This window comes from Cynocephalus volans, chromosome 12 (genome assembly GCF_027409185.1).
Source record: "Cynocephalus volans isolate mCynVol1 chromosome 12, mCynVol1.pri, whole genome shotgun sequence".
Lineage (NCBI taxonomy): Eukaryota > Metazoa > Chordata > Mammalia > Dermoptera > Cynocephalidae > Cynocephalus > Cynocephalus volans.
The window spans coordinates 65,034,495-65,095,394 of record NC_084471.1 but is presented as its reverse complement, the minus strand read 5'-3'; the positions used below and the strand labels follow the sequence as shown (position 1 = coordinate 65,095,394).

The 60,900-nt window shown below is 33.6% G+C and overlaps 3 protein-coding genes across 3 annotated transcripts; 2 read left to right on the top strand and 1 right to left on the bottom strand.

Moving 5' to 3' along the window:
* Window positions 1-2,777: 2,777 nt before the first annotated feature.
* LOC134391690 (olfactory receptor 6C6) lies at window positions 2,778-11,852 on the bottom strand. Its single transcript, XM_063115667.1, has 3 exons — window positions 11,658-11,852; window positions 8,984-9,147; window positions 2,778-3,750 (listed from the first exon to the last, which is right to left on the bottom strand). The coding sequence occupies exons 1-3, from the start codon at window positions 11,850-11,852 to the stop codon at window positions 2,778-2,780; spliced, it is 1,332 nt and encodes a 443-aa protein (XP_062971737.1).
* Window positions 11,853-16,591: 4,739 nt separating this feature from the next.
* LOC134360667 (olfactory receptor 6C74-like) lies at window positions 16,592-17,530 on the top strand. Its single transcript, XM_063075331.1, has one exon. It carries the CDS (start codon window positions 16,592-16,594, stop codon window positions 17,528-17,530), a length of 939 nt encoding a protein of 312 aa, XP_062931401.1.
* A 12,795-nt stretch (window positions 17,531-30,325) lies between these two features.
* Window positions 30,326-31,321, top strand: LOC134360617 (olfactory receptor 6C6-like). The gene has a single exon (XM_063075230.1). The coding sequence runs from the start codon at window positions 30,347-30,349 to the stop codon at window positions 31,319-31,321; it is 975 nt and encodes a 324-aa protein (XP_062931300.1). The 5' UTR covers window positions 30,326-30,346.
* The last annotated feature ends 29,579 nt before the right edge of the window (window positions 31,322-60,900 follow it).

Genomic DNA, 60,900 nt, shown 5'->3' with positions numbered 1-60,900 from the left:
AATGCAGATATAAAAATCAGTCTGTTTTAGACTTTCTAAAAACAAAATCTCATTTAGTCCAGTTCAAGTCTCTTTCACCCTGTCTTTCTCTTTCTTCTTATGTCTCTCCACACTCTTTTCATCCAGATACATGAGTATCACAATATAATAAAATTAAAATTTGGGGGCTAATTGTTTCTTATAGGACATGAAAGAATTATCTTAATTCAAAAGCAAAGTGTAATAATCAGGATTTCTGTACACAGTAGACTGAAATGACCAAGGTCAAAGTAATGATGGATCTGAGATTTCATGCACTTCTACTTTTCCACTTAGGACACACTCCTGGGAGGTCCAGAAGAAAATGTACAATAGGGAGTAAATTTACAGAGGAGAAGAGAATATAAGTTTTCTGATCAATTTAAATAAGGAATATTCCTTGATAGAGTTACTGGGGAAATAAGTGGATAAGGTCCCAGGACCTGAAATTTGAGAACATCAGCACTCATGTGTTACCCTCTAAACAGAGTGAAGATTTTGTTTTGTGGAGAGAAATTTCAAATATCCAAGGAAGAACAGAAAGGAAGCTCTGATTATTACACTACATTAGTTAATAAAATATTGAAAAGCAATAAACTACAACAGTCATAATTAGTTACTGGTTAAAAACTTGTTGCATAATTTCCAAAGCTCGGATATAAAAAATACTTCTTTTCCTTGCTTTGGCTTTTTGAGAGAAAGTTCACTTACAGATGAAAACTGGTATCTATCTATCTATCCTGCTATCTATATATCCATGATGGTACTTCAGAAAATTAGTGAAAAAATAGAATTAAAGATAACATGAATCTTTCCATGAACTTTTTGAAGTACTACTAATATATATAATATATTATTTTATAATATATACTAATAAATTATAATATAATATAATATGTTAATATATAAAAGCAAATATTTCCAAAGTCTCGCTTCCATACACGTATTTATTACATTAAACCAGGACCCCAGGAAACTTTGCTGACAGGAGAGGGGAGGGCCTATAAAGAAGAGGGGTATGGGAAGTTAAAGGAAAAAACATGATATTACAACATTCTCCTATGGAATATGGATGATTAAAGAGACTGTAAAAAAAAAAGAAGAAGAAGAAGAAGAATTAGAACGAGAAATGCAGCAGATACTAACTACAACAATAAAGCATCATAAAGTACCTGTTTTTTGCTTCGTTTTGTTTTATATGGATTCCTTATTTGATTGAGAAATCTCATTCTTTGGATAACTATTCATTTTTGACAATTTCTTTGTGTCTGCAAACTTTTATGAGATAATTATAAAACGCTTCCTCAAAATCATTTCATGTATATGTCTTGGATTGTGTAAATGGATAATTAAACTCAATTTCTCTCATTCAACTATTCCCATAATTTAAAAGTTTAATGAAATCTGTAATTTGTTTCTCATAAATATCTCTGATTCTATTACTTATATTCTAGATTCACTATGGCATTTATACACTAAGTTTCAAAATGTATAAATAGTTTAAAGCAATGGCTTCCAGTTGTTTCCTGACTCTGAGACAGCCCATATTCAATAGCATTTCCAAGAGTAATCTTTCTAAAATAAAAGAGATGAACATTAAAGTTTCTATCTTAAGTACACTTTCAATGACTTCTGTAGTTGTGTCAAGAAAAGACTTGATACCTCAGAATAACTTGGGAAGAATATGCTAAACATATTGACTCAGAAACATTAGGAATGATAAGTTGAAATTACATTTATAAACTTATATAGGTGATTCTTATAAATAAAACCTTTGAAAATTATTGCTATAACAGGGTTAAGTCCAAATTACTATTCTGGAGAACAGGTCCCTTTATGTTTTGACCTTCTCCAGACTTATCGCCTCCGCTTTCGTCAGCACATCAGGTGTTAGTTGTTCCACATTCATGAATTGTTCATCATCCTTTACTAAGTGGTAAACAGTTCTGATAGCATGCATTTACTGAACAATGCGATATGGGTTGTTACATTTCTCCTATTTTACATATGGAAGAACACAGATATAACAGTTTGCATAATCTGTGCAGTGTCCTAGGGGGTGTGTGGCAAAATTTTACTGAACCAAGCCGAATATTTCAAAGCATTTTTCTAACCATTAGATATACTAATTCTCCAAATGCATGTGTTTACCTAATACTTCTGTGTGATTTGCACATATTTATATCTCAGTCTTGTTTTCTTATTCATTTTTAGTCTTAGCATCATTCTTACTTTCCCCAGAAAAGCCTCTCCTCTCCAAAATTCTGTAGGAGTCATCCTATCTGCCTTGAAATATTTTTGTAGGCATTTATTAACACTAACTATATATTGTGTAGAAATAATCTGGTCTATGTGTTTGTATCTTTTAGGCAGTGAAAGCTTCTTAAAGGTAAGGATTAAGCCCCTCACAATGTTTAGAATAAGATAGATACACAACAAATATATGGAGAATTAATGAACAAGTTACATACAGCATGTTACACTTATACCGTATATATTTTATTCAAAGTCATGGCAACTGATAGGCCAAAAGGAGATGTTATTTAAAATTTCAATGAAAGAATTGAAAAATGTTTTTGTGTTAGGGTGAAATGTTGCAAGAGAAAGAGTGGAATGTAAAGGTGGAACTAAACTATAAGATTCTTCAAGAGAATCTCCCATATGCAATAAATAATGAGGTGGAAAAACATGATCAAAACAGATGCATGAAATATGTTTTTCCAGTTTTTATGGTAAGGTAATTAATTTGTACCATATTCTTAAAATGTTTTCTTTGAAAAATACAAAATCTTTTGTAATACATCTTGGAAGACTTCTTTCACCTGCTGGTTCCTTAAAGTATAAATGAAGGGATTTAGTAAAGGGGCAATTGAGGTATACAGCAAAGCTACACCTTTGGATACAGTCACTCTTTCTTTTGCAGATGGTTTAATATACATAAAGATACAGCTACCATAAGTCATAGAGACAACAATCATGTGGGAAGTACAGGTAGAAAAAGCTTTGGTCCTTTGCTGTGCAGAAGGAAATTTCAGAATGGTCTTAATAATACAAGAATAAGAGAGAATTACTAATACCAATGTAACCACAAGTGTCATCACAGCTAAGATAAAAGACATTAATTCTAGGATGTGTGTATCGGTGCAAGAGATCTGTAAGATAGGAGAAGTTTCACACATAAAGTGATCAATAGTTTTGGAAGCACAGAAATCCAGCTTGAGTCCCATGACCAATGGAGGGAAGATGATGAGGAATCCTGTTGCCCAGGAGCTGAGCACAAGTTGGTAGCACACTTTGCTGTTCATGATGACTGGGTAATGCAGCGGTTTGCAGATGGCAACGTAGCGGTCATAGGACATGGCAGCCAGGAGGTAAAACTCTGTAACTCCCAGTAAAAGGATAAAAAATAATTGAGCTGCACAATTATTATAAGAAATAGTTTTGTCTTTAGTCACAATGGTTATCAAGAATCTGGGAATACACACAGTTGTGAATATGATTTCCAAAAAGGAGAAATTACGGAGAAAGAAATACATTGGAGTCTTAAGGCGGGGATCCAGCAGGGTGAGGAGGATGATGATGCAGTTCCCCATCAGGCTTAATGTGTAGTTGAGAAATAAAAACAGGAAAATCACAGTTTGCAATTGTGGGTCATCTGTCAGTCCTATGAGAATAAACTCTATTTCCATTGATTTGTTCTTCTTCATTTCCCTTTTGTGGACCTTATCAAGTCTGTATAGGAAAAAAATGACAAAATTAGTTTGTGTGTATAAAAAAGTTATATATTTACAAACTTAGCCATCTGCAAATGGTTTCTCCAACCTGAAATTGCAGATGACACGTAATTACATGCCATAGATTAATTGAAAATTCCCTCTAATCTAGTAGTTCTCTCTTTTTTAATTGAAATATAATGGATTGCACATATCTGTGAGGTATATAATGTTAAATATTAATACCTGTGTGCAATGTGTGATGCTAAATCAGGATAATTAGTATATTCAACATTACACAATGCAATAACTTTTTGTGGCCCTTTTGAATTTCACGCTAACCCACCTCCCCCTTTCCCACCTCTGGTGGCCTCATTTATGTTCTCTCCTTTTGAAAGTTCAACAAATTATTGTAATTGTTGTATCTTTCTTTCTTTTGTTTTTAACTCCCACTTATGAGTGAGGATATGCAGTATTTCTCTTTTATGCCTGGCTTATTTCACTTAAAATAATTTTCTTTAAGTTCGTATTACTTCTCTTTGTGACATTTCTCACAAAATTTCCTCCAGTATTTGAATAATATATATTTTTGGTTAATATGCATTTTAGCCAAATGAACTCTGTTCTGCATGTATGATTTAAATAGAATATTAACTATTTAAAATTTATTTTTCTATTATTTTTTTCATAACCTGTGCAAATTGTAGTTAATTGGTTTGTCTTTTTAGAATGAGTATCAGGGTAATGTTTCAAAACCAGGATTTAGGGTTATATTACAATTCCTGTGCTTGTCATTGACTGAGGCAGTATTGATTTCCAGTAGTTAGTTAAAGATGCTAGTTTCAATAGTTTCGAAATTTTCTCAGCACTGAGAGTATACCAATATTATTATTAATTTTCTTGATTGCCTTATCTATATTCAAATGGACAGGTGTTTAGCAGCATATTGGACAAATAAAACAAAATGACAAAAGCAAGCGAGTTATATATAGTGATAATATTGTGTCTTCTTTTCAATTAACTTTTTGAGATGTATTCTTTTATGTGTCTACATAATTTTGGCACTTTTTTTTTACTTCCTCTATATTCTTTTTAAAACTATTGAATATGTCAGAAAAAATGTTACTTTTTCCTTTCTACATATAAGAATTCTATTTAGTCCCATGTGGTACCATCCTCCCGTTATATTAAACATGCCAGTCTACTTCATTGCATGTATTATCTGTGGATTTTTAAAAGAAGTGGGTTACTGAAGCATTCTCTCTGTTATCTTTATTCTTTTGCATTTGTCTTATTAATATTTCTATCCTTTACATGTATTACTTTTTTAACTGATTTGGAAAAAAATAATGCTAATATTTTACATGCATAATGTGATTTTCCAAAACAGAAATTGATGAGTGGTTTTATTATTTTTTAATGACAACTGAAGACTTGAGGCCTTCAGCTATAAATGGACACTAGCTTTTATTGTCAAAAATGTATATTTCTGTCCTTGTTATCTCTAAGGTTCATGTCTTTGCTCTACTTCTGATCTTAAAAGTTTTGTAGGAGTTAGTCAAACAATTTCTGTATCATGTGGGTCTAACAGACAGTTAGAGAAGAACTATGTTAACTCAAATTCTAGAGAACAGTTGCTCAGTATTTTTTCGACATCACTTCAACTATGGCAATACTTAATTCATAAAGTCAGATAAAATGAAACATAGATGCAACAGCCTATTAATAAAATAGATTATAACACCTATTAATACATCACCATAAAATTAATCTATAATTTAAAAAGATTTGTAGAACAAGACAATTTAGAAGTCAAATTTAACTCCCTGAATTGGACTTACTGTGCATTTGTTTTTATTTCTTTTTAAAATTAAATTTATTTATTTTTTAACTGACACATAGTAATTGTACATATTTACGGGGTACAATGTGATATTTCCATATATATATACAATGTGTACTGATCAAATCAGGGTAGCTAGCATATCCATCACTTCAAATCTTTATCATTTCTTTGAATTATTGTTTACTGCAGTTATCCTACAGTGCTATGGAACACTAGAACTTATTCCTCTATCTAGCTGTAATTTTGTATCCCTTAAACAACCTCTTCCAACCCCCTTTCTCCTACCCTTCTTGGCTCCTGGAAATCGCTACTTTACTCTCTACTTCAACATTTTAGCATCCGCATGTGAGTGAGAACATTTATTTGTCCTAATTTCTAATTTTAAAGTTAAAATTACAGTTGACTTACCTTTTAAGATTGATTATTCATTCCCCCCAGTGTGCATTAAAAAGATGTATACTAACATAATTCATGATGATTTTATTCACTTTTATGGTGATAGTTTTATTTTAAAATAGAAAGATTTATTATCAATGATTGTTTTGTGGAGAGGCAGTGTGTACTGCTGCTGTAAAGTATTGCGCTGCTGTGGAGAACTCCCTGTTCCCTCAAATTTACACTCACTATGAAGCTTGGGACTCAGGCATCAATAATCTTAATGAACATCCATTTCAGATAAGTTGAAATTTGTAAAATTTTGTTCTCACAGTTGAAATTGCCATCATTTAAAACCTCAAAGATATATATATATTCTTCAAAATGAAGTAAAATGAAACAAATAAAAAATGGGACGTGAGAAATAAAATCAGGAAATCATCTGATGAAAATAAATAACTCTTCCAAGAAAGAGATACCACATTGCCAGAGTATACTTATAATGTGCTGCAGTTTTATCATTTTCTACTTAGTACAGGCTCAAGGGATCTATTGAAATAAAACAAAGACAAACACTTCTCTGGGGATCGATATTACAAAAGTACTAATTATTGGCAGTAAAATACACCACCGTAGCCTACTTTAAATAAAAGCTGAAGAAAAGGAATCCCAAAGGAGTATCGTACATAGTTTACAAAAATACTCAATGAAATATTTAACAGGAACATCAGCAGTTCACTGTCCTGAGCAACACTGGAAAATACCAAGCTGGTTTACATATACAATAGAATAAACTATTGATAAATAAAAATGTAGGAATGAATCTTTAAAACTGTATGCTAAATGAAAGAAGCAGATATGAAATGGCTTTATAATCACACAAGAATACTTTATGATTTATATAATTCTGGAAAATACCGAACTATAGGGATAGATTCTGATCAGTGGTTCCAGGGGCTGAGGGTAAGGAGGGATTGGATGCAGAAATGTCATAATACAACTTTTTAGGGAACGAAAATGTTTTATATCTTGATTGTGGTGGTAGGTGCATGACTATGAATGTTTAAGTCATCAAACTATACACCTACAAAGGGCAAATTTTGCTGTTAAATTCATAACAGCATTATATTAAATCATCTTTTCATCAAAATTATTGGATATCATTTACCACTTTTTAACAGGCTATTTAGAAGAATATTTCCATCTGCACTGCCAAATAAGGGAGCGACTAGCCACATGTTGATGTGTGTGTGTATAAAAAAGAGGTACCACTGGAGAAAGACATGAGAAGACACAGGCACACTAAAAGACTGAGATTTAATTGGAAGACATTAGAATTCTTTGAATCACCCACAACTTGTGATCACACAAATAGCAATTCAGTGTGATAACTGTGAATTAAAATTGAAAGAGCTCTATAACACAAAATCTCTTTGGTAGAGGCATTCAAAGGAAAACATGAAATCAAGAAGGTGAGGAAGGACAGTAGAGAAAATAAAAGCCTCTGGTACATATAGCTACAGACAGCAATGAACACAGCCCAACTCTTGGCAAAATTAACATAAATCCTTACACTTAAGTCCTATTTATTACCATTTTTATGTCATCATCCAACTTCAACAACTATTATAAACATAACAGACAGCAAAGAATGTAGTCTGAAAAGAAAAAGTAATCATCAATACTAGACTCAGATAAGACACAGATGTTGGAATTATCCAAGTAGGGAATGTGAAATAAATATGACTGTTATGTCAAGACTCTAATGAAAAAAGTAGACAATATCAAGAACAGATATGTAATGTAAGCAGAGAGATGAAAACAGTAAGAATAAAAAAATACTAAAAATAATAATAAAAAAACCCACTATATAAGAGTTGAAAATGCCATTGATGAGCCCATCATTTACTGGGCGTGGCTTATGAAAGAATCATAGGCTTGCAAGTAGGTCAATATAAACTTTTCAAATTATAATACTGAAATGCAAAGATAAAAAGAAATGATGGAAAAAAATAACATCCAAGAACTGTGGGCAAATTTGCAAATATGAAACATACACAAAATTGGAAGATTAGAAAGAAAGAGAGAATGTAGTAAGAGAAATGTTTGAAATCATTACAGCTGAAAACTTTCCAAAATTAATGACAGGCAGCGAATGATGTTTCCAAAAAGTTCAGAGTACACACAGCAAGGCAAATAGTAAAACAACAACAGCAACAAAGAAAAACAGAACAAACAAAAACCACACCTAGACTTATAATATTTAAACTTCGGAAAATAAAAAATTAAGAGAACACTCGGAAAACAGAGGAAAAAAGTACTCAATCTGTAGAGGAACTTTCTGACTTCTTATTAGAAATCATGGATGCAGGAAGAGAGGATGTGAAATATTTAAAGAGTTGAAAGAAAAAAAGAAAGAAACATTAACCAAAAATTTTATATTCAGTGAAATTATTCTCCAGAGAGAAAGAGAAATAAGGACTTGTTCAGAGACACAAAATTAAGGAATAATTTTAGGTCAAAATAGGTCAAAACCCAGATCTACAAAAAGAAAAGTAGAACATTCGAGAAGGAACAAGCAAAGATAAAAATATTTGTTTTATTTTTCTTATTCTTAATTAATAAAAAGTATTACAGTTTGTTTAAAGGAATTGTAGTAATAATGTATTGGGTGGTTATAATAAATGGATATGTGAAACGAATGGCACAAAAGTTACAAGTGATAGAAGATAGGCATTGGAAATACTGTGTTATAAATTTTTGCACGACAGGTGAAGTGGCATGGTGTTACTTAAAGATGCACTTGGATTAGCTTAAACTGTATATTATAAGCTCCAGGACCGACACCAACATGTTTTGAAAAGAAGTATATTTGACTCACTAAGAAAGGGGATAATACGGGATCAAATTAAATACTGAAGTGAAACAGGGGAAGGCAGAAGAAGAGGAAGAATAAAAAGCAACACAACAAATTTGCAGGACTGTTCTCTGGGTGGTATTGGACTGACACAGTTGTGTGCATTTTTCTTACCTGTAGTTCTCATAAGTAACTGTAGAATGTGCTGGGAATGTGATATCCTGAGACAAGGGAAGAGCTGTTGGAAACAGCCACCCTGTACCCATCCCTCCTAGGGAAGGTAACATCCTGAGAAAGGAAGGAACTGCCAGGGACAGGCTGGGATTTGTTCCTTTCTCCTGTAGAAACAGAATGTTCTTCAAATATTTTCCTAGTTAATCAAGTGGCCCATGAGATATATATAACTCAAGCTGGGCTATCTTTGGGGCACCTCAGCTGTGGTGCAAAATGGGGCACATGCAGTTAAGACTTTGTTTGCATTGGACAGCTTTCTTGAGACTTGGGGGACCAGCTCACAATGGATCAGTCACTTCTTCAGTCCCATGTTACCTGTCTGTATATAATAAACCCATAACTTATTTCATGTGAGTATATTCTGTCTTGCTGGACTCAGACAAATAGGTAACCAGTGTATGGTGAACCTAAACAGTAGCCCAGGATTCAGGGGGCACAAGTATTTGAACCTCTGTTTCTGGTTGCTGGCATAGATCTTTGCTGTTCTCCACAGTGGGAGTCTTCTCTTGGAATAGGTAATTTACTAAATTACTTTACAAATCCCAATGATAGAATATGTTTACATTTATACACATTTATATGCAGTGGATTATAATCCAACTACATCAAAAATTGTTATAAATGTAGATAGTCTTAGTATATCATTTAAAAGGTACAGATTGACAGAAAGGATTTAAAAACAGGAACCTGCTATGTATTGTTTACATTATTTCCCCTTGAAATATAAAGAGAAATAGGTTAAAGTAAAGGGATGGTAAAAGATATACCATACTAACATTAATCAAAATAAGTATAAAATAACTATTAATTTTGGACTGATAAAAATTCAGAAAAGGAAAATTATCAGGTATCAAAATGGGCATTGATTATGATAAAGAAGTCAATTCCTCAAGAAGACCTGACAATCCTAAACGTATATTTACTTAGTATAGAAATACATCCAGTGAAACTGGTGAAAATAAAAAGAGAAATTAACAAACCCACTGTGATATTTGGAGACTTCATCACCCTTTTCTCAGAAATTGAACATAAGGAGGCAATAAAGTCAGTAAGGATATTATTGAGTGTTGCTTTGCTCACACAGATTTGTCACCTCTCTTCCCCTGGGTTATGGAGCCACAAAAAGGAATACTCAAAGCCCATTTCTTCTGAGTAGTGAGAGACCCCAAAGGGGTTAATTTCCTGGGACCCTCAAGAGAGAGGCATTCCTTCCTTTGTACACTAACCACGAACTGAGGTTCTCCCTCCAAATTTATTCTCCAGACCAGGAAATTACAGGAAAAGAACATAGGTGTGGTTATGGGTAAGTGTAGTTTAACAGTAGAGGCTGGTAACATCAGTGAAACAAGCAGAGTGACATTCCATAATGCAATTTGGAAAAGGTTAAGTTGATCCACCAACAAAAGCTTGATCTAAGCAAACACTGTTTTTCCCTACAGCAATTTCCCCAGTATTTTACAAATCAATCAGTAGGTTAGCCAAGGGCATCTGTCCTTAAGCCAACAACTCTTTATCTATAACAGAGACTTTTGCCTGAGGAAAGTTTCCTGTCTTTTGCAAGGTTAATATTTCTATATGTAATTCCAAAAGGTTAGGCTAAACCTGAGACTACAGGACTTTGGAGAATAGGCCCTGTGAAATACATTTGCTTTATAAATGTTAGTATATCCCACAATTGAGCTGTACATTGTTATCAATTAACTTGATGTAATAGGCATTCCTAGAATACTCAACAGCAGAATATGCGCTCATCTCAAACTCACATGTAATATTCACCACACAGACTGACTTCGGAGCCTTACAACATGCCTTAACAAATTTAAAATAATAGAAATAATACGTAGTATGTTCTTAATTCACAATAGAAATAATCTAGAAATTATAACTGAGAGATAGCTGAAAAATGCCCAAATAATTGGGAATTAAACAATACACCTCTAAGTAATTTGTCAAAAGTAAGTCTTGAGAAAAGAGAAAAGGTATTTGAACAAAATCAAAATGAAAATAAAACTCATCAAAATTGTGCAACATAGCCAAAGAGTGTTTAGGTGGAAAATTATAACACTAAATTAATATTTATCTAAACAGGAAAGATCTATGAGGGGTCATCAAAGAGTTAATGAAAAATGTGTATTATAAAAAAAAAACTGCATGGATTTCAAACATTTTTTGCGCCAAATGAAATTCATACTAATTTGTTATAACATGTCTGAATGGGATCTAGTTTGAGTCACTAAGGATAAGACATAAGTTTGAAAAGATCCCCTATCAGAGCAACATGAATTATGCTAACATTTGAGCAAGAGCAAACGTCAAATTTATGGTGAAGCTTGGGTGGAAGAATGGTGAAATCACTGATGATTTACGAAAAGTTTACAGGGACAATTTCCCAAAGAAATCAGCAGTTTGCAAACGGTTAGCCATTTTATGAAAGGATGAGACAATGTTGAAGATGAAGCTCACAGCAGCAGACCATCCACATCAACTTGTGAGGAAAAAATTAATTTTGTTTGTGCCCTAATTGAAGAGGACCACAGCTTAACAGAAGAAACAATAGCCAACACCATAGGCATCTCAATTGGCTCAGCTTACACAATACTGATTGAAAAATTACCATTGAGCAAACTTTCTGCTTGGCGGGTGCCAAGAGTGTTGCACTCAGATCAGCTGCAGACAAGGGCAGTGCTTTAATTGGAAATTTTAAACAAGTGGGGTCAAGATCCTGGAGTACTTCTTCAAAGACTTGTAAGAAGAGGTGAAACATGGCTTTCCCAGTATGATCTTGAAGACAAAGCACAATAAAAACCATAGCTACCAAGAAATAGAAGTGGACTGGTCAAGAGCAAAAGCCATGGCAACAGTGTTATGGGATGCTCAAGACATTTTTATTGTTTGCTTTCTGAAGGGCCAACGAACAATAAAATATGCTTATTATGAGAGTGTTTTCAGAATTTGCACAAGCTTCAATAGAAAAACACCTGGAAATGCTTCAACAGCTAGTCTTTCTCTAGCACAACAGCCTCCTGCTCGTTCTTCTTGACAAATAATAGTATTTGGTGAAATTTTGCAGAAATCAAATTATATCATTCCATGCTTCAAGTTATTTCAAGTATAAAAATGGTCCAAATGACAAAACCCCTGGAACTTCTCAATCATTTGAATATTGAGTTGATAGGTGTGTTATTACTAAGAATAACCCTAATTCTGTACTATGCTAATGAGTGGAATCCATAGGCTATGATGTAGGTGGAATCTGGAAATCACGTACAAGATGGTATCCATGGTTTGATAGAATATTAGCACAACTTCTCATGAATGAATCAATTAATGAAAACACCTTTGGAGGAATCCATTAGGAACCCCCTCCACACTGTTCCCCATAAGATTTAGGGGCAAGGGGAACTGATGAGAACATCAAGTTCCTGCTGCCTGCTTTGTAGTGAGTAAAAACATCCTATCTCTGACTCAGCAGACTTGTTTTTTCTGTCAGTATCTAAAATAGCCATGGGCTGACCTGTCATACCTCAGTGTTAAGGTTTAGACCCTTCTCAGTTTTTGATAATAACATAAATTTGGCAGAGTATGAGAAAGACAAATATTACAGTGGTTTAAGAAACACAGTTATTTTTATCTCATTTAAATGTTCAAGTTGGTATGTTGAAGGTCTTTCATAAATTCATTGTGTCTCTATGCTGCTAGGCATGAAATGGTGTCAGGGACCTGGGTGTGTTCTACCTTGTTGACTAGCCATCCCTGGTGTATTTTCTCACTCAGGGCTATGCATGGCTTGCCATCACATCACATTACAACAGTTAGAGGGAATAAAGAGGAAGAGAAGCACAACTCTGTTTAGTCAGAGGATAACCCCTGGAAGTTGCACAAATTATCTCCATTTACATCCTTTTGGCATAATGTAGCCACATTGTAAGGAAAAGTAGGGAATGAGAACTTCTATCAATAGGAAAGAACTGAAGAATGCTTACTTATGTGTGAGCAAAATGGAGTCAGTATAGTCAGGTCCCTTCACCTCATATCCGGCTGGGTATGGTTCAGCACATCCTTTGTAAACAACTTTTATACGAGTGGTGTAACTGTGCATGTGTGCCCATATACTCCTTGGCTCATTGCGTGTAAAAGGGAACAGCTCTGAACTGCTGGCCGGCAGAGCTTGCATTGGAATAAAGCATGTCTATCCTGTTATCTGCCGCCAGAATCTTTTTTCAACTACCTGACTCATGACCTGCACAGGATGGGGAAGAGGGGTCTGTGATCCAGCCTGACATTATGAAATATATTTCTGACTACTAGACAATATCACAAAGACAGCAGAAAAGACAGCTTGCAAAAAATAAACTGAAGGTTTTATAGCACATTTAATGTTTGGGTGTGCCTGGTGAATTAAGCTTGAGATACAATTTTGTCTATGACAGGCTATGTTCCCCATTTTATATTTTCACCTTTTATTCCCACATACAATAACCTTTTTATTTTCTTTCTTCAAATCTTCATCTATATATTTGGTATTTCAAAACATGGATGTGTGGAAGGGCAAACACATAGTAGGGCAATCTATACTGAATTCTCTGGAGACATAGTTTAAAGTAGTTTCTTTTAAATATATATTTTTTCTTTAAAAATATTTAGTACCTGGGAGAACACTTGTATAATACATAAATTAGTGATCCTTTGGGAAATAATGTTTTTGGATCTCATATACTCCTGAGAATTAATAATCTTCAGACATTTTCCTCCAGGACACAGAAAGCATAAAATCTCCATGAATCAAGAGTTGATTAACTTTATATGGCACTGTGAGTCATACTTAGAAAAAATTCAATATACAAATAAATTATACTACAAGTGAAATTTAACACAGTAGTCTAACTGCAATGAAATACCTAATCAAACCATTTCCGAGATTGCTGTATGTATGTTGAGAAGAAACAATCATGGAATGTGGGGTAGAGTCAGAACAATTCAAAGAGGAATGGAGTACCAGTGTACTCCACTAACCATGTTGATAAAAGTATCAAATGTTGAAGCACAAATGACTTTTTTCTGTAAGTCTGTGTCTATATAATTTCAAGATTTCTTTTGATTTTTAAGACAAATGCTTGCGTTTTAAAGTATGACTTCGCATACTGCTTTAGGACTCAAAAAGTAAAAATAATTCATATTTATAAAAGTTAAAGGTGATATTTTCACATTTGCTCTATTCTTATCATTAAGGCACTAACTTTTTTTCCTCCCAAACCTTTTAAGTTTTTATTGAAGGAAAATGATGAAATAAGACAAATGAAACAACGATAACTTAGAATTAAAAAGCTTTTTCACTTTAAAATTTACTTGATATTCACAATATCTAACACAACTAAGAAAAATTCAGTCCATAGGCCTGGCTTCTAATGGTGTCATAATGTGAACTTTATTTATTTATTTGTTTTTGTATCGGGAAACAGAAGTGTGTATGGTTGTTGAAGTAGAACAAGGAATGATGTAGCATGATACAATTCTGATTTAGGTGTTTTAGATATATGGATCCTTAAAGTTGGGCCATGGGGATAGTTTGTGTAAACAAAGGAAGTTTTATAATAGATTGCTTCACAGTTATCTGAACGTGAAAGAAATATCCAGGAAAAAGAACAGTCATTTCTTTTCACGTATGTATGTCTACTCTATTACCACAAATTGTTTTGATTAGCAGAATCGTACTTATTGTTTATAATGAAGTCATGTATGTACCCTTTACTTTGTTTCTGTTCAGGTTGTTTCCCCCCGTAGGAATACCTTGTTTCATTTCTTTGTCTCCTTCTAAGACCTATCTTGGAATCCAAATTCCCACCTGTAAACTTCTCTAGGTATTATTGGAAACAACTTATCTTTGTTCTTATGTGTTTATTTCTATTTATGTGTATGCCTTCTTAATAATAATGTATGTTTTAAAGGTTGGAAATATTATCTTGATATCCTCAAAACAAAAACAATGTCTTATATAATGTTCATCAGAAAAACTTAACCATTTTATGTGTTTGATGATGAAGGTACCTAGGAAAGATATTTTCCTTCCAGACATGACTAATTTCTCTGTTAAGAATTACACTACAGTCTGATATATAAATGCTTATACTTAATTTTGTATCTTTAAGAGGATGAATTTGGAAAATTTACTTTTTCAATCTTAATCCCAGATCTTCAATTTATTAGCTTCGTGAACCTGAGGAAATTTTGTTTCTTAAACTTACTCTCTCACTAAATATATAACAGATGTTGAAAAGAGTTATTTATTGTTAGTAGCTCTTTAATTGCTTCTTAGCTGGATATTTGAAAATCCTTTTGATAGGGAAATATATACCTCCTAAAACTTATTTCAACACTGTACTGTGGTTCACTATGCATTTGAAATTTACCAAACACTCCCCTTCTTTTTAGGCCATGCTGAACTCAAAAATGATCATGTTTTCAATCTCTATTTTAGACAAAGAGCAAAAACGTACGTATAGAGAATAGAACCATTGGTAGGCCTTTTCCTTCTTATAATTTTTACTTACTAATGCACATATTTTTAATCTTCCATTATTAGCAGAAGCTAAGCCTCATTTTCCTATTTCTAAAAATTCTTCTTATTTCTCTAGGTTTCTGTAAAGCTTAGTTGTTAATTTTCCTATCTCATACAATTTCCTTAACCTGTATTTATATATTTCTCTCTGCTTATACATACCTATATCTCACTTTTCACTTTACCTGGTCCATTCTCAGAATTAACTAACCTCGGAGGAAAACTGAAGTGGCTTGCTACTCACATGGATATTATCAGAGTGTTCCTGCTGGTCTGGTATCGGGTTACATTCTGAGAAGGGTAGAAGATGACAACAGATATTGACATGATGAAAACTCTAGTAAGAACAGCTAATGAAATTATTCCCTATGCCTCATATTCACTTATCTAAAATTAGATCTCATTAGCTATGAAAGAAATTGGGACAAGAATAAGGCATTTGAATTTGATTAATTGAGTAAAATGGCAAACGTTTACTTGCTGTGTTTATTGATGATGCGTAGGAGGGTATGTGTGGTAAATGCAAAATATAGACTGGTGAGCTTCAAATACATGGTATCGTTTTGGTTTTGGCATGCAAACTTTTAAAATTTTATTCAATTAAACATTTTTAATTCAACAGGAAATGACATGCCATCTCAACTCTTGTGTATTGTTATTAAGAGAAAAAAGAGCATTTTCTGTTCCTTAAGTTTCTTTAACTTTCCTCACACTAACTCACATAAATACAGTGAACAGTTACTACTATTATTTAAATCATGTTGTGGTATAATTGTAAATTAAATTTTAATTCTCTATCCAGATACTCTGGAAATACAAACTATTATTTTTTTCAGGCATAACCATCTTTAAAACATGAATGAGCACTATATTGCTCTACCTGAAACTTCACTTTCATCAATTTTAGCTTAACCACAAGTTATCACTGTTATTTTTCTATAGGCATTGTTATTATTTTTCTGTTCACACATGGTAAAAGTCAGAAGATCACAATGGGAAACCATACAAGAGTGACAGTGTTCATCCTAGCAGGTTTGACTGATGACCCGAAATGGAAAGTGGTGTTGTTTATCTTCCTGCTTCTCAACTATGTGCTAAGCGTCACTGGCAATCTCATCATCATCACACTCACCCTGGTGGACACTCAGCTTAAGACACCCATGTATTTTTTCCTTCGGAATTTTTCCTTCTTAGAAATTTCATATACTACCACATGCATCCCTAAATTGCTAGCTATTATGGCTACAGGGGACAAAACCATTTTCTATAATAGTTGTAGCACCCAAGTGTTTTTTGCCTTCCTTCTTGGAGCATCTGAATTTTACTTGCTGGCAGCTATGTCCTATGACCGCTACGTTGCCATCTGTAAGCCCCTGCATTACACAACCATCATGAACAGCAAGATCTGCACACAGCTCGTCCTCAGTTGTTGGCTTGCTGGGTTTTTTGTCATCTTTCCTCCACTCCTCTTAGGCCTAAGTCTTGATTTCTGTGCCTCCAACATTGTTGATCATTTCTACTGTGACACTACCCCCCTCCTGCAGATCTCCTGCACAGACACAAAGGTCCTCGAGATGATGGGATTCATCTCGGCTTTGGTGACACTCTTGGTCACACTGGTAATGGTGATAATATCATATGCCTATATTGCTCTGACAATTCTAAAAATTCCTTCTGCTAGTCAGAGGAAAAAGGCTTTTTCCACATGTTCTTCTCACATGATTGTCATATCCCTTTCTTATGGCAGCTGCATCTTCATGTATGCTAAACCATCAGTCAAACAACGAATATCTATTTCCAAGGGAATTTCGGTGCTTAATACCTCAGTTGCTCCACTTTTGAACCCTTTTATCTATACCTTACGGAACCAGCAAGTAAAAAAAGCTTTCATAAATATGATATACAGGATTATCTTTTTCTTTAAAAAATGAATTTTTTTAATTACATAAAAGAGATGAAGAAAGAAGTTTTGAGTATTATCAGTGTAGGCAGTAGTTGCTTCCAAAACATCATTTCCTAATTTTTTGCTTCCTTTCATTGTTTTAATGTGAATCTTTATATCTTTTTAAACCTTAATATTTTTACAAAAATCTTCAATCTTGAGAAGCTATTATTATTTTTATTCTCTATTAGGGGTGACTTTTTTCTCTTCCTAATTTCTTTTCCTCTGGATATCTTAAAGATATTGAGCTGAGTTTTTCAATATGTGTCTTTTATCTTTTTTGGAGTTCCAGAAAATCAAGACTATAAAATATTGTTTCATTTATATTATGTTTAATGTATCATACAACAGAAAGTTTATTATACTATTTTTTATTCGTGATCAAACACAACCAAATTAAAAGTAAGATGTATTTGTATTTTTTGCAATGCTACCAATTTATTGCTATATAGTCTATTTAAAGAAATTAAAGAAAATTGTTGCAGAGATTAGTCATCAGTGTTGATGCTCATCTTTGAAAATGCATATTAATATATACATAGTTGTTGTTTTAAAGCATATTTTCTAGAAACTATTCAGTTAATTTCTATTTGATAGAGTTACTTTTACAGATAATTTCAATTATGACTACAAGAAAATGTACAATCTTACTGGTTTATTTGAAAAATTAATGATTAAAAACAATATTTAACTGATGTTTTCATATCCCCTAATACTCCTTTTGAGTAACTTGGGATATTTCTGAAGCTATCTGGAAACAACTTGTGAATGATAGTTAAATAACAGCAATGTTAACTCACCTTATTTATTCTTTTTGGAAATTGTCCCATGTAAGTATAATCTATATATATATAGTAAGTGTGTGTATATATACATTTTTATAATATACATATACAGATTAACATAGATATAGATATAGACATATGCATACACCTCCTACCAGTGAAACCAGGATAGTGGAAGAATCACACACTTCTTTTCTACCTGTAGATTTTCTACCTGTAGGCCAGAATTAGGGAAATCTAAAATTAATGTCTCTGTGATACCCAGAACTAATAAAAAAAATTAAATATAATAGAAAAATATTTTCACAGATATACATACTGCTTCATAGTCTTTTAATAAATGTGTGTATATTAGTCTACTCTGCACTTTTTCATTTCATTTTTTTGAACTCTGGATCTTGATTTGACAAATAAAAAATGGTTAAAAAAATACTGTTAAAAGAAGCAGAATAAAATAGAGCCAAGAAGAAAAAAAGTATGTGGCATGTAACTGACTGAACAATTGTGCAGATTTCTGTAGAATTTGTAGAATGAATTGGATCTTAAAAGATAGTTGGGTTATCAGCATGACTTCAGGGAAAAGCATTTTTTAAACAATTGGTTCCATTTTTCTTGATCATTTGGGTATATATTTTTTTCCAATTTGAGAATGTATGCCTAGTGATTATATAGCATTATCTCACTTTTATAAATTTTAATAGCACAGAAAATGAAAAGGTATATGTAATACGCCACTTTTAGGCAATCTAATAAAAGTAAAACCTGAGGCTCTCTCAATATTCTGCTTTTTATTTTTATTTTTTAGTTCTTATATGTGCCAGCAAGGATCAGTTTGCTTAAAACATACCATCCAAGTTAAAATACTAATTTATTATTAAGCTATTCTGAAATCGTTTACATATTTAAAAGTTTCTGTCATCTACTAGTTACTGACCATAGAGGATGCTCTGTAACTCTCAATAAAGGTCTGGCACTTCTAAACTAAGCCTTGCCTATTTCCAGCTTTTCCCATTGTAGGCAGATTAAAGTTATATCACCTGTCCTCTGTGGTACGTCAGTTGGTGTATGACATAGAAAATATTAGAACCACTACCACTGGCCTCTGTACCCTTAATCCATATATAGTTAACTACATTGTTTTATTATTACTATTATTGGCCTTCAGCAAGTGAAACAGCTTCTTAAATACAGATACAACTTATTTCTTGAGAGAACTTTTGAAATGTTTATGTTGAAATGCTTTACTGCTCAGGTGAGGTAGGCTGGACAACAACTGTGGGATTAAAAATAAGACTTGTATCTTGTTGGCTACCCACGAAATTACAGGCACTTCTAAGTATTTTCTGAATGATGTGATTCTGGAAATAACGGTGTGATATAATTATTATTAGCACTATGCAGAGGGAAAAGATATGTATCAGTGAGGCTGAGACTGCTTTGAAAGACACAGAGCTAAAAAGAATAGTCAAAATTTAAGCTCATAAAGGCTTAGTTTTCATTACTCCAATTGTGGACTTTGGTGTCTTTTAAAGTTTATTTTAAGCCTGGACTCCAGTCATTCCTGAGCTGTTATAGGACATTTATGTTGATTGCATATTGAGCACTCAAGAATGAAGACTAAAAGGGTAATTAGTAGTATTACTTTTTTCCTGCTTGTTAGTATCCTTACTGAGAGCTCGCATACTCTTCTGCTTCCTAATTGCTTCCTCTCTGAAGATTAATAAGCTTGGGGCTGGCCAGTTAGCTCAGTTGGTTAGAGCACAGTGTTAAAACACCAAGGTCAAGGGTTTGGATCCAAGAACTGGGCAGCCACAAAATATATAGATAAATAAATAATAAAATAGATTTTAAAAGAAGATAAGTTAGCTTGTCCTGAACCCTCCAAGACCCGATTCAAATTCACTTTGCTTAACAACATTATATGTTTTTTCAAGGCAGAGTTACTTTATTCTTTGTGCAACTTCATTCATAGCACTTTATTTTGTGAGCAACTCAATGACATCTATCCCATGAAAGTTATTCTGTTTGCCAGTTGATTACTCATAAAATGAGCTATTTTGAGTTAATTTTTACATAATAAATTCTAATAGATATGTATTTCTTCATTTGATTATGTATGCAGATATATTTTGTTCATTCACCAAATCTTCTAGAATTGAAATAAAATATCTAGAATTGAAAGGCCTTTATTTGTTATTAAAAGAAAACTATCAAAACTTTCAAGCTTTGTCTCAAAATATATCTTAAATATTGGCCAATTAAACACCAATATAAAATCCCTTCTCCACCAAATAAAACTTTTTATTTGTAAATTTTTAATGAAAATATATGTTGATATTTTATTAAATCAAAAATAATTTAAGGTTAAGTCATATTATCATTAATCTTTGAACAGAGACTTTATAATGTATAGATCATTTTCTCATAAAAATAAGTTCTAGGCAGAAATCTAAACTTTTTCCTGAGCGTTTCAAAGTACATTATCCTGGATTTTACTGTATAGTTTCTATGGTTATTGCTCTCTTTTCCCTAAATATGTCACAACCCCTTTATTTAGATATTCTAACAAATCTGTATTCATTTTTAATTGTTGCTCATAATTTTAAAATTTCAGCTACAGATGCCATCTTTTCTTATGCTATTTACTGAGATTATTTTTATATCTCATAGTTGATATTATTTAATCAAAGCTCAATTGTGTTTTTCATTGTGATTGAAATACTTGCAATATTTTATTCCTAAAAAATGTCTATTTGCTTGTTTTTGAAACCTGATTATGGAAATCTTCATTGCCTACATCTGGCTTACCGCTGTCACTACCTTTCTACTTTACATTCTCTCCTCACATCTCTCTTATTGGTCCGTAAGCCACCAATTCACCAGCCCTTTTCTGCCTAACTCTACCTTTCCAAATTTATAAGTCTTCTATTTAGTCATTGTAATAAATCTCAGTACTATTTAGTACAGTCTCTCACTGCCTCTTATTAATGTAATTTCTTTGTATGGATTTAATGAGATATTGTTATCTGGTTTTCTCTGACCATATTGTTGGTTCTTTCTCCTTTCCTGTGCTGGATTCTCTTGTGATTGATTCCTAAATATTAGAATCTCTAAGCCTCCACGGCTCCATCTGAAACCCTTCTTGCTGCACTCTACTCACTTTCCCTAATGATGGATCACATCTAAATCCAAAGCATGTGTGTGTGTGTGTGTGTGTGTGTGTGTATAAAATGACTAAATGTGTATCAAAGGTATTGATGAATACTGAAATATAGATTGAAGAAGCTTGGAGAATACCAAGCAAAAACCATAGGCACATCAATTTTAAACCAATGAAAAACCAAGATAACGATAAAATCTTGATGGTAATCAGAGGGAAAAAAAACATATCATGTAGGAATAAATAAGAATAACAATCAGGGGTGTCTTCTCATGAAAAACAATTCAAGCCAAAAGGCAATGAAATGACAACCCAGAATTCTACATGCAAAAATGAAGGAGGAATAAAAACTTTCTCAGGTAAATTGAAACTGAGGGGATGCATTATCAGCACACCCACTCCACAAGAAATGTTCAAGAATTTCATTTTGGGAAAAACAAAATGATAAAGATCAGAAGCTTGAATTTTCTCAAAGTAATGGGGAGCTTCAAAACTAGAATGAAAGAAGTTAAACAGAATCTCTCTTCTTATTCTAATTTTTCTAAAATATAACCAACTGAAGCAACAATGGTATTAATATATTGGCTATTTTTAGTATGCATAAGGTGAAATGTATGGTAAAATGGCAGGTGGGAAGGATGAATTTGAAATATATGATCATAACTTCCTTACACTTCATGTGAAGTGTTATAATATTTTTGAGGTAGACCGATTATTTTTATTTTTGTTTTTATTTTGAATAAAAACATTATTTTGGTTATGAATATGCATGAGATACAAGGCTGATTGTTCCCCCTCGTGCTCTAGATGTGAAGACCAGATCCATACTGACAGCATGCCTGTTACTACAAATTGCAATTGTACCCCATCTCCCCCACCAGATTATCCCCAACTTCCCTCCCCCTCCATCCCCCACTCCACTTTGTATCCCTAGGTATATTCTCTCCCTCTGCAAGTCCAACACACCACTGTGGCCTTTCTTTCCTTCTTTCTTTCTCTCTTAGCTCCCACTTATGAGTGAGTACATGTGGTATTTATCCCTCTGTGCTTTGCTTATTTCACTCAACATAAGTTTCTCCAAGGTGACCCATGTTGTTGCAAATGGAAGAATTTCATTCTTTTTTATGGCAGAGTAGTATTCCATGGTGTATATATACCACAGTTTCCTTATCTAATCATCCATCCATGGACATTTAGGTTGGTTGCATATCTTGGCTGTTGTAAACAGAGCTGTGATGAACATGGGAGTGCAGATATCCCTTCAACATGATGATTTCCATTCCTCTGGGTATATACCCAAAAGAGGGATTGCTGGATCATATGGAAGATCTATCTATGGTTGTTTGAGAAACCTCCTTACTGTTTTCCATAATGGCTGTACTAACTTACAGTCCCACCAACAGTGGAGGAGTGTTCCCTTCTCTCCACACCCTTGATGTTGAGCATTTTTTCATGTACCTGTTGGCCATTTTTATGTCTTTTTAGATGTATGTTTGGAACCACTGGGCAAATGAAAGAAGATTTTAAGATTACTCAAATAAATGTGGGAGAGGGAACAAATCTTCCTTATGGAAGAATTCCAGATAAGTCAATTCTCTCTCTTCCATGAAGTAAGGCTTAATTACCTTCTTCCTGTCCTTAGATGTAGGCTGTTTTAGTGACTGGTTTCCGAGAAGAGATTACAGAAAAGAAAAAAATATGGACTTAAAAAAAATATATTAACAGTGACTTTGTACTCACTGACCAAACACTCCCAATCCTTCCCTCCCTTTTTCCCCTCCCAGCCTCTGGCAACCACAATTCTACTATTTACTTGTATGAGGTCAACTTTTTTAGATTTCACAGATGAGTGAGATTATGCCCTGTTTGTCTTTCTGTGCCTGGCACACTTTGCTTAACATAACGTCCTCCAGTTCCTCTATATTGGTGCTAATGATAGTACTTCATCCTTTTTTATGGCTGAATAGCAGTCCATTATGTAAATAAATCACATTTTATTTATCTTAGATTGGAGAAATAAGTTCTAGTGTTCCAATACACAGAGCAGTGACCACCATTGACAATGATATATATTTCAAAATAGTAAGGAGGGAGGATTTTAAATGTTCTCACCCCTAAGAAATGATAAATACCTGACCAATTTAGCCAATTACCCTGATTTGACTATTACGCATGGTATGTGCACTGTACCCCACAAATATGTATAAATATTAGGTAAATTTTAAAATATTTTAAATTTAAAAGTATTAATATGATAAGTGATGTTGATACCATTTACCCCCATACAAAATGATGAGAAGGGCACTTCATCATTGTTGTATTCTTTTCTAAAATACATAACCTTAATATTATCATCCCAAAGAGGAGAGCATATACAAATTGAGGAACCGTTTACAAAATAATTGAAAAGTACTTCTCCAGAGTGACAAGGTGATGAAAAATAAGGAAAGACTGAGAAATGATAAAAAAAAAAACCTGAGAAGACTAAGGAGATTTCATAATTAAATGAAAAATGGTATCCTTCATGGATCTTGTAATAGAAAAAGAAAATTAGTGAGAACACTAATGAAATACAGATAAATTCAGAACTTTAGTTAATAGTAATATGCCAGTGCTTATTTACTTGTTTTTGGTTTGTGTGTTTTCACTTTTGAGAATAACACAAGATATTTACATTAGTAAAAACTGGGTAATTTTCACCAGATAAAAAACTTTACTGAAAAACGAACTCCCCCACTCCCCACCAAAGTAAAAAAACAAAATAAACAAACAGACAAAAACTACTATGTCTACTTGCTATCATTAGAGAGCAAAAGTAACATTTAGGATTTGAGAAGCTAAGGATTTGGAGAGAGGAATACTTAATAAGAAGATTCCATATTCTCCACAACTTTTCTGCTACAGCCTATTGCTCTTTCTTATGTAGAACATGGTAATTGAGCATAAAACAGTGCATCATTGCTTTCTTCTCTCTCATGGGCGTAAGGAGAATCAAATTGGAATTTAGAATTATGAGTACAGCTAGGGTTTGAATTAAAAAGATTCTATATAAAATAAAAGGGAAGATAAATGAACCTGGCATTTTGCAGTGTTTTTTCTTCTAAACACATTTGATAAATCTTAAACTGCAAGCAATGAAAGACTGAGACCACAACTACAGAGCAGTGGCTAACTGGAGAAGAATCTAAGAAGAAATTTCTGCTGCCTCCTAGTCTCTGAAGACAAAAATTTGACACTTTATGATTTGCCAAAGTAGAGGAGCCTGGATAAATACTCAGGTTTTTGGTTGAGAGGTCTGAAATCTTGCACCCTAAGGATAAGCACAATGAATTCATCATTTCTCAAAAAGCATGGAACATAGACTTGAATGATATCATTCCTTGTTGTGATCAAGGTTAAATTTGCCTTTATTCTGTCTGTGTGCCACAATAAGTTTAGTCCTATTTGGAAAAATAAACTATTATGCAGAACATTTAATATTTGCATACACCGTTTTGAGCATACAGTAAAAAATTTACACACAGCTACAAAAAATTTTTAGAGCAGCCTTATTCATAATTGCCAAAACTTGGAAGCAATGAAGATGCCTTTCAGTGGGTGAAAAAAATAAATAAACTGTGGTACAAACAGACAATAAAATACTTTTCAAGGCTAAAAGAAATGAGCTCTCAAGCTATGAAAAGACATGGAGGAAATAGTGCATATAACTAAGTGAACAATGTTAATCTGAAAAGCCCACATAATTTATAATTCCAGCTATAGGACATTCTGTAGAAGTCAAACCTATGCAGACAGTAAAAAGAACAATAGCTGCCAGAGATTAGAGGGGAAAGAGGGATGAATAGGTAGTGCACAGAGAATTTCTAGGGCACTGAAATTACTACACTTTCTGACACTATAGGGTGGTATAAGTCATTAAACATTTGTCCAAACCCATAAAATGTATAAAACGTAATTGAACCTTAATATAAGCTATGCTCTTTGAGTTATAATGATGTACCACTGTAGTTCCATCAATTGTATCAAATGTCCCACTCCAGTGGGGGATTTTAATGATTGGGGAGGTTACAAGTGGGGGGAGGGATAGGAGTTTTGGGGATATATCTGTACCTTCTGTTCACTTTTTCTTCCTTTCAAATTACCAATTTCAGAGCTAATACTGAACTAAAAAATAAAGTCTATCCAAAAAAAAAAAAAAAAAAATGATCCCCAACTTGACAATGTTGGATCTCTCATGAGTAGATTTATGCCCTGTGTGGGGGATAGTGTGTGAGCTCTCACTGTATTAGTTCCCATGAGAGCTGGTTGTTTAAAAGACCCTGGCACCTCCCCCCTACCTCTCGCACTTCCTTTTGCCATGTTACTGCTTGCACCCATGGGCTGGCCTGCCATTTTCCATCAGCCCGAGGCCCACGTCGGATGCAGCTCTTCAGAATCATAAGGCAGATAAACAAACCTCTGTTCTTTATATACTAACCAGGCTCAGGTTTTCTGTTACAGAAACACAAAAATGGACTAATACAGGTAGTATGGACATTTTCATGTTAATTGATCCAATCCAAGAGCATGGAATGTGTTTCCATCTTTTTCTGTCTTCTTTAATTTCTTTCAGTAGTGATTTGTAGTTCTCATCATAGCGATCTTTCACCTCCTTGGTTCAATTGATTCCTAGGTTTTTCTTTTTGTTTGTTTTTGTTTTTGTTTTTGGTGACTATTGTAAGTGGGCTTACTTTCTTGATTTCTCTTTCAGTTAGCTCATTATTGGAGAATATAAACACAATTGATTTGGGGGCCTTAATTTTGTATCTTGCAACATTACTGAAATTATTAATCAGCTCTATGAGTTTTTTTGAAGACTGTTTAGGTTTTCCTATATATAGGATCATGTTATCTGTAAACAGGGACAGTTTGAATTCAACTTTTCCAATCTGGATGCCCTTAATTTCTTTGTCTTGTCTGATTGCTCTGGCTACTACTTCCAATGCTATGTTAAATAGGAGTGATGAGAGTGGGCATCCTTGTTTTGTTCCTGTTCTTAGGGCAAAGATTTTAGTTTTTCCCCATTTAGTGTGATATTCTCAGTGGGCTTGTTGTAGATGGTTTTTATTATGTTGAGATACTTTCCTTGTATACCTAATTTGCTGAGAGTCTTTATCATGAAGAGATGTTGAATTTTGTTGAATGCTTTTTCTGCATCTCTCAAGGCGATCATATGGTTTTTATTCTTGATTTTGTTGATGTGGTATGTCACATTTATTGACTGTGTATGTTGAACCATCCTTGCATTCCTGAGATGAATCCCACTTGATTGTGGTGTATAATTTTTTTGATGTGTTGCTGTATTTTGGTTGCTAGTACTTTTTTGAAGATTTTTGTGTCTGTGTTCATAAGATATATTAGCCTGTAGTTTTCTTTTATTCTATCTTCGTTATGGTATCAAGATGATGCTGACCTCAATTACAAGCAAACCTCTGAACTCTATACAAATACATGAAAATTAAAGAACAGTTTCCTGAATGACATATGGGTCCAAGAAGAAATTAAACAGGAAATCAAAAAATTTCTAGAAACCAAGGAAAATAAAGACACATCCTGTCAATACCTGTGGGATATTGCAAAAGCAGTGCTAAAAGGGAATTTTATAGCAATGAGTGCTTATATTAAAAAAAAGAAAGATTTCAAATAAACAACCTAATGCTACAACCCAAAGAACTAGAAAAACAAGAACAATACAATCCCACAGTTAGTAAATGGAAAGAAAAAATTAAGAGCAGAGCAGAGCTAAATGATATAGAGACCCACAAAATGATACAAAAGATTGATGAAATAAAAAGGTATTTGGTTTTTTTTTGTTGTTGTTGTTGTTGTTGTTTTTTTTTTTTTTGAGAAGATAAAATAGACAAACCACTAGCTAGGTTAACAAAAAAAAAAAAAAAAAAAAAAAAAAGAAGAGAGAAGACCCAAATTACAAAAGTCAGAAATGAAAAAGGAGACATTATAACTGATACCATAGAAATACAAAAAAAAAGAAAAGAAAAGAAAAGAAAAGAGAGACTGTTACAACCAACAATAGGCCAACAAATTTGAAAACTTGAAGGAAACAGATAAATTTCAGTTCACATGCAAACTACCAAGACCGAACCAAAAATAAATAGAAAACGTGAACAGACCAATAATAAACAAAGAGATTGAAGCAGTAATCAGCAGTTTCCCAACAAAGAAAAGTCCGGGAATGGATGGCTTTGCTGCTGAATTCTACCAAACCTTTAAAGAGAAACTAACACCAAATTCTCCTCAAACTATTCCAAAAAATTAAAACAGAGGCAACTCTCCCAAACTCATTTTATGAGGCCAGAGTCACCTTGATACTAATCTTTTTCATGTGAAAGTAACAAAGTTTCTTACTGGAGAAATTATCCCGGCAGATTTTCTCACATTGACTCCAGACTGTGAAAAAAATCACTATTGCATATTTTCTAGATCTTAAAAACAAACACTTGGGATATTTTTTCTACTTAAATAGTGCTTTCTGATTAGCAGGCCTTATGGAAAATTTATTTCTATCTTCTTTTGTTTTGTAATTTCAATAGATTCCATAGGGAAATTTTTCTTTTCTATTTTGTTTTGTAATTTCAATAGATTCCCTTGTGTCTTTATGGAGCAAAAAGATAAAACTGTAACTGTAGCTTTCTTAGAATTATAAGATATGTTAAATTATTCTAGTTTAAAACTTTTTCCCCACAGATTTTAAACTTTGGTATTAGGTCTAGTTAAATACTAATTAAAACATTTTAAAAACATCAATCAGGAAAGGATGATATAAATACATTAATATTCTTCAGTGTCTGAACTCTGAGATGTGCAGTGAAGATGAATTTAAGTGAAAATGGTTAGTATTTTGAAATATTAATAATTTTTACATTTCATCGTTAGTTGAATCCTTCCAAAGAAAATTTGGTATATAACATCAATATTATATACCAAGTCAAACAATATCTTGAGATGAATATACCCTTAACTTAGCCTTTGTAATCTACCATGTACCATAACAGAAAGACAAATCCAATATACACTGTTCAAGGTAAGATAATTTTTAATTTATCTTTTTATGAAACAGAAATTAGGGCATAGCTTTGCAATTCCAAGTCAGGAAATTAATTTTCCTTAAATTGTCTTATTTTATCTATTTCATTTGATGGACAAGTAAAAATTCATATATATATATATGTGTGTGTATATATATACTATATATGTAATAGCATGTATTTTTTGATATACAAATGAGTCTCTAATTTATTTTCTTTACCTCTATGAGCCTGTAGTTCCATTGGATGAATTGAGAAGGGGAAATGAGAGAACAGCTATTGTTTACATTTTCAGGAAATGTAATAAAAATATTTACATCAGGCTCAAGGGTAAAGGTAGTTATTGTGTTTAACAAAACTCAGAAGATTATGATTGGTAGAACCAAATGATGAAATTAAGAAACAATGTCTTACCAGTATATTTAGTCTACCATATAATATATATTACACAGGCAATACATAAACAAGATATATTTATATATTATTACATTCCATGTAATAATATACTTCTGTTATAATATATGTAAGTATCATAATAATGCATATGCATATACATTACATATATATTTTATTATAATAGAAGAATAGTGACTAATGGAAAAACAAAAGCAATAAAAATAGAAATATTTTAGGTTGTAAGCACTATTATACATACATTAACATGTTATTCATGTAAGATATAAAAATTAAGACTGGTAGTAAGCAATTACATATGTTTGAGACAAAGATTCTAAGGATTCAGTAGTTTTAAAAAGAATATGTGCAAAGCAAAGAATTTCAAGTTATCTAGAAAAGCAGAGGAGTATAAATTAAAAATTTTAATCAAAAAGAAAAAATCACTATGTGGCATTTAGTTTTTCCTATCATAGTTTATATATTAAGAAAGAGAAACAAGAATATATATAAAAAAAAGCCCTTTTAAATTTTGCCTAGCAATTCTGAGAATTGGCAAACAAAAAATTGTTTCCTTAGTTGGAAGAAAATAATTAACAAAAACAAATTATAATTAGTAAAAATAAAATATAACTGCAATACTTGTCAATGACAAGAACTGCGACTACTGGTTAAAATCACTTTACATTAGAAATAAAGAGGCATAGCTTTTTACTGTATTTGCACAAGAAAGAAATAGGGACCATTAAAAATAGAATAAAGAATAAGTGAAGATAAAATAAAGATGGACCAATTTTCTTTTTTGTTTGTTTTATTCCTATCATTCAGAATTAGACATTGTCAATGACTTACTGGAAAGTTATTTATGTATTGAATCAAAAAGCCAATGATAAAGTATAAGAATAGGCAAGCAAATGGAGTTAGAAAAACTGAAGGAAAGTGATACCAAAAAAAGGTAAGTAAAGGAAATACGAAATGGAACCTGGTGAATGAATATCTTAAGTAACCAACTCCTTGAGGTGTTAGCTAAATTCAGAAATTTGAAAATACTAAATATTTAAACAGCCTATTGGGATGAAGTGTTTGAAATATGGATCATAGGTTAACATGAACAAAGTGATGGAACAGCACTGCAAACTGATAAGCCTGTAAAGTGATATGTAGGATTTATTCAACTCTGGACAAGAGAAGATCTCCCCATTCTTACAAACATGACAAACAGGACTGGTGAATTGGATATGTTCATTTTGATGAACTCTTACTTGATTGGGGAAAACATGTGCATGTATACAAGTTTCTAAATACGAAAATTTTTGTGACTGAGAGTGAAGAAACATCTTTTCTTACTCAGGATATTAGTTCTTATTTTCTGCAGATTTAATATGAAAAAAAGAGAAATGAAGAACCAGTCGACGGAGACAGACTTCATTCTGCTTGGACTGACAGATGACCCTCTGCTACAAATTGTGATTTTCCTGTTTCTATTTTTCAATTACATATTGAGCCTGATGGGGAACTTAACCATCCTCCTCCTCACCCTGCTGGATCCCCACCTCAAGACGCCAATGTACTTCTTCCTCCGAAATTTCTCCTTCTTGGAAATTTTATTCACAACAGTCTGCATTCCACGATTCTTGATAAGCATTCTGACTGGAGACAAAACAATTTCCTACAATGATTGTGCAACTCAATTATTCTTTTTTATTCTATTAGGAGTAACAGAGTTTTACCTCCTGGCTGCCATGTCCTATGACCGCTATGTTGCCATCTGCAAACCGCTGCATTACCCAATCATCATGAACAGCAAAGTGTGCTACCAACTTGTGCTCAGCTCCTGGGTATCTGGATTCCTCATTACCTTTCCCCCTTTGATCATGGGACTCAAGCTGGATTTCTGTGCTTCCAAAACTATTGATCACTTCCTATGTGACACTTCTCCTGTCCTGCAGATCTCTTGCACAGATACACGTTTCATAGAATTGATGGCTTTTGTCTTAGCTGTGGTGACACTTGTCATCACATTGTTCTTAGTGGTCCTCTCCTACACACACATCATCAAAACCCTTCTAAAATTCCCTTCTGTCCAACAACAAAAAAAGGCCTTTGCCACCTGCTCGTCACACATGGTTGTTGTCTCTATTACTTATGGGAGTTGTATCTTCATGTATCTGAAACCATCAGCAAAGGAAAGGGTGACTGTAACTAAAGGTGTAGCTGTGCTCAATACCTCTGTTGCCCCTTTACTCAATCCCTTTATTTACACCCTAAGGAACCAGCAGGTGAAAGAATCTCTTAAGAATATCCTTCAAAGATATTGTTATTTTCAAAACAGTGAGACAAAATTTGGACATAAATAACATGTTGTTGAAAGATGGATGGGAAAATGAATACAATTTTTATTCACATTAGCTCTGATATACAATTTCTCCCCTTGAGTATTTACATAATGTTTGATTTACTAAGTCTTTGCTCTCTACACTCCTCTGTGTTTCTTATTCTGAGTAGATCTTCCAACTCTCTAGTGGTAGACTGCCTTCTTCAACACAGAATATTAAATTCCATTTCACACAGAAATATTTGTTCTCATAAATGACAGTTTTATTTACTGAATGCTTTGACAAGTGGACCTTGCTAAGTAACTTAGATAGTTATTTCAATATATGTGTGTTAATTGCTAAGCATTGTATCTGCTCTTAAGTATTTTGCATTGCCAAATCTGTCAGAGACAACAAGAGAACTTGGTAATTATTTTATAATGTAGTTGATGTGATAGAAAAGAGGTAGAAAATATCTGATTAATTTTAAAGATCAAAGTAGCCTTCCAAGAGGAATCATCACTTATGATGAACCTTGAAATATGAATTAAAAATTATAGGTCAAGGGTGCTGTAATCAGAGGTCTAAAGTATACAAAAGGATTGAGATTCTACTGCATAGTTTTACCTAGAGAGTTATAATGATTAAGAATCATTATGTTTGTAAATATTATCAGTTTTTGACTTGGGTAAATGTAATTGAACTCTAGGCTTTGGTTCTAATTGGCTATATTGCTTTATAGTCTCTGATGTTTATAAGTGATAGTAACCCAAGAAGGGTATAATTTATTTATATCTGGATTTGAGGAACTTTCCATATATTTAAAATAATTCATAAACTAAAAGTTTCCTAATCAATCTTGCTGTCTCAACTTTCACAAAATTAATTGAGTATATCTTATGGACAATAACATACAATCATTTTAAACCAATGCATTTGGATACATATTCACTTCCATGTAACAATAAAGATAGAGAACGTTTATATCATAGTCAATAGTTCTCTTTGCCTCTTCCCAGTCATTCCCCTGCTGCAGCCCCATCTGCCACTGAATGGAGGCACCAGAGTAATTTCAGTCACTATAGATTAGTTGTGCCTATTCTGGAATTTCCCATAAAAGAAAGCAAAGTGTGAAATTTGTTGGACTTTTCTACCCAGCATAATACTTTTGAAGTTCACCCATGGTGTTGCATGTATCTATACTTCATTTCTTTTTGTGATGTCTTTTAGAAGAATATGTGTCCTTTGTCACATTTACATTCATTACAATGCTTTGGTATTTTTACTCTCTGAGGAATTTCTCCACAAGACTGAACCATTTACTTTGATCAAAGTAAAAAGTGAACACATTTCATACTGTGAAATGCCAACCCCTGAAAGCCTCTATCCCCTCATAATGTCTTTTAGAAATAAGGTGTTTACCAAAGGGGAATTAACCAGGAGGGGTCGTTCCCCTGTATTTTGGTGACTCTATTCCTCAATTCCTATTGTCCAAGGCAGTGGAGCTTCAGAAACTGTCCCAAGAGGAAATAAGAACAATACATGAGAAGGAACATCATTCCCCATTTTGTTGTTCATTGTAGGGGCCATCTCAGCCTCAAATTAACTCCTTGTAACTTCACTTTTATGTAGCAGACTCCAAGACTCAACCTGCTTTTGAAGAACCGGGGAAGCAGAAGTTTGAAGACTAGACAGAATCTTGAGGAAACTGATACTAAAGATTTCAAGTTGAAACCTGCAGAGAATGGTTTAGAAAAGCTTAGCAGCAATGGCAGTGACTTTCATTAATTTCTGAGAAAGTGCTTCCTAGTAATCCTAGCAGTAGAGCAGGTAGTTTCTAAACACTTAGTGAGAAGCTACTGTGGATCTCACCTCTGCTCACCAATCTGACCACAAACACCTCTGGAGAATAATAGTCTCTGCTTCTTTCAACTTCTACATTTTGCACAAAGTCTTCTCACAACAAACTGTAAGTTAGAGCCATATTGAATAGGGAACTCTGAGAAATGGCCTCCCAGTTTCTCCTCTATACTTACAGAAAAACTAAGAATTTCCTGTGTGATGCAGAGTTGGCAACATAGAATTCAATTCAGATTCTTTGAAAATAACCGAAACCATGGTCCCAGAAATTGCAAGCCATCGTTTCTATCACTGGCTCTTCCCAAAGTGCTGGGAATAGATTAGGAGAGATGAGATGCATTTTGAACTTTCTTGTACAATTTCTTCCATTACAGAGGACTATTTGAAGTTGCTGGCCATTAAGAATGCTTAAATCCGTGAAATCCATTCATGTTACTTCAGACTCTTCATTACCCTGGTTGGAAAGCATGGTTCCACAGGGTACAGTAGATGTCTTTTTAAAAAGGAAAGAGTTAGTAAAAAAAAAAGCAATAAATATAGGAAAATGTGTTATATAACTGTTAAAGTAAATTAATTTTTCCATGAGGCTAAAACAGGTGTTAATGTTAAGATCTAGATTTATGTCCCTGGGAGAACAAGACCTCTACTTCAAGGTGTGCTAGGAAAAATTCTTTTTACACAGCAATTTCCAGATCCTTGAAAGAGAGCTATGTTCATTCATTCATTCATTCATTATTCATTCATTAGATCAACAAATAGAACCTAAGAACTTGCAGTACTAAGTGAAGTGAACATAACAGACAAGCTCCTAGAAATTAAATGTTTATTGTTTCACTGATTACAAAGAGTGAGATCCATGCAATAAAAGAGTGATAATACAAGAGGTATATTGGAATCTTAAAACATATAATACAGGATCTTAAAGAGTTTAGGGCAGAGAGAATTTCCTCTATAAACTTTCTTCTGCTTACTCCTCACTTCTTACAGAATTAATGCTGCCAAAATCAGTTAAGCATAAGGAATTTAAATTTCAAATACTAAAAAATTAAAGATTCTTTCTAGTCCAGTAAGGCATTGTTAGGACCAACCAGACTTGACATTCCAGGCAAATGTTTTGTTTTTGCCCTGTGGCTTCCTAAATTCTGAGCAGACTTCCTTAACACTTTCTGTAGTTACATGTAAACTACTTTTAGTAGTGTGATCCTTATACATGAATAAAATGGTTCAATTCAGGGTTACTCTTTTAATGATCTAAGCAACATTCTTGTTTTCTGGGGGGTTGGAATACCTAAAGATGAAACTGTCAGAAGAAATGGAAAATAGAACTCTAAAAGTAGATCATTAGAAAAAATATTTTTTAAGTCAGAAGATTTTGAGACTCGTCAGTGATAATAATAGAAATCTTTAAAAATAGCTTGCAAAATAGCTTGCAAAATTGCTTGCAAAACTGCATGTTAAATGAGAATTTTATTTTGCCCATGAATTGCTACAAAGTTGAAAAATAAAAGGCATAATACTCACATATCAGATTCTAAAGATAATCACCAACACCTGAGGCCAGATGCATTTATGTAGGGCTTGCAAACAGGTGGAGGTATCGACCTTATAAGCACAAACAAAGGCAGAGGGAGAGAGAAAAGATGTGGTTCTATTACCATCCCAAAACCAAGTTAATAAATGAAATACCTGCACAAAGAAAATTTACCTTTCCTGGCTTGAAAACTTTCTGCATTGGTGAATGTTCAGAAATACACTAGTGCTACCAAAAGTGAAGTCTGTGAATTATTTACCTGGGTCAGAGTTATTTAATGTAAATTGGGAAGTGAAAAAGGAATTGGAATTGTGAGATACTTTTGTTTGAGAAATTAACCTTTTATCAGTTAATGATTTCAACTGACACTATGCCGCTATGAAACAACACTGGATTATTTTTCATAACATAATTTTAGAAAAGAGTTGGGTCATATAGACAAAAAGCACGTATTTATTATATGTGGTATTTATTCACCATGATGATTCAATTTGAGTTGTTATACTTTTTTTTTTTTTGTCTTTTTCGTGACCGGCACTCAGCCAGTGAGTGCACCGGCCATTCCTATATAGGATCCGAACCCGTGGTGGGAGCGCTGCTGCGCTCCCAGCGCCACACTCTCCCGAGTGCGCCCTGAGCTCGGCCCAAGTCATTATACTTTTTAAAAGCTTTATTGAGTTATGGTGTACAATAAACTGCATAGATTTAAAGTGTATAATGTAATAAGCTTTGATGTGTATAAAAAATTTTATATTTTCCAAGAATTATATAAAGCTAAAACTACCAGCACAATCAAGATAATGAGATTTCTAATGCAACATTGTAATCTCTGCTTACCATACATCTGTCACCATCCTTCAGGAATCACTTACCTGCTTTATGTCACTACAGATTAACTTGCATTTTCTACAATATTATATGAATGGAAGTTTTTGAAACTAGGCTTCTTTCACTCAGCCTTATTATTTTCAGATTTTTGATGCTATTGCCTGCATAAATAGTTATTTCTTATTGCTGACTAGTACTCTTTTTTTTTTTTTTTTTTTTTTTTTTGGAAATCATAACTTGTTTATTCATTTCCCTGTTGATGGGCACTAGGGTTGTATACAGTGATTTGTTTTTAAAACTAAAGCTGCTGTGAACATTTGACTACAAATCTTTGTGTGATAATATGTTTTTATTTCTTTTGGGTAAATAACTAGGGCTGTAATGGGTGGGTTATATGGTAGGTATATGTTTAACTTTTTGAAAAATTGCCAAACTGTTTTCTAAAATGATTGAAAAATTTTATATTCCGAGCATCAGTGTTTGAGTCTTTCTCTTGCACCACAAACTTGTCAACACTTATTATTGTAAATATATACTTTTCAATTTTTAACGCAAAGGGTATATATTTTTATCTTGTGACTTTATTTTTTATTTTTTTAATTGAATCATAATTGACTACACATATTTTGGGGTACAGAGCTGACTATATCAGTATCTGTGTACAAATGTGTTGATCAAATTAGTATAATTAGCATATACATCATTGCAAAATATAATCATTCTTTGTGTGTATTAGCCAGTTTTTCTTTAACCCCCTTACCCTCCCCCTTTCCCACCTCCAGTAACCATACTTCTGTTTTCTCCTTCCAAAAGTTCAAAATATTGTTGTGATCTGTTTCTTCCTTCCTTCCTTCCTTCTTTATTTCCTTCCTTCCTTTCATTCACTTTTATGAGTGAGAAATGTGGCATTTCTTTTTCTGTTCCTGGCTTATTTCATTTCACATAATTTTCTCCAAGCTCATCCATGCTGCTGCCAATGACAAAATTTCATTCTTTTTTATGGCTCAGTCATGTTCCATTGTATACATATACCACAATTTCCTTATCTAGTTATATGTCGATGAACTTTTAGGTTGGTTTCATATCTTGGCTATTGCAATTAGATCTGCGATAAACACAGAGTGCGGGTATCCGTCTGACATGATGATTTCCATTCCTTTGGGTATATTCCTAGCAGTGGGACTGCTGGATCAAATGGCAGGTCTATCTGTCATTATTTGAGAAACATCCATACTATTTTTCATAATGGCTGTACTAATTTTTAGTCCTACTAACAGTGTGGGAGGTTTCCCCTTCCACTGCATCCTCACCATCATTTGTTATTTTCTGTCTTTTTGATAACAGGCTGTCTAACTGGGGTGAGATGATACCTCAATGTAATTATGATTGGTATTTACATGATGATTAGTGATGTTGAGCAATTTTTCATGTACCTGTTGCCCATTGTATATGTCCATTAAGATATGTTTATACAGCTCCTTTACCCATTTTTTAATGATTTTTTTTTCTTTTACTGTTAACTTGTTGGATCGCTTGTATATTTCGGATATAATCTCTTGTTGAATATATAATATGCAAATATTTTATGCCATCCTGTAAGGTGTTTTTTCACTCTGTTGATTGTTTCCTTTGCTGTGAAGAAGCTTTTTAATTTAATATAATCCCATTTGTTTATTTTTTTCTTTCGTTGCCTAAGCTTTTGGGGTCTTATTCCTAAAGTTTTTGCTCAGTCCTACATCCTAAAGTGTTTCCCCTTTGCTTTCCTCTAGGAGTTTTATAGTTTCAGGTCTTATACTTAAGTCTTAAAACCACTTTGAGTTGATTTTGGTGTATGGCGAGAGGTATGGGTCTAGTTTTTTCTTTTATGCCAGTTCCATGCTGTTTTGGTTACTATAGCTTTGTAGCATAATATGAAGACAAGTAGCATAATAACTCTGGCTTTATTTTTATTGTTCTGGATTGCTTTGGCTATGTAGAATCTTTTGGTCTTCCATATGAATGCTAAGATTGTTTTTTTCTCTTTCTGTGAAGAATGTCATTGGTATTTTGATGGGGTTTGCCTTCAATCTGTAGGTGACTTTGGGTAATATGGATATTTTCACATTAATTCTTCCAATTCATGAATATGGCATGTCTTCTCAACTATTTGTGTCCTCTTTAATTTCTTTCAGCAATGATTTGTAGTTCTCATTGTAGAGATATTTTACCTCCTTGGTTAAATCGATTTCTAGGTATCTTATGTTCTTCATAGCTATTGTAAACAGGCTGATTTCTTTTCTGCTAGTTCACTTTTGGTGTATAAGACTGCTACTGATTTTTGCATATTGATTTTGTATCCTGCAATTTTACTGAATTCATTTATCAGCAGTAGGAGTTTTTGGTCGAGTCTTTAGGTTTTTCTATATATAGAATCATGTCATCTTCCAGCTGGGACAATTTGACTTCTTTTCCAATATGGATGCTTTTATTTCTTTCTCTTGCCTGATTACTCTTGCTAGTATTTCCAAAACTATGTTAAATAGGAGTATTGAGAATGGAAATCCTTGCCTTTTTCTGTTCTTAAAGGAAAAGCTTTCAGCTTTTGCCCATTGAGGATGATATTATTGACAGGTTTGTCATATATGGCTTTTATTATGTTGAGATACTTTCCTTCTATACTTAATTTGTTGAGAGTGTTCATCATGAAAGGATGTTGAATTTTGTCAAATGCTTTTTTATGTCTATTGGCATGATCATATGGTTTTTGTTCTTAATTTTGTTGAAATGGTGTATCTCATTAACTGTTTTGCATATGTTGAACCATCCTTGCATCACTGGGATGAATCCCACTTGATCAGGTTTTCTATTTCTTTTTGGTTCAGTCTTGGTAGTTTGTATATTTCCAGAAATTTATCTATTTCCTCCAGGTTTTCAAATTTGCTGGCATAAAGTTGTTCATAATAGTCTCTAATGATGCTTTCTATTTCTTTGGTGTTGGCTGTAGTGTCTCCTCTTTACTTTCTGATTTTGTTATTGGGATCTTCTCTCTTCTTTTTATAGTTATCCTAGCAGGTGGTTTGTCTATTTTGTTTATTATCTCAAAAACATTTTGTTTCATTCATCTTTTGTATCATTTTTTGCCTCTACTTCATTTAGTTCTTAATTATTTCTTTCTATATACTAATTTGGGGATTGGATTGGTCTCGTTTTTGTAGTTCTTTGAGGTGCAATGGTAGGTTGTTTATTTGGAGTCTTCCTATTCTTTTGATGTAAGAATTTATTGCAATAAACTTACCTCTTAGTACTGCTTTAGAAGTATCCCATAGGTTTTGGTATGATGTGTCTTTATTTTCATTAGTTTCAAGAAATTTTATAATTCCTTTTTAATTTCCTCTTTGATCTATAGGTTTTTCCAGAGCATGTTGTTTAATTTCTGTGTATTTATATAGTTTCCAGAGTTTAGCTTGTTACTGATTTCTAATTTTAATCTGTGTGGTCTGAAAAGACACTTGAAATGATTTACATTTCTTTATAACTCATTGAGACTTGATTTATGATCTAACTTGTGGTCTATCCTGGAGAATGTTCCATGTGCTGGTGAGAAGAATGTATATTCTGTAGTGCTGGATGAAATGTTTTGTAGATATCTGCCAAGTCCAATTGGCCGAAAGTGTAGTTAAATTCCTGTATTTCTCTCTTGATTTTTTGCCTAAATGATCTGTCTGATGTTGAGAGAGGCATGTTGAAGTGCCTAATTATTATTGTCTTGGGATCTATCTGTTTTCTTTATATATGTGGGTGCTCTGATGTTGGGTGCTTAGATATTCAAGATTGCTATATCCTCTTGCTGGGTAGATCCCTTTCTCTTTATGTAACCATCTTCTTTGTCCCTTTATAATTTTTGTTATGAAGTCTATTTTATCCAATATAAAAATAGCTACTCTTGTTCATTTTTGGTTCCCTTTCACTTACTCTATCTTTTTCCATCCTTTCACCATTAGTCTGTGTGCATCTTTATAGGTGAGGTGAGTTTCTTATAGGCAGCATACACTTGGGTCTCTTTTTTCAATCCATTCAGCCAGTTTAAATTATTTGATTAAGAAATTCAATCTTTTTACACTGAGGGTTGTTTTTGAAATATATTGTCTTACTCCTAGAATTTCACTGATTTTGTGTGGTTGTTCAAAATATCTTTTCCTTTTATTATTTGTCTTGGTCTTTGAAGTGGTATGGTATAGTTTCTCTCTGTATCAATTGCATATCTGCTCTACTATTGGGTTTTGTTACATTTTGTGTATTCATGCTGATAATTATCATTATCATTTTTGGGATACCAGATGCAGGACTCCTGTTAGGGTTTCTTGTTGGGCTGGTCTTGTGCTGGTGATCTCTTCCAGTTTTTGCTTGTCTGGAAAATATACTACTTACCCTTTATTTCTGAAGGATAGCCTTGCTGGGTATAATACTCGTGGCTGTTAGTTATTTTTTCTTTCAGTACTTTGACTATATATCCCATTCTTTCCAGACCTGTAATGTTTCTTCTGAGAATTCTGCTGTTAGTTTCATAGGGACTCCCTTATAGGTGACTTTATGCTTCTCTCTTGCTGTTTTTAGGATTTTCTCTTTGTCTTTGACTTTTGCCCTTTGACTATGATGTGTCTCTGGAGGACATTTTGGCATTGAATCTGTTTGGAGATCTTTGAACCTCTTGGATGTGCAAGTCCATATTTCTCCCAGTACCTTCCATTCTTCTTTCTTTATGGAACACTCAGAAGTTGGATGTTTGTGGTTTGTACTCATAAGGTCGTCTGTCAGCTCTCATAGGTTCTTCATTTTTTATGTTCTTTTTTTTCTTTTTTCTTTCTTTTATCTTTTTGTTGCTGTTGTTGTTGTTGTTGTTGTCCAGCTGGGTTATTTCAAAAGGCCTGTCTTCAAGGTCAGAAATTTCTTCTGCTGCTTCCTTTAGCCTGATGCTTAAGGTCTCAGTTGTATTTTTTATTTCCTTGAATGAGTCCTTCAGTTCCATGAGTTCTGCTAAGGTCTTTTTAAAGGTATTTATCTCCTTATAATGATTCTCCTTTGCATCCTGGACTTTTTTTCATTTTTTTGTATCATCTATGTGAGGTTTCTTGTGGCTCACTGAATTTCCTTAAGACTATTGCTTGAGATTCCTTTTCAGTCAAATCATAGGTTTCCTGTTGTTTGGGTTCTGGTGCTGGAAAATTATTGTATTCCTTTGGGAGTGCCATGGATTTTTTTCTTTCTTTTTCTTTTATATATACATATATATGTGTGCGTGTGTGTGTATGTGTGTGTGTGTGTGTGTGTGCATGTATGTATATAATACACATAAATATTTTATATAAATTTTCATATACATATAAAAATATATAAGTATATATATATATATATATATATATATATATATATATTTTTTTTTTTTTTTTTTTTTTCTAATATCCCAACATTGATGGCTGGGCATCTGGTTGAGCAGTTGCTTCTTCTAATACTCAGGAGTGGCTTTTGACTGTATTCAGTGTTGGAGTTGTCTGTGAGTGTTTCCATGGCCTAGGCATGGGGGCACTCAGTAGTTCTGTAATGAAGTGAATGACTCTAGGTTAAGTCATTGAGGTCATGGGCAAGGTCTTGGGTTTTGGGGAAGAAGCACCTGGACACTGTCACTTATTTGCTGAGGTGAGTGACTCTAGGCAGACTTTCTGGCACCCTGGCTAGTGAGCTGTGACCTAGTAGGTGCTCTTGGGGATCTGAGGGTCAGCAGCTTAAATGGATGACCCTAGGCAGAGATCCTGGCAGTTTGGGTCAGGATCTTAAGCTTTGAGGGGGATATTGGGGTGATCATTAGCTACTCAGCTAGACTGGATGATTCAAGGGAGTCACAGAGGCTGTGATCAGAGACCTGTGCCCCCCCAGGGGAGGCATTGAGGCATACTCTGTAGCTTTGCTGTTGAAGTGGGTGACACTGAGTGGGGCCACTGGATTTGTGTGTGGGGCCTTGTATTTTCAGGAGGGACACCTCCAGCATGACTACTGAAGTGGAGTACTCTGAATGAGTTGTTAGCAGTTTTCACTGGGACTCTTAGCCCCACAAGAGGAATGCTGGGGAACTTTATAGCTGTTTAGCTGGAGTGGCCACTCTGGGTGAGGCTGCTGTGGTTGAGGACAGGCCCCTGTGACGCTAAGTGCATTACTGGGACACTCTAGATTTCCTTAGCTTGGGTGGTCTTTCCCACACGGTGTTGTGCTGGGCTATGGGTAGGGTGCTGTGCCCCAAGAAGAGTGATGGATCCCTCTGAAGCCCTCTTGCATGGATGGGTGGTGCAGAAGTCTGGTGCCCAGGGTGTGAGGGTAGATTAGCATGTGTCCCTTCCCAGGCCAATTAAGTTGCAGCTGTCACCAGGAATTCCCAGCACCAGGCATTTGGCCACAGAGGCAGCCCCTGAGATAGGTATGTGGGTTTTCATCTCCCTCTGCATGGCTATAAGTGGTCTATGTATGTTCTGCCAACATGTTATTTTTTTGGTGGGGGTTTATAGCTTTATATTAATTTTTATACCTATGATTTATTTATACTAGTTTTGTACATGTTGTGGGGTAGGGATCACAGTTGATCATTTTGCACATGGATAGCCAATCTTTCCAGCATCATTTGTTGAAAGACGACCAACACACAAAAAAATTATCCAGCCCAAAAAGTCAACAGTGTAAAGATTGAGGAACTTCATTTTATGAAGCTATTTTTTCCTCCTAAAAGTTTTTTCAAACCTATAGACACATGTAATCTGTAGAGCCCCTAGAGTCTTTGATGTCTTTCAATTACTAAGTTCCACCTAAGCATTTTTGAGGAGGCCTGGTCTAAATCAAAACTGATTCAGGCATCACCAAGGATAGAAAACAAAAGCTACAGATCTGATGGTAACTCTTTTCTTCATGCAACAGTGATATTATACAATGACCATTTCTTCTCAAAACCAATCATTTGTTATATAATAATAATACACATAGAATCATTAGGAAGATTACAAATAAATTTTGCAAGGGCAATATTTTCCCTAGATTTAACAGGTTGCCTTTTGACTCTTGTGATTTTTGCTTTGCTGTTCAAACTTTTTTTAGTTGGGCGTAATCCTGCCTGTCTGTTTTGCCTTGGTTGACTGTATTTTTGGTGTCATGTCCAAGAAATAATTGTCAAGACCAGTGTCATCAAGTTTTCCTTCATGTTTTCTTTGAAATAATTCTATAGTTTTATGCTTAAGTATTTAATCTATTTTTGAGTTGATTTCTGTGTACAGTATAAATGTCCAATTTTATTATTTTCTATTTGGATATCTAGTTTTCTCAACACCATTTGTTAAAGAGACTATTTTTCTACATTACGTATTCTTGGCACATCCATAAAAACTCAATTGACTATACATGGAAATTTAATTCTGGGCTTTCTATTCTGTTCCATTGGTCTACATTGCTGTTTTTATGCCAATAGTATACTCTTTTAACTACTGTTGCTTTGTAGTATATTTTAAAAACAGAAAGTGTGATGCCTCCAGCTTTGTACTTATTTCTCAAGATTGTTTTGCCTACTTGGGGTCCTTTATGGGGTCTAATGGGGTTCTTTGTGAATTTTAGAATTGTTTTTTCTATTTCTGTAAAAAATGCCATTGGAATTTTTATAGGGTTTTTATTGAATCTGTAAATAGCTTTGGGTTAGTATGGACATTTTAACAGTACCAAATATTTTAATTCATGAATATGGAATATGTTTCCATTTATTTGTGTCTTCTTAAATTTCATTCATCAATGATTTGTAGTTTTCAGAGTACAGGGTATTGACTCAGTTAAATTTCTTCCTAATTATTTTATTCTTCTTGATGCTATTGTAAATGAAATTGTTTTCTTAACTTCCTTTTCAGATTGTGTTTTTAATGTAGGGAAACAGACCTGATCTTTTGTCTGTTGATTCTGTATCCTGCAACTTTACTGAATTTACTAGTTCTAATAGTTTTTTGTGTGCGCATTTATGGAGTGTTCAAGGTTTTCTATTTATAAGATAATGTCATCTGTAAGCAGAGATAATTTTACTACTTCATATCCTATTTGAATGACTTTATTTCTTTATCTTGACCGGTTGCTCTAGCCAGGACTTCCAGTACTATGTGGATTAAAGTGGAAAGAGTGGGCACACATATCTTAATTCTGATTTTAGGTAATAAAAAACATTTCAGTTCTTCACCATTGAGCATGAGCCTAAGTGTGGCTTCTTTGTACATGGACTTTTATGTTGAGCTAAATTCCTAACATGATTATCAAATTCTACAGAATATTGTCTTTTCATGGGTTCATTTTTCTTTATTTGTTTTATTTATTTATTTATTTTTAATTGCTTATTTATTTTTGATTATACATATTTATAGGATATAGAGTGGACTATCACTATTTACATAAAATATGTAATGATCAAATCACTATTAGTAGCAAGCTCACCATTATAAATCCTAATTACCCTTTGTGTCTGCTACTCAAAACCCCCTCTACCTCCCACTTTTGTAACTTCTAGTAATTACAGGTCTCTTCTCTCCTACTGATAGTTCAACATTTTATTGTGATATATCTTTCTTCTTTCTTAGCTCCTACTTTTGAGCGAGGACACGTACTATTTCTCTTTCTGTGCCTGGCTTAATTTACGTAACAAAATTTTCTCCAAGCTTATCCACGTTGCTGTGAATGGCAGAATTTTATTCTTTTTTATGACTGTATTCCATTGTGCATATATATACCACATTTTTCTTATACAGTTGTCCATTGATGGACATTTAGGTTGGTTCCATATCTTGGCTATTGTAAATAGAGCTGCAACGAACATGGGGTGCAGGTATCCCTTCAACATAAAGATTTCCATTCCTTTGCGTATATACCCAGAAGTGGGACTGCTGGATCTTATGGTAGCTTGTTGAGAAAACTCCATGCTGTTTTTCATAATGGCTGTACAAATTTACAGTCCTACCAACAGTGTACCCTTTTTCCCACATCCTTACCAGCATTTTTTGTTCTGTCTTTTTGATAATAGCCAGTCTAACTGGAGTGAGATATCTCAATGTGGTTCCTTCAAGAACAGGAACAGGACAAGGTTGCCCACTCTCATCACTGCTATTCATAGTAGTATTGGAAGTATTAGCCAGAGCAAGAGAAATATATAAAGGGTATCCAAATTGTAAAAGACAAAGTCAAATTATCACTGTTCACAGATAACATGATCCTATATATAGAAAAACCCATAACCTTTACCCAAAAAACTCCTAGAGCTCATAAACAACTTCAGCAAAGTTGCAGGATATAAAATCAATCACCAATGATCAGTAGCATTCTTATACAATAATGAACAAGCAGAAAATGAAGTCAAAAAGCAAGCTCATTCACAATAGCTACCAAAAGAACAAAATGCATAGGAATAAATTTAATCAAAGAAGTGAAAGATCTCTACAGTGAAAACTACAAAACAGTACTGAAATAAATTTAAAAAGACACAAAAAGATGGAAAGACATTTCATGTTCATGGATTAGAAGAATTAATGTTGTGAAAATGTCCATACTTCCCAATGCAATCTACAGATTCCATAAAATCTCCATCAAAATACCAATAACATTCCTCACAGAAATAGAAAAAAACAATCTTAAAATTTGTAGGGAACTAAAAAAGACACTGAATAGCTAAAGCAATCCTGAGCAATAAAATAAGATAAAATAAAACCAGAGGCATTACACTACCTGACTTCAAATTATACTACAAACCTATAGTAACCAAAACAGTACAGAATGGGCATTAAGAACAGATGCTCAGAACTATGGAACAGAATACAGAATGCAGATATCAACCCGGTTCCTTACAGCCAACTGATCTTTGACAAAGGCACAAAAACATACATTGGGGAAAGTTCAGCCTCTTCAGTAAATGGTGCTGGAAAAACTGGATATCTGTGTATAGAAGAGTGAAACTAGACCCATGCCTCTTGTCATATACCAAAATCAACTCAAAACAGATTTAAGACTTAAGTATAAGACATGACATTATAAAACTCCTAGAAGAAAACATAGAGAAAACACTTCAGAAAGTAGGACTGGGCAGAGGCTTTATGAATAGGACCCCAAGCACAAGCAACAAAAGAAAAATAAACAAATGGTATCATATCAAATTAAAAAGCTCTGCACAGCAAAGGAAACAATCAACAGAGTGAAAAGACAACCTACTGAATGAGAGAAAATATTTGCAAACTATACATCTGATGAGGGATTAATATCCAGGATATAAAATGAACTCAAACAATTTTACAGTAAGAAAAAATTAACCTGATTAAAAAATGGGCAAGGGAGCTGAATAGACATTTTTCAGAGGAAGACATACAAATGGCCAACAGGTACATGAAAAAATGCTCAACATCACTAATCATCAGGAAGATGTAAATCAAAGCCACATTGAGATATCATCTCACCCCAGTTAGATCATGTTATCTTAAATCATCATTCTGTTAATGTGGTATATCACATTAAATGATTTGCACATGGTAAGATCATTCTTGCATCCCATAGATAAATCCCTCATGGTCATGGTTTACATTCCCTTTAATGTACTCTTAGATTCTGTTTGCAAGTATTTTATGAGGATTTTTGCATTATTCATCAGGGATATTGGCCTATTGTCTTCTTTTCTCATATTACTTTTGTCTGGCTTTTGTGTCAAGGTAACAATCACCTTATAAAATGACTTTACAAATGTTTCATCCTCTTTAATATTTTGTAAAAGGTTGTGAAGAATTAGCATGAATTTTTCTTGAAATGTTTGGTAGAATTCTGAAGTGAAGCCAACGGGTCTTGGGATTTTCTTTGCTGGGAGAGATTTGAATACTAATTCAACCTCCTTGCATATTATTGGTCTGTTCTGGTTATCTATTTCTTTTTACCTAACTCTTGGTTGGTTGTATATTTGTAAGAATTTATCCATTTCTTCTAGCTTGTCCAATTTATTGACATATAATTGTTCATAGTTGTCTCTTATGATACTTTTTATTTCTGTGTTATCAATTGTAATGTCTTCTCCCTCATTTATGCTTTTATTTACTTTAGTTCTCCCTGTCTCTCTCTCTCTCCCTGTCTCTCCCTGTCTCTCCCTCTCCCTCTCTCTCTCTCCCTCTCTCTCTCTCTCTCTCTCTCTCTCTCTCTCTCAATTAACCTAGTTAAGAATTTAGTCTGTAGTTTTCTTCAAGTTCATGTTTTCTTACCGATTTTGTATTTGGATGTTCTATCCATTATTAAATGTTGGGTATTGGTGGTTCCTACTATTATTATATTGCTGTTTATTTCTCCCTTACTCCCTTTAATTCTTTCAATGTTTGCTCTATATATGCAGGTTCTCTGATGTTTAGTAAATGTATATTTTATAATTATTGTGTCTTTCTAGTATATTGATTATTTTATAATTAAAATGTCATTTTTCTCTTGTGACAGTTTTTGTCTTAAAATCAAATTTGTCTGATAAAAGTTTAACCACCACACTTTCTTGGTACCGTTTGTATGGAATATCCATTTCTGTGTCTTTACTTTCAGCCTGTGTATGTCTTTAAATTTAAAGTCAATTTTATTGAACAGTGTATAGTCAGATCATTGGTTGTTCTTTTGTTTGTTTGTTTTTTGTTTTTAATCCACTCAGCTACTCTATGTGTTTTGATTGGGGAGTTTAATCTATTTACATTTAAAGTAATTGTTGATAGGGATGGACATACAATTACCATTTTATCAGTTGCCTTCTGACTTATTTGTGGTTCTTTGTCCCTCTTCTCACTAGCTGTCTTTCTTTGTGTTTTGTTCTTTTTTTTTTTTTTTTTTTTTGCATGTTAATTGCATTGAATTCTTTTTCTTTTGAGTAAATCTATTGCTATTTTCTTTGTGGTTACTATGTGGCTTATGTAAGACAACTTGTTATTAACAGTCTATTTTAATCTGAAAATAATTTAAATTCGATTATATGCAAAAACTTTGCACTGTTTCTTCTCCCCCTCCCCATACACATTTATATTATTGATGTCACAATATACAAGCTTTATTGTGTATCCATTAGCATACTTTTATAGTTATTATTTTTAAAACTTTGGCTTTTAACTTTTGTACTAGAATTAAAAGTGACTTACCCTCCACCTTTACTCTATTACAGTCTTTTGCAGTATTATTTATTTGTCTATGTATTTACCTTTATCAATGCATTTTACACTTTTATATGCTTTTACATTGTTGTTTAATGTCCTTTTGTTTCAACTTGAATAATTTCCTTTAGCATTTATGTTAAGGCAGGTCTAATGGTGATGCACGTTCTTAGCATTTGTTAGGCTGTGGCACATTCTAACTTTCTTGTTCAAACTATAGTGTGTACTTGGTAGCACCCAGGTGTCTAGAAGTATGCCAATTCCCGTGACTGCTCCAAGACAAATGAGACAAAATTCAGTGTCTTGGACAGCCCCCAGAAATATCAGAATGCTGGATGTATGGTTCATTTATTTTTTGTTTATTTACTTATTTATATTATTATTAGGATATTCATCATTACTAATTGTAATCTTTCCCCATGTCCTCCACCCTACTTATCACCCCCCACCCCCCCCACATCTCTAAATCCTTAGCTTTGTTTTCTCCTTATGAAATTCAATGTATTTTTGTCTTCCTTCCTTCCTTCCTTCTTTCCTTCTTTCTTAGCACCCACACATGAATGAGAACGTGTAGTATTTCTCTTTCTGTCTCTGGCTTATTTCACTTAAGATGATTTACTCCAGGCTCATCCATGCTGCTGCAAATGGCAGATTTTCATTCTTTATTATGGGTGAATAGTATTCCATTGTGTATATGTGTGTGTGTGTGTGTGTGTGTGTATTTTATATAGATATATATAATCACATTTTCCGTATCCAGTCATCCTTCAATGGACATTTAGGTTGGTTTAAAATTTTGGCTATTGTAAGTAGAGTTGCAATGAACATGGGAGTGCTGGTATAACTGTAACATGATGATTTCCATTCCTTTGTTTACATACCCAGTGGTGGGATTGCTCGATCATACGGTAGTTCTATCTGTAGCTGTTTCAGAAACCTCCATACTGTTCTCTATAATGGCTATGCTAATTTACAGTCCCAACAATAGTGTAGATTTCCCCTTTCCCCACATCCTCACCAGCATTGTTATTCTTGGTCTTTTTAATAATGGCCAGTCTAACTGGGGTGAGATGATATCTGAGTGTGGCTTTGATTTGCATTTCCCTGATGATTAGTGATGCTGAACATTTCTTCATGTCTGTTGGCCACTTGTATGTATTCCTTTCAAAAATGTCTATTGAGCTCCCTTACTTGTTTTTTAATTGGATTATTTGGTTTTTTTTTTTTTTTTTTACTGTGTAGTTGTTTGGGTTCCTTATATATTCTGGATACTAATCCCTTGTCAGATGTATAACTCATCAATATTTTCTACCATTCATTAAATTGTCTTTTCACTCTGTTGATTGTTTCCTTTTTGTGCAGAAGATTTTCAGTTTGATATAATCCCATTTGTTTATTTTTTTCTTTTGTTGCTTGTGCTTTTGGGGTTTTATTCATAAGGTCTTTGCCCATACTGCATCCTGGAGTGTTTCCCATATGTTTTCTTTTAGAAATTTTATTGTGTCAGATCTTACATTTAAGTCTTTAATTCATTCTGAGTTGATTTTGGTATATGGTGAGAGGCACAGGTACAGTTTCATTCTTCTGCATGTGGATGTTCAATTTTCCCAGAACCATTTATTGGAGAGGCAGTCTTTTCCCCAATGTATGTTCTTGTTGCCTTTGTCAAAGATCAGTTGGCTTTAAGAGTGTGAATTGACTCCCAGTTGTTCTATTCTATTCCATTGATCTGGGTGTCTGTTTTTAAGCCAGTACAATGCTGTCTTGGTTAAAATAATGTAATACAATTTGAAGTTGGGAAGTGTTATGCCTCTAGCTTTATTTGTTTATTTATATTTTGCTCAGGATTGCTTTGGCTATTAGGGGTCTTTTGTTGTTCCATATGAATGTTAGGATTGCTTTATCTATTTCTCAGAAGAATGTCATTGGAATTTTGGTAGGGATTGCATTGAATCTGTATGTTGCTCTGGGTAGAATGGACATTTTCATGATGTTATTTCTTCAAGTCCAAGAGCTTGGTGTGTCTTTCTACATTTTTGTGTCTTCTTTAATTCCTTTCAATAGTGTTTTGTAGCTTTATTGAAGGGATCTTTCACATCCTTGGCTAAATTGATTCCTAGGTATTTTATTTTACTGGTAACTATTGTGAATGGGCTTGCTTTCTTGATTTCTTTTTCTGCTAGTTCATTATTGGAGTATAAAAATGGTACTGATTTTTGGGTGCTGATTTTGCATCCTGAAACATTATTGAAATTGTTAATCAGCTCTAAGAGTTTTTTGATAGTCTTCAGTCTTTCTATATATAATAAAATGTCATCTGCAAATAGGCCAGTTCGACTTTGTCCTTTCCAATCTGGATGCACTTTATTTCTTTCTCTTGCCTGATTACTATAGCTAGTACTTCCACTACTGTGTTAAATAGTGGTGAGAGTGGGCATTCTCATCTTGTTCCTGTTTTTAAAGGGAAAGCTTTCAGCTTTTACCCATTCAGGATGATATTGATGATTGGTTTGTCATCTATGGCTTTTATTGTGTTGAGATACTTTCCTTCTATACCTAATTTGCTGATGGCTTTTATCATAAATTGATGTTGAATTTTGTCAGATGTTTTTTCTGCATCTATTGAGATAATCATTTGTTTTTTGTCCTCGATTTGGTTGATATGGTGTATCATGTTTATTGACTTGTGTATGTTAACCATCCTTGCATCCCTGGGATGAATTTCACTGGATCATGGTGTTTAATTTTTTTTTTGATGTATTGCTGTATTCTGATTTTGTTGAGGATTTTTGCATCCTTGTTATTCAAGGCCTGTAATTTTCTTTTTTGTTGTGTCTTTGTCTGGTTTTGATATCAGGGTGATGTTGGCCTCATAGAATGAGATTGGGAAAATGGCTTCTGTTTCAATTTTTTTGTGAAGCTTGAAGAGAAATGGTACTAATTTTTTTTTAAGGGTTTGAAAAAATTCAGCTGTAAAGCCATCTGATCTTGGACTTTTCTTTGTTGGAAAATTGCTGATTACTGCTCCAATCTCATTGCTTTTTATTGGCGTGTTCAGGTTTTCTATTTCTTCTTGTTATGGTCTTGGTAGTTTGTATCTGTCCAGAAATTTATCCATTTCCTGCAGGTTTTCATATTTGTTGGAGTACAGTTGTTTATAATAATCTCTAATGATTCTTCATATTTTTGTGGCATCAGTTGTAACGTCTCCTTTTTCATTTCTGATTTTTGTTATTTGAGTCTTCTCTTCTTTTTCTTTCTTTCTTTTTTTTTTCTTTTTTGTTAACCTTGCTAAATTTTGTCTATTTTATTCATCTTCTCAAAAAGCAACTTTTTGCTTCTTTGTTTTTTTGTATCATTTTGGGGGGTCTCTATTTCATTTAATTCTGCTCTGATCTTAATTATTTCTTTCCATTTACTACTTTTAGGATTGGATTGTTGTTGTTTTTCTATTTCTTTGAGGTGTAGCATTAGATCATTTATTTTAAGCTGTTATATTCTTTTGATGTAAGTGTTTATTAAAATAATCTTTCCTCTTAGTACTGCTTTTACAGTATCCCTCAAGTTTTGGTATGATGCATCTTTATTTTCAATAGTTTCTAGACTTTTTTTGATTTCCTGTTTAATTTCTTCTTGGACACAAAGGTCATTCAGGAGACTGTTGTTTAGTTTCTAAGCACTTATACAGCTTCCAGAGTTTTGCTTGTTATTGATTTCTAGTTTTAATACATTGCGGTCTTCAATTTTTAAAAATTAGCTTAGTGTTAATTTGTGACCAAACATGTTGTCTATCCTGGAGAATGATCCTTGTGCTGATGAGAAGGATGTACATTCTGTAGTTGTTGGATGGAATGTTCTGTAGATACCTGCCAGGTCCAGTTGGTTTGAGGTATAGTTTAAGTCCTTTGCTCTTTGTTGACTTGTTGCCTGGAAGATTTGTCCAATACTTCCCAGGGGTGTTCAGGTCACCCATTGTTATTGTATTATAGTCAGAGTCAGTCTCTCTCTCTCTCTCTCTCTCTCTCTCTCTCTCTGTTTAGGTCTAAGAGTGTTTGCTTCAAATATCTGGGTTCTCCAGTGTTGGGTGCATACATATTTATGATTATTACATCTTCTAACTGAATAAATCCCTTTATCATTATACAGTGGCCTTCTTTGTCTCTTTTTATGGTTTTTGGTTTAAAGTCTATTTTATCCAATTTAAGAATATCTGCTCTTGCTTGTTTTTGGTTTCCTTTTGCATGGAATGTCTTTTTCCATTCCTTCAGTCTTAGTCTGTATGTGTCTTTACAAGTGAGATGAGTCTCTTGAATACAGCATATAGTTGGGTCTAGTCTTTTAATCCAATCAGTTAGTCTGTGTGTTTTGAATGCAGAGTTTAATCCATTTACATTTAGGGTTGTTATTGACAGGTATTGCTTTATTCCTAACATTTTACTGCTTTTTGTTTAGATGTTTTAAATATCTTTTGTTCCTTTCTTCCTGTTTTATTTTTCATCTTCAATGCTAGTTTGATTTTTGATGTGACGTGATTTAGCTTCTTTCTCTCTTCATTATTTGTACTTTGGTTTTAATGGTGAGTTTTGCTCTTCCTTGTGTATCCATGATAGTGATTACCGTTTTTCAGATTTCAGATGCAGGGCTCCTTTGAGAATTTCTTGCAGGGCTGGTTGTGTGGTGGTGAACTCCCACAATTTTTGTTTGTCTTGGAAATAAACTATTTCTCCCTCTGTTGAAGGATAACCTTGCTGGGTATAGTATTCTTGGCTGTCAATTCTTTTCTTTTATTATTTTGAATATATTTTCTCATTTTCTTCTGGCCTGTAATGTTTCAGTTGAGAAGTCTGCTGTTAGTCCGAAAGGGGGCTCCCTTATAGGTGACTTGACACTTTTCTCTTGCCGCTTTTAAAATTCTTTCTTTGTCTTTGAGCTTTGTCAGTTTGACTGTAATATGTCTTGGAGAGGATCTATTTTTATTGAATCTGTTTGGGGATGTTTGGGCTTTCTGGGTCTGAAGATCTGTGTCTCTCCCTATTCCTGGGAAGTTTTCTGTTATTATTTCTTTGAATAGATTTTCAATGCCTTTTCCTCTCTCCTCCCTTCTTGAACATCCATGATTTGGATGTTTGTGCACTTGAAGTTGTCTGATAGCTCTTTTAAATTGTCTTCAGTTTTCAAAATTATTTTTTCTTTTTCTTTTTGGTCTGCCTGGGTTATTTTAAAAAGACCATCTTCATGATCTGAAATTCTTCTGCTTGCTCTGGCCTGCTGCTCAAGCTCTACCTTGTGTTTTTTACTTCATTTAATTGAATCCTTCAGTTCTAAGAGTTCTGCTATATTATTTTTTAAGTTATTAATCTCTTTGTAAATTTCCTCCTTTGTATCTTGGATTTTTTTCTTGTTTCATTGTGTTCTGTAATTGAGTCTTCTCTTATCTCTTTCAATTTTCTTAAGAGCATTGCTCAGAATTCCTTTCTAGACATTTCAATGTTTCCCTGCTCTATGATGTCTGGTGCTTGAGAATTACTATATTCCTTTGGTAGGGTCATATTTTCTTATTTATTTGTAGTTCTAGTATTTTTTGATTGATGTATGATCATCTGGTAGGGTACCTGTTTATTCCATTACTCTGGATGGGCTGTGAGGAGATAGACTTCCTCCTGTATTTTGTAAGCTCTACTGGTGACTCTTCTTGTATTAGTGCAGTTGGGTATGTGGTGGGCTGCCTGTAGGGTGGTCCTGGCTGCTACCATGGTATTAAGCTCTCCTTTCAGTGGCAGTAGGTATGGTGATGGCTGCCGTAGACCAACTTGGCTACTGCTCAGGCCATGGTGAGCTCTTCTGAGGTTTGGGTGTGGGCCTGTGGCAGCATATGGGATGGTGCACACTTCAGCTCTTGCTTGACCAGTGGGAATCCCTGTCTAGGATTTTGGCCTGGGCCTGCAGTGGCACACAGCTGAGGCTGACCTCAGCTTCTTGTCAAGCTGTGTGCAAGCCTCTCTAGGGCTTGGGTGTGGGCCCAGGATGGTGGTGCATGGAATGGCACTCATCTGAACTCCTGGTTGGGTCGTGGATGGGCCTTTATGGTTCATTTCTTTCCTTCTTCTGGGATAAGCTGTATCTTTTTTTTATCACCTACTCACTTTTCACTGAGCTGGTGTGTGGGACTAAGAGACTGTGGAACATGCTACCTTGCTAGTTCAAACCACAGTCTTTGCTCTCAGTGACCCCAAGGCAACTAGGTAATGTCAGGTCCCATCAGTATTCTAAGGCATATGAGACAGAAGCCTGTCCCTCATGCAGACCCAGAAAAATCAGGTCACTGGAAATGTGATCCAGTTCTTTTCTTCCCTCCCCAGTAAGAACCTGGGAGCTGGGCATTTTATCCCGATCATGCAACACTGTGCCAGAGATAGGGCTTATAGCAAGAGAATGTCACAAATATTCCGTCCAGCTCAGATGTGGCTGGTTTCACACTTACCCAGGATGCGCAAACCTTTCAATTAGTTTCTGTATATCTCACAAATGAAATTTTTCTGTGTGTTGTAAATTGGTGTGCCCATGGCAGGACGGAGGGTCCAGGGCTTCCTATTTTTCCAATTTGATGACTTCAACTTCAGCTGATTTCTTGCTTTTGACTTTTCTGCTACTCTATTAAGCTACTCAGGCTGCTATGAAAAAATGCCATAAAGTAGATAGATTATAAACAACTTTAATTTATTTATTACAGTTCTGGAGACAGGGAAATCCAAAATCAAGGCACCCTCATATTTGATTTTTGGTGAGAGCCTGCTCTGTGTTTCATAGATGATGTCTTCTACCTGTACCCTCACATGATGAAAGAGACTGTCTTGCTTTTGTGGTATCTTTTATAAAATAATTAATCCCATTCATGATGGTAAAGTCCTCATAACCTAATCACCTTCCAAAGTCCCCACTTCCTAATACCATCACCTTGGGGTTAATGATTTCAGCATATGAATTTTGAATGGGAACGTTCAGACCATAGAAAATACATTTAAATACATACATTTTCTGTATACACAGTTTTAGCAGCTTGATATGTCACATTTTTATTATCATATTATTAAAAATTTTCTCTAATTTCCTTTTTGATTCCTTATTCAATTAGCTGTTTAGAAGTATATTGCTTAATTTCCAAACATTAGATGTCTTTCTAGTTACCTTTCTACTATTTACTCTTGTTTAAGTTAATTATGATTAAAAAGCATACTCATAAGAATTTAATCCTGTGGAATTTGTTGGAATTACCTTTAGGCTCAGTTCATAGTAAATTTTGTAAATACTTCATAAGCTTTTGAGAATAATAAGTATTTCAAACTTGGATGTATTGCAAGTATTTTATATTTTTCAGGGGTAAATTTTGTAAACTAGATCCCAAATCTGTAAATTTATTTTACTGCTTGGTTTTGATGGACAAATGCAATAAAAGGATAAAGCCTAAGTTATTTTGGATCTTTGCAAATACTAACACATTTGATTACAATTTACAAAGAATAATAATAATAAAAAAAAAAAACAGCGAAGGCCAAGTTACCAGTAACATAAATGAAATATTGGCATCATTACAGATTCCACATATATTAAAATAATAATGATATATTAAAAAGGTAATGTCAATAAATTTCAAAAGAAATTTTAATTTTTAAATTAAATATATATAGTAAATAGCACAACCTATAAAAACATTTATAAAAAGAAATAGATCTGAAATATCTTACATTTATTGAATAAATATAATCTGTTTATATTTGAAATTTATTAATGTTATAAATTACAATTTATAAGTTATAAATTGCTTCACCATGTCACTTCCTACTTTTCTCTTTTTTTCCATACGTATTTTTAGTTATTCTTGCATGATAGGAAGTCTTTGTCTCCAAGGATGTGTGTGGTATTAGGACAGTTTTGCAAACTTCAGGTAAATAACATATTTGACTCTAACAGATTCATATTAAAGTCCATATCATACCTTTTGTCTACATTAATCAGCTAGTATATTAGATATTATATTAATACATGTTTGTTTAAATATTAAACCTATTGTTTAATAGTTTAAAGCACAATTTATTGCAACTAAAATATTGCAAATATTAAAGAGAATCCATAGCATTTATTTTTTCTTTGTTTGAAAAATAATCTATCTCTATGTATTAATTTGGTTTGCGAATTTTTTTGTGTGTGTGTGCCATGTTTGATATCTGATTATCTGGGCCACAAATACACCCTAAAAGAATTTTCCTCTAATTTTGTGACAACTATTTCCCTGCTTTTCCATAGTCATATATTTGTGTAATTTTACATAATATATTTAATATTTGAAAAATTAAAACCAATAAGTAAATACCACCAAATAACTATTTCTTTATAAATGTGAGTCTATATTACAGCCACTAGTAGCCTACTTGAAAACGCAGACAAAAAAATCAACTAATAAATATCACATTTAAACTGCACTCTAGATGAACATGGAACAATCTCCAGGACAGATCAGTTGATTAGAGACAAAACAAGTCAACAAATAAAAATAAATTGAAGTCCTATCAAGTATCCTTTCTGATCTTAATGGAAGAAAATAGAAATCAATATTTGAAGAAACTATGAAAACCGTACAAATAAATGGAAGTTAAACAACTATAGGTTCAATGAAAAAAACTGAAAACAAAATTTAAAAAATTCTCAAGACAAATGATAATTGAAACATAACATACCCAAACCTACAGAATAGAGACAGCAATTCTTAGAGAGAAGTTTATAACAAAATGCCTACATCTGAAAAGAAGATAGACCTCACATAAACAGCCTAATAGTGCATCTCAAAAATCTAGAAAAATGAAAACAAACTAATCACAAATTAATAGAAGAAAATAAATAAAAAGATCAAAGCATAAATACAGGAAATAGACATGAAAAATAATACAAAAGATCAATGACACGGAGTTGTTACTTTGAAAATGGAAATAAAACTGACAAACCTTTTACTAGTCTAAGAAAAAAAACAGAAACCATATGATAAATAAAATCAGAATTGAAAAAGAAGACATTACAACCAATACCACAGAAATACAAAAGATCATAAGAAACTGCAATGAACAATTGCGTGAAAACAACATTGAAAATTTACTAGTTTTTAAAAATGAAACATAGTTGATTGCACATATCTGTGGAGTACAGAGTTGAATATCAATACCTATGTGCAATATGTGATGCTCAAATCAGGATTATTAGCATATTCAACATTATATAATGTAATCAATTTTTGTGGTTCTTTACCATTTCCTCCCTTACCCCTCTCCCCTTTGCCCTTTCCGACCTCTGATAACTTCAGTTCTGTTTTCTCCTTTTGAAAATACAATGCATTTTTGGTGATTGTTGTATCTTTCTCTTTTTTTAAATTTATTTGCTTATTTGGGGGGCTCCTACTTATAAGTAAGGACATGCAGTATATCTCTTTCATTGCCTGGCTTATTTCACTTAATATAATTTTCTGTCAGTTCATCTATGTTGCTACAAATGGCAGTATTTCATTCTTTTTCATGGCAGAGTACTACTTCATTGTGTAAATATACCATTTTTTCCTTATCCAGTCATCCAATGATGAACATTTAGGGTTGGTTTCAACCCTTGGGTGTTGTAAGTAGAGTTACCATAAACATGGGAGTGTCTGTATCCCTTTGACATGGTGATTTCCATTCTTTTAGCTATATACCCAGCAGTGGAATTGCTGGATTGAATGGCAGTTCTATCTGTAGTTGTTTGAGGAACCTCCATACCATTTTCCATGATGGCTGCCTCAATTTACAGTCCCACCAACAGAGTACAGGGTTTCCCTTTCTCCACATCCTTGCCAGAATTTATTATTCTGTCTTTTTGATAATGGCCAGTCTAACTGGGGTGAGATGATATCTCAATGTGGTTTTCATTTGCATTTCCCTGATGCTGAGTGTTGTTGAGCATTTTTTCATGTGTCCATTGGCCATTTATGTATCTTCCTTTGAGAAATGCCTATGCCTCTCCATTGTCCATTTTTTAATTGGGTCTCTTTTTTCCATCTAAATTTACATTTGATGCTTTGATAGGTGATGGTGGTTCAAACACAACAAGAGACATTAGTCTTTGTCTGAATAGTTTCACAGTATAGTAAGAAATACAGAAAAATACAAATAACTGCAAATACAATGTGACTGCTGCTATTATTTACAGATATGTCAAGATCTGGGTAGCATCATAAAGGGGAAAGTTCAAATTCAAAAGGTAGGCTTTCAGGGAAGACAACTTGGAAGTGGTGATATTCTTGGGCTGATTCTCTACAATATGAGAAAAAAACTGTCCAGGCAGAAACTTGCAGGAGTATATTCTCAGCAGAGGAGGCAGCTGGAGCAAAGTTGCAGGGATATGAAAAAATGTAATGTATGTAAAACTGCTCCTACTTTATTATACCGAGGTGATAAAGTGGAATTCGGGGAATGGTGGGAAGGAGGCTGGAGAGGAAGATAGGGAATTGACTTTAAATTTAAGATTATTTACTGTTAGTTTATTAGAAGAAATGGATAAGTTCCTTTACACATACAACTTACCAAGATTGTATCAAGAAGAAATAAAAATCGAAACAGACCAATAATGAGTAATGAGATTGAAGTTGTGAAAGTCTTCCATTGAAGAAAAGCTCAGGACCCGGTAGTTTCACTGCTGAATCCTACCAAACATTTAGAGAGGAATTAATACCAATTCTCTTTGAACTATTCCAAAAAATTGAAACACAGGCCATTCTCCCAAACTCATTCTATGAGCCCAACATCACCCTGATACCAAAACCAGACAAAAATACAACAAAAAAGAAAACTAAAGGCCAACATCTTTGATGAACATAGGCACAAAAATCCTCAATAAAATATTAACAAACAGAATACAGTAAAATACTCTGTGCTATGATGCTATAACTGTGGATACTTGACATTATACATTTGTTCAAACATATAAAATGTATGCCACCAAGATTGAACCCTAATGTAAACTATCATCTCTTGGTGATAATGACATATCATTGAAGTTTCATCAATTGTAATAATTGTACCACTCTGATGGGAGCTTATTGGTAATGGGGGATGCTTTGGATGTGTGAAGGTATGGAGTACCTGCGAAATAGTTGTACCAATTGCTCAATTTTGCCTCATCTCAAATTAGCAATTTTAAAGCTAAAACTTCTAAAAATAAAATTTATTAAGAAAAATTCATAAGTATATGAGGAAGGAAGGAAGTTTCAAATAACCAAACACTATGAAAGTATGACATAAAAGAGACCCAAGAAGATATACATATAAGAAAAAATAGATATCAATATGCAAAGTGGATATATATGTAAAGCTTTAAATACAAATTTAGAATAATAATTCAAGACCACATTGAAAGAAATAAGACCAAAGAAGGCTTATTCCAGGAAATAAAGGTTGATTCAGCATTAGTACATTCATTAATGTCATGTAACATATTAATAAACCTATTGAGAAAATTATATTTATTCTCATAGCTGCTGGAAAGTTTATTAACAATATATAAAACACTTTATTGGTAAATGGGAAAAAACACTAAAGAAAATGGGAATCAATGCATATTTTCACAACAAGGCATAAACACACACACACACACACACACACACACTCTTTTAAAGCTAAGACCTTACTCATTGTGTGAATAGTATATATATTTCCACTAAAATTGTGAACAAGGAAAGAATATCTCCTACTTTTAGTGTTATTCACCACTGTAATAGAAGTATTAGTCAATTCAACAAGGCAAGGGAAACAAATCACAGCATAATTACTAGATAAGTAGTAAATATTTTTTCAGATTTATTTTTAATGTATATATTTAAGGTATACAACATGCTGTTTTGATATGCATGCACATAGTAATATGATTATTACAGGTAAACAAATAAACATTAAAATATTCAACGTATTTTGTAGTTCTCTCTTTACTATTAAGAGCATTTAGCAAATACTCAATGAAGAAAGTATAACATTATTAACTACAGTTCTCCTGTGGTCCATTAGATGTCTAGATTTATTCACATTACAATAATTGCAAGTTGATATCCTTTGAAGTACATCTCCCCACTGACTCCCCTCTAAACTCTTGGTAACTTCTGTTCAGCTCTCAGTTTCTATGTATTCATACTTTTTATTAGATCTCACATATAACTGAGGTCATGCAGTAGTTTTTCTCTGTATCTGTTTATTTAACTTAGCATAATTTCCTCTAATCTCGTCCATGTTATTCAAATGGCAGCTTCTCCTTTTTGAAGTAGGAATAATATCTATATCTACATTTAAATCTATAAGTCATAATTTTTTTATACAATAAACATCATTGTATACTTAGGTTTTTCCATGTCTTGGCTATTGTAAATAAAGAGGAAGTGAATATGGGAGGGCATAAATCTACACAAGATGCTGAATTCATTTCCCCTGGGTATATACCCAGAAGAGGGATAGCTGCATCATGTGGTACTTCTATTTTTGATTTTTTGAGCAACCTCCATACTGTTTTCCATAATGGCTACACCCATTTACATTCCCATCAACAGTGTACAAGGGTTCCCTTTCCTCCACATCTTCATCAACACTTGATATCTCTTGTCTTTTTGCTAATAGCTATCCTAATGGGTGTAAAGTGTAATCAAAAACTGTACTTTTGATTTGCATTTCTCTGATGATTAGTAATGTTGACCACCTTTTCACATACCAATTTACTATTTCTATGTCTTCAGGAAAATATCTGTTCAGGTCCTTTGCTTATTTTTGAACACAATAGCAGAAAAACAAGTTGTTTGGGTTTTGACCCCTTATCAGAAATATATATTTTGCAAATATTCTCTTATATTCTGTAGGTTGTCTTTTCATTGTATTGATTGTTTCCTTTGCTATGCAGAAGTTATGTCATTGGATGTAGTCCCAATTGTCTATTTTTGCTTTTATTGCCTGTGCTTTGGCATGATATCCAGAAATTATTGCCAAAGCCAATATCATGGATATTTCCCTATGTTTTCTTCCAGGAATTTCATGACTTCAGATTTCACATATAGGTTTATATTTTGAATTGATTTTTGTGTAAGTTGTTAGATAAGGGTTGAGTTTTGCTTTGTTTTTTGTGTGGTTTACTCCATGCTATTTATGATAAAACTGTCCATTCTCCAC

What these genes read in the sequence shown, in the direction of transcription:
- LOC134391690 (XM_063115667.1), bottom strand. Translation starts at nt 11,852, where the DNA reads ATGGTTTTTATTGTGCTTTGTCTTCAAGATCATACTGGGAAAGCCATG. An exon ending in AGCAGAAAGTTTGCTCAATG is followed by an intron (nt 9,148 to 11,657) that starts GTAATTTTTCAA and finishes CTGTTTCTACAG; the next exon opens with GAGAAAGGAACAAATCCCAG. An exon ending in GTTACTTATGAGAACTACAG is followed by an intron (nt 3,751 to 8,983) that starts GTAAGAAAAATG and finishes TTTCCTATACAG; the next exon opens with ACTTGATAAGGTCCACAAAA.
- LOC134360667 (XM_063075331.1), top strand. Translation starts at nt 16,592, where the DNA reads ATGGGAAACCATACAAGAGTGACAGTGTTCATCCTAGCAGGTTTGACT.
- LOC134360617 (XM_063075230.1), top strand. Translation starts at nt 30,347, where the DNA reads ATGAAAAAAAGAGAAATGAAGAACCAGTCGACGGAGACAGACTTCATT.